This window comes from Ranitomeya imitator, chromosome 1 (assembly GCF_032444005.1).
Source record: "Ranitomeya imitator isolate aRanImi1 chromosome 1, aRanImi1.pri, whole genome shotgun sequence".
Lineage (NCBI taxonomy): Eukaryota > Metazoa > Chordata > Amphibia > Anura > Dendrobatidae > Ranitomeya > Ranitomeya imitator.
This window is the reverse complement of record NC_091282.1, coordinates 818,282,800-818,354,888: the sequence shown is the minus strand read 5'-3', so window position 1 is coordinate 818,354,888 and position 72,089 is coordinate 818,282,800.

Here is a 72,089-nt window from a genome sequence, read left to right as displayed (position 1 = left end):
ATACTGTTGGTTTGTGGGTGATACGGGGTTATCCTTATTTTCTTGCATCTGTACAGGTTGCAGAACTCTTGAAACACTTCCACTTCAAAGGTTGGGCCTTGATCGGTAAGTACCTTCTCTGGGTATCCGTGTGGTCGACAAAAGTGTTGTTGGAAGGCTTTGGCTGCCGTTTTCTCTGTCTGGTCCTTGACAGGTACTGCTACCAAGAATCTGGAGTAATGGTCCACTCCACAATGGTCAAGGCATAGACGTAGCCTGACAAGCTTGGAGTTAACTTCACTTGGTCTAAGGCCACCAGTTCAAGTGGCTGTTTGGTGACTATGGGCTGTAGGGGAGCCCTCTGACTGTCACGGTCCTTTCTGCGCAGGTTGCACGGGCCACACTCGGCACCACTTTTCAATGGCTTTTCTCATGCCATTCCAGTAGAACCTTCCATGGAATAAGATCTCTAACTTCTTCCATCCGAAGTGTCCTGCTCCATCGTGGTATGCTTCCAGAACCATTGGCGCATCTTGTCTTGGGACCACTATCTGCCAGACAAACTCGTGGGTCGTGGATCAATATCCTTCCGGCACAGCTTACCGTTGTAGATAAACAATCTGCCCTTCTCCTTCCACAGTTGTTGAGTCTCTTGTGGATCATCTGGACCAGGGTGTGAATCTGCTTGCGTCAGCAGCTCTTTGATCAGATGGACCGCGGGGTCACTGTCCTGTGTCGCTGTTCATCCATGGTGGGGCAATGGGTTCAACGTAGCTTCTTGCTTGTCATTACGCCTGTTTCTCACATAATGGGTATATCGAGTCGCTCCGGGGTGATGGAAAGCTGGTAACTCTATCTCTTCAAGTGCTTCTGGATCTTCTTCCGCCTCTGGTAAGTTGGGCATTCTGGACAGCGCACCGGCATTTGCATTCTTGTGCCCTGCATGGTACTTGATGGTGAATTCATAGTTGGACAACCGGGCCATCCATCGCTGCTCCAAGGCACCTAGTTTTTCCGTCTCCAAGTGAGTCAGTGGATTGTTGCCCGTGTAAACTGTGAATCATGCTGAGGCCAGGTAGTGTTTGAGGCGCTCTGTTACCGCCCAGACTATGGTGAGGAATTCCAGCTTGAAGGAACTGTAGTTTTCGGGGGTTCCTTTCAGTGGAACGAAGCTTCCTGCTGGCGTAGGCAATTACTCTTTCCTTGCCTTTCTGTACCTGGGACAACATGGCTCCCAGTCCCACGTTGCTAGCGACCATATACAGCACAAACTGTTGGTCATATTCAGGGTAGGCCAGTACCTCATTTCCTGTGAGAGCCAGCTTCAACCGCGTGAAGGATCCCTCCAGCTTGTCGTTCCAGTCAAAAGGGGTATTTTTATCCTTGTTTTTTTTTGGATTGGCCCACTAACAGGTCTATCTTAGTGAAGTCTTTGATAAATCTTCGGTAGTAGACTACCAACCCGAGGAACTGCCGGACTTCATGGATGTTGCTGGGATTTGGCCAGTCTCTGATCACGGTGACCTTGTCAGGGTCTGATGCCACTCATTCAGAGCTTACCACATGGCCCAGGTACTGCACTTTGGATTTCAACAGGTGACATTTAGATGGTTTTACCTTTAGGCCAAAGATAGATAGAGCTTCAAACACCTCGGCCAGATGTTTCAGGTGGTCTTCATATGTCTTGGAGAAGACAATGACATCGTTCAGGTACAAGACGGTTTCGAAATTCTTGTGCCCGAGACAGCACTCCATCATCCTCTGAAACTTTCCTGGGGCGTTGCACAGTCCGAATGACATGTAGTTGAATTTAGAGAGACTCATCGGTGTTGTGAAAGCCGTCTTTTCTTTATCTGCCTCTGCCACAGGAACCTGCCAGTACTCACTGGTGAGATCCAAGGTGGAAAAGTAGTTGGCAGATTTTAAAGCAGCCATGGTTTCTTCGATTCTGGGCAACAGGTATGCATCCTTATGTGCAATGCGGTTTATCTGCCTATAATCAACACACATCCTCATTGTGCCATCCTTTTTCCTTACAAGGACTAATGGAGCTGCCCAGGGGCAACATCTATCTCTGATTACCCCAGCCTCCTTCATCTCTCGCAACATACTTTTGGCACACTGGTAATGAGCTGGAGGTACAAGCCGGTACCTCTCCTTAATGGGTGGATGACTTCCCGTGGGGATATGATGTTGAACCCCATTTACCTGCCCAAAATCTAGTGGGTTTTGCTGAATACCCGCTCATACTCATGGACCACCCGGTAAGCCCCTTGCTTTTGGTGTGATAGGGTAGAGTCAGTGCCCACGTGTAATTTCTGACACCAATCCTCTATTTGTCCTGCAGAGCCATTGTCCTCCGGTTGTCGTCTGGTTGGACGAAACCAAGGATTCTGTTGCCTGTATTACATTATTATCAACAGTAAACAGTTGGCAAGTGTGGCATATCTGGTTAAGTGAACCTCCTTCTCTCCACAGTTAAGAATACGAACTGGTACCCTCCCCTTGCGGATTCAACCACCCCTCTGGCTGTCAGGATTGTGGGCCTACTATCTGAATACACAGGTTCTACCAGGGCCTGGTAGTCTTTACCTCTAAGTCCTATTGCTGCCCGACACCATATTAACATTTCACTCCTGGGGGGAATTGCAATTGGGATCAGATCACTCACTGTGACACATCCAATTTCTTCACTAGACAGTTCTACCTGTTGTCTCTGCACCAGGGCTCTGATTTCCTTTTGCAAGACTCTCTGCTCTCTGGAACCAGCAGTTTCGTCCACCTGTTGTAACAAGACAATAACCTCGGCAAGACAATTTTCAATGACATCAGTACCAATAGTCATCATAGGGTTACAATCACATCGGTCAATATCAACAATCACCATTTCTTGGGCCTTTAATTATACCTGCCCCACCTTAATGGTGACCTCCTTGTACCCCACCTGTGGCAAAGGCTGACCATTACTGGCAACTATTGTTAAATGGGCCACGGGTAATGTCTGTGTCAGCCCAATAACGTTTATAGAGAATGTAAGGCATAGTTGTAACCTAAGAGCCGGTGTCCAACAAAGCGTTCATCGTGATGAAGTCAATCACAATGGGAAGGACAGGTCGTCCTCTGACGTACTTGGCTCGCCAGTTTTGTGGGCCTGGTCGTCCTACTCCTCGGGGTTGGCCCTCTGCCCCAGGGATCACTCGTTTAACCCCTTCACCCCGAAGCCTGTTTTCAACTTCCTGACCAGGCCATTTTTTTCAATTCTGACCACTGTCAATTTATGAGGTCATAACTCTGAAACACTTCAACGGATCCTGGTGATTCTGAGATTATTTTCTCGTGACATATTGTACTTTATGATAGTGGTAAAGTTTCTTCGATTTGACTTGCGTTTATTTGTGACAAAAATGGAAATTTGGCGAAAATTTTGCAATTTTTAAACTTTTAGTTTTTATGCCCTTAAATTAGAGAGTCATATCACACAAAATAGTTAATAAATAACATTACCCACATGTCTGCTTTACATTAGCACAATTTTGGAAACATAATTTTTTTGATAGGAAGTTATAAGGGTTAAAAGTTCATCGGCGATTTCTCATTTTTACAACAAAATTTGCAAAACCATTTTTTTTAGGGACTACCTCACACTTGAAGTCACTTTGAGTGGTTTATATCACAGAAAATGCCCAAAAGTGACACCATTCTAAAAACTGCACCTCTCAAGGTACTTAAAACCACATTCAAAAAGTTTATTAACCCTTCAGGTGCTTCACAGGAATTTTTGAAATGTTTAAAAAAAATTGAACATTTAACTTTTTTTCACAAAATTTTTAGATGCAATTCAGATCCAATTTGTTTTATTTTACGAAGGGTAACAGGAGAAATTGGACTACAAAAGTCATTGTACAATTTGTCCTGAGTACGCCGATACCCCATATGTGGGGGTAAACCACTGTTTGGGCACATGGCAGAGCTCGGAAGGGAAGGAGCGCCATTTGACTTTTCAATGCAAAATTTGCTGGATTTGAGATCGGACACCATGTCGCGTTTGGAGAGCCTCTGATGTGCCTAAACAGTGGAAACCCCCCACAAGTGACACCATTTTTGAAAGTAGACCCCGTAAGGAACTAATCTAGATGTGTGGTGAGCACTTTGAACCTCCAAGTGCTTCACAGACGTTTATAATGTAGAGCCGTAAAAAACAAATCATAATTTTTTCACAAAAAAATGATCTTTTCGCCCCTAATTTTTTATTTTCCCAAGGGTAACAGGACAAATTGGACCCCAAAAGTTGTTGTGCAATTTGTCCTGAGTACACTGATACCCCGTGTGTGGGTAAACCACTGTTCGGGTGCATGGCAGGGCTCAGGAGGGAATGAGCGCCGTTTGTCTTTTCAATGCAGAATTGGCTGGAATTGAGATCGGTCACCATGTCGCTTTTGTAGAGCCCCTGATGAGTCTAAACAGTGGAAACCCCACACAAGTGGCACCATTTTGGAAAGAAAACCCCCCAAGAAACTTATCTAGATGTGTGGTGAGCCCTTTGAACCCCTACACTGGGTCTGCTCTAACCTCCGCTCGTTAAAAAGGAGGTCGATGCGGGTAGAGATTGTAATGAGCTCCTCCAGTGTGGCAGGAATCTCCCGGATGGCCAAGGCGTCCTTCACATGGTCTGCCAGTCCTTTTCAGAACACCGGAATAAGGACTTTATCCGGCCACTCCAGCTCTGATGCCAGAGTCCGGGATCGGCCGGCAAACTGGCTGACCATGGACGAACCCTGTGTAATTGCCAACAGCGCCAACAGCGCCGTATCGTGGGTGACATGAAGTCCTAAAAAGACCTGTTTGAAAGTGTCCAGGAAGCGAGGAGCACTCTGCACCACACCACGATCATCACGCTCCCACAGCGTAGCCCATTCCAACACCCTGCCCGACAAAAGGGATATGATAAATCCCACCTTAGCCCGTTCGGTAGGAAAACGTGCAGCCAGAAGCTCTAGATGTATGGTGCACTGGTCATGAATTCCCGACATAGCTTACTGTCACCAGCAAACTTGTCTGGTAGCGGGAAATGGGATAAAGTTGGAGCAGGGATGGCAGAGCACAAACTGGCTGCAGCTACACTAGCAGCCTGAACAGCGACTGCGGTTACATCCACAGCTGAGGTTGTGCGCTCAAGAGCCACCAACCTACCCTCCAGCTGCTGGATTTACCGCTGTAGACGCTGATTGTCCGCCATTTTCTAGCCAGACCCTGGCGCTAGTATTTTGTTAGGACTGGCGGAACGCACCAAGCTAATATAGATGCTATGATTGGTGCGTTTGCAGCCCGGGGTCCACCGTGCAGGAGAGAACCTGCTGCTAGAAGATGACTGCACTATATGGTGGTATAAGTGAACTTAGTTACTTCACTGAGTCGCACTGAAAAGAACACGCTGTGCCCTGTTAGGATCACAGAGGAACACAGTTAACTGCTGAGCTGATGACAGTCAGTGGTCACGCACACAGAAAAGCATACATACAAACACCTCACCAGGGGTGCCGATATTCTAGGGGCTTATTTCAGCTGGGGCCCTGAATACATACATACAAACTCCTCACTGGAGGTGCCGGTATTCTTGGGGCTTATTTCAGCCAAACCCTATCCACATACAGGCGCGACCACAAATAGCAAGCTCATAACATGAAGTGATACTAGCGCATGGCTGTGCGGCCATGCAAACCTTTTATAGCTACAGCAGCTTCAGGACCTTCCTAGAGGACCAATGGAAGCTGCTACAATACCTGAGCAACTTCAGGACCTTCCTAGAGGACCAATGGGAGCTGCAGCAGTACCTGAGCATGTGACCCCTGACCTCCAATGAGAGGTCTTACCTTGGGCATGCTCAGAAGGGAAAAAGCAGGACTTAGTCCCAGAGACGTCTGCTCGCCGCTGACCAGTACTGGCTACAATGGCTGAGCCTGGGAAAGCAGCAGAAACCATCCGCACAGTATCAGGCTGAGCCAGGCGCTGGGACCGACGTCTCCGCTGAGCAGGCTCCACTGCAGCTGGAGAAGAATGGGAGACCGCAGAGGAGATGGCTCAAGATTCCCCTTGTGCAGAGGCGGGAACTCGATCCCTAACACAGTCTTTAAAGGGAATTGTGATAAAGCCTGTTGTGATGCCACCTGTGGTTCTCGGTCAGTAGGGACCGACTCTGCTTTAAAGGGGTCCTCTGGGGGATGTTGTTGCAGCAATGATGGTGATGCTTCCCACAGGTGAAACGGCATCCCCAGGGCTCCCAAGGTTTATGGCGATGATGGTGTATGCCGGTCAATGAGTAAAGGACACAGCGTTGTAGTCTTTACCTGGTTTACTGAAGATGTAACAGGCCTCAGTCCAGGGTACCGGCAACAGGTACATTAGGAGTCCAGGCAGCCTGGAAACAAGTGAAATCCCCTTGGCAAGTCAGGTTGGGAGCCTTCCACTTTGCGCTCGCTATAAGTCCCTTGCTGCCTGAAGTGTCCTAACAAGGTCCTGGATTTTCCCCCTGTCCTGGGACAGGTACCTGTATGGTAGGCAGCTTGAGCCGTTCCTTCTGGAGTCTCTGCACAGTGACTCCAGGCTCCAGAATGCTGATGGACTGCAAGCTTAATTTAGGCAATATATGTGTAGTTCTGTGCCCCACCGGTTCTGCTATGGGGCTTGCTGCTCCCCACAGCCTCGGGCTCCCAGTACCCGGTCTCTGCGCTATGGCTCCTCGGAGCCGCCTTGAGCTCTATTCTCTCCTCTGTGCTCCTTTCCCTTCACTGTCTGCTCCAGACTAAACTGCACTCACTGGTCTCTCTGGACTAACTGTCTCTGTGCACTGTCTCTCTTAGACTGGCTAACTCCTCCTCCAAATCAGGATGTTTATTCAGGGAAGCTGCCCTAAAGCTTGGTTTTGAGCTCCCCCTCCTGGCCTGGATTCAGAAGGTGTTGTGTGTGAGGTTACCTGCCAAAGAGATCCCTCTTGTTTCTAGGCATAGCACGAGAGGAAGGCAGCACTACTGTGGTACCCGAACTCCTGGGGTGCCACATGTACAACAGGGGGCAGCGCTTTGGGCGGAACAGGACATCCGCTGCGTCCAAACCGCAGAGCTTCTGGACCGTGGAAACATAGCCTTATAATTTCCTTTATAAACCCTTCTACACTTAAAAGGGACAATATTTTTTCCTACTCATCTGAATATTTAACAAAAGAAAAAAGTAATGCAAATGAGTCTGTTTTTTTACATGCACATACTTGAGATGAGTAATTCAATTCCCAGTGCTCTGATGCCAGTCTGGCTTTCTGTTTTTTTTAGAACAAATATGTGTGTGGTCAATGTAAAGAGCGCTATGGCTATAGAGCACACTGCAATGGATTAGTGGTAAACAAACCTTTTATTAGACCACTATGCGTTTCGGCAGCAGACCGCTATATTCCTCTGGTGGATTTCAGGTGGAAGATAGTGGCCTGCTGCCGAAACACGTAGTGATTTAATAAATGGTTTGTTTAGCACTAATCCATTGCAGTGTGCTCTATAGTCATTGTGCTCCTTAAATTGACCACATACATATTTTTCCCCAAAAATGTTGATATTCCCCTTGAGGGATTGTGTCTGGAGGAGCTTGGAGCCATAGAGTTCATCTCCATGCAACAGGACCTGAAGTGACGTCACATCCTGTGAAGTGGCATCACATGACTGCATATTGGGCCCACGTGACCAGACCAGGAAGCACAGCACAGGAACCGTCCCAGAGCAACAGAGCATGAGTGCACGGAGACGTCTGCTACCGTAGTTGTGCAGGGATGCACAACCGTTCCAGGTGAGAGGCTAATCCCCCCACCTTTCATTGAAACATCCCAATTAAAGCATCTGGTGCTTCTCATGCTGCGCTCTTGCATGTTTATAGTCTGGTCTTCTGTGACAGACAGTTTTCACTTCCGCAACCATCATCCTCAGCTTGGCATCCTGGGCACTTCTGGTGCTTATTAAGTTCCGAGATGTCATGATGTGCCATATACGTCTTATTTTAACACATTTTTGACCCTCTATTCAAGTATGGCTGGTTTCACATTGGCGTTTTTTCGGGTGCGTTTTTGCGGTAAAAAACGCAAAAAAACGCATGGTGAAAAAACGCATGTAAACGCGTATAAACGCTGCGTTTTTTTGACGCATGCGTTTTTGCATGTGGTGAAAAAAACGCGGCGTTTTACCGCGTTTACATGCGTTTTTTCATGCGTTTGCGTTTTTTAAACGCATGCAGAAAAATGTGTGACAACTGCCAATCATCAAAATAAAGTAAAAAACCCACTATAAACAGAAATAGTTAGGGTTAGGGTTAGGGTTAGGGGTAGGGATCATAACCCTAACCCTAAAGGGATCCTACCCCTAACCCTACCCCTAACCCTAAGGGATCCTAACCCTAACCCTAACCCTACCCCTAACCCTAACCTAACCCTACCCCTAACCCTAACCCTACCCCTAACCCTACCCCTACCCCTAACCCTAACCCTAAGGGATCCTAACCCTAACCCTACCCCTAACCCTAACCCTACCCCTAACCCTACCCCTAACCCTAACCCTACCCCTACCCCTAACCCTAAGGGATCCTAACCCTAACCCTACCCCTAACCTACCCCTAACCCTACGCCTAACCCTAACCCTACCCCTAACCCTACCCCTAACCCTACCCCTAACCCTAACCCTAAGGGATCCTAACCCTAACCCTACCCCTAACCCTAACCCTACCCCTACCCCTAACCCTACCCCTACCCCTAACCCTAAGGGATCCTAACCCTAACCCTACCCCTAACCCTAACCTACCCCTAACCCTACCCCTAACCCTACCCCTAACCCTAACCCTAAGGGATCCTAACCCTAACCTTACCCCTAACCCTACCCCTAACCCTAACCATAAAGGGATTAGGGTTAGGATCCCTTAGGGTTAGGGGTAGGGTTAGGGTTAGGGTTAGGATCCCGTAGGGTTAGGGTTAGGGGTAGGGTTAGGGGTAGGGTTAGGTTCCCTTTATCACCTTTATGCTGGGGGGTGGCATATCAGTGTGTTTTCTGGTTTTTTAATAAAAAACGCATGCGTTTTTTACCGCAAAAAACGCATGCACCAAAAAACGCATGCGTCCCCATTGACTCCAATGTATTTTTTGACCCAAAAAAAACGCATGAAAACGCATGCGTTTTTTTTTGGTCCAAAAAACGCTTCTAAAAATGCTACAAGTAGCATTTCAGAAAATGAACGCATGCAGTAAAAAAACGCATGCGTCAAAAAACGCGACCAAACGCGTACACAAAAAAACGCATGCGTTTTCAATGTTAAAGATAGGAAAAAAAAACGCATGCGTTTTTTTGAAAAAAAACGCTGCAGACAAAAACGCAAGTGTGAAACCACCCTAAGATCCATGCTGCAAACAAAACTGTGAGTAATATATTGGAAATTCTTTAATGTACATAATTTAATCCCTTTCTGACATTGGACGTAATAATCCGTGTGACCTGGGCCTATTTGACCAGGGACGGGTTATTACATCCGCATGTCTGTCACGCACCGTTCCCGGCACTTTAACACCCGAAATGATCAAATGAGATTGCTGCATTCAGGGAGCCGGTAGAGACTCTCTGTCTTTGGATAGGAGACCCCGCAGCGTGACACGGGGACCCGATTGTTGCCATGGTGACCGGATGTCGTCATGACATCTGATTCACCAGAGCTAGGAAACTTGCTGATCATGCGCAGTGCAGAGCTGACAGTTTCTACAGCATGGGGATGTTGCTGCATCCCCATGCTGTACAAGCAATAAACCTGCAAAAAATGATAGTGCTATAGGGGGACAAAGTAAAAAAGTTACAAAAAAGTAAAACATTTTTGTAAAAATAATCCTTCTATATTATTTCAAAACACTCTTTTTCGGTGATTACTTTGTATCTCCGTTCATACTGCACCCACACACAAATGATACACCATTTGAAAGGTAAACTTGCCCGCTTCAGCAAGAAAATAGCCAAACAAACCACACAGCCATGATGTGATCACAAAATACACTTTAAACATTAATTTTCATAAACCTGCAGTAAGGAAAAATGACCTGCAGGTGGCACCACACTACCCCATGCATACTACCACAAAGCTGAAGCAAATCCTAACATTTTCCTTGGGGGCTTTCCAGCTTGCCGAACTCCTTGTCCAGACGATTTCAGGCAGGTACATATAAAATATTTGCTACATATATAAAAGTAGAATAAAAATAAAACTTTACCTATTTAAGACTTCAGCTTTAAAACTGAAAATATAACTGAATGCAGCCTAAAAGGGACCGGACAGATTCTGAACCATCAGATTTTCCATATTATTGTACTGTCATTGAAAAGTCTATCTTCCTTCTTAGGGCTCCTTTCCACTTGCGAGATAAATGTCTGTGTCTCGCATGTGAAAACCAAGCTCTGGCGCCGGCACTTGGAAGCATAGAGTGCGGCCGCATAGCAACACATGGAGCCGCACGCTCCGCTCCCAAGTGCCAGCGCCAGAGCTTGGTTTTAACATGCGAGACACGGACGTTTATCTCGCAAGTGGAAAGGAGCCCTTAGGTTGCAGCTTATTGGTGACCTGGAGTCACCTCTGGTTCCAAGTAAAAAACTGCAGCGTTGACATAACTCAGACTGTACATTGTTTCCCGATGGGAGAGATTGGTGGAAATAACCTTGCAAAAATTGAAAAAAAAATCCAACCGTAGGGAAAAAAAAGGGAAAAATAATCTGCAGATATTACTTTTTTAGTTTTTTAAAGGGATATTCCCAATTATTATACAATGGTGTAAATACGCTCAGTTATGGGGTCAATTCTCCTTCATCATTTTTAGGTTATGTGCCCACTTTGCGGATTGGTGTGCGGATTTTTCCGCACTGTTTTTGCAAAATCCGCAGGTAAACCGCACTGCGGATTACCCGCGGAGGATTTGTTGCGGATTTGCCGCGTTTTGTGTGCGGCTGTTGTGCGGATTCCACCTGCTGTTTCACACCTGCAGATTCCTATTGAGGAGCAGGTGTAAACCGCTGTGGAATCCGCAAAAAGAATTGACATGCTGCGGAAAAAACACCGCTGCGTTTCCGTGCATTGTTTCCACAGCATGTGCACTGCGGATTTTGTTTTCCATAGGTTTACATGGTACTGTACAACGCATGGAAAACAGCTGCAGATCCACAGCAAAATCCCCAATGTGTGCACATAGCCTAAGGCCGGGATCACACATGCGAGAAACACGTCTGTGTCTCGCATGTGAAATCCAAGCTCTGGCGCCGGCACTCCAGAGCGGAGCATGCGGCTCCATGTGTTGCTGTGCGGCCGCACGCTCCGCTCTGGAGTGCCGGCACCAGAGCTTGGATTTCACATGCGAGACTCGGACGTGTTTCTCGCATGTGTGATCCCGGCCTTACTGTCAAAGTGGCACTGCTGTACAGGGAGCTGCTCTGTTCACATACATAGGGCTGTGTTGCACTTTTCTACACTGCAGACAGATGGCAGTGCTGCTGTGGAGAGGAAAAAAATGCTGCTGCCCCTGTTCTTTTGTAAGGCCCTGATAATCAGACCCCTTCTGATCAGTAAGTGAAATACCATTATGTATAATGTTGTGGGGATCTCCTTTAGGCTGGAGTCACACACAACACATCGTATTAAAAAATTGGTCTGTTTTATACGGACGACAATGGCAGAAATGTTCCCTGAACAGTGATCCATATGTCATCCGTGTGCAATACGAGGATGCGATTTTCTCACATGTAAGCATCCGTATGACATCTGTATGACATCGTATGGCGAGATTTTCTCGCCGGCTTGCAAAATGGACATATAATGGATCCATGGGCTCAAATATTCCTGAAAACATTATATATATATATATATATATATATATATATATATATATATATATATATATATATATATATATATATATATATATATATACAGTACAGACCAAAAGTTTGGACACACCTTCTCATTTAAAGATTTTTCTGTATTTTCATGACTATGAAAATTGTACATTCACACTGAAGGCATCAAAACTATGAATTAAAACATGTGGAATTATATACTTAACAAAAAAGTGTGAAACAACTGAAAATATGTCTTAGGCCGGTTTCACATGTCAGTGGCTCCGGTACGTGTGGTGACACTGACTCACGTAGACACATTAAAATCAATGTGTCTCTGCACATGTCAGCGTGTTTTCACGGACCATGTGTCCGTTTGGAAAACACGGAGACATGTCAGTGTTCGTGGGAGCGCACGGATCACACGAACCCATTAAAGTCAATGGCTCCGTGTAAAACACGTACCGCACACGGATGCTGTCCGTGTGCAGTCCATGTGCCGTGCAGGAGACAATGCTACTATAAGCGCTGTCCCCCCCGCGTGTGGTGCTGAAGCCGGTATTCATCCCTTCCCATCAACGTTCGCTGGAAAGAAGGTATGAATAATCTTTTTTTTTCTTTTCCCTTAAAAATAAAGTTTGTGCGTCCCCTCCCGCCTCCCATCCCCTGTGCGCCAGGAAATACTCACCGACACCCAGCTCCAGCGATGTCTCCTCTCAGCGGCTGCAGCCTGTGCTGGTTGAGCGGTCACGTGGTCCTGCTCATTGCAGTGAGGATTATGCGCATATTCCTCACCGTAATGAGCGGGACCATGTGACCGCTCACACAGGGCCTGCTGCCGGCGCTGAGAGGAGACATCGCTGGAGCTGGGTGTCAGTGAGTATTTCCTGGCAAGCGGAGGGGGGGGGGGGTGGCGCACAGGGGATGGGAGGCGGGAGGCGACGCACAAACTTTATTTTTAAGGGGAAAAAAAAAAAAGATTATTCATTCCCTCTTTCCAGCGAACGCTGCTGGGAAGAAGGGATGAATTCCGGCTTCAGCACCGCACGCAGGGGACAGCGCTTAACTGTAGCGCTGTCTCCTGCACGGTCCGTGTGGTCCTCAGTCGGCACACGGGAGGCACATGGCTGCCGCACATGTGCCACACTGATGTGCTACGTAAGCACACGGACACACGGACACGGATAGTTCCGGTACCGATTTTTCCGGTACCAGAATTATCTGGACATGTGGGACAGGCCTTATATTCTAGGTTCTTCAAAGTAGCCACCTTTTGCTTTGATGACTGCTTTGCACACTCTTGGCATTCTCTTGATGAGTTTCAAGAGGTAGTCACCGAAAATGGTTTTCACTTCACAGGTGTGCCCTGTCAGGTTTAATAAGTGGGATTTCTTGCCTTAGAAATGGGGTTGGGACCATCAGTTGTGTTGAGCAGAAGTCTGGTGGATACACAGCTGATAGTCCTACTGAATAGACTGTTAGAATTTGTATTATGGCATGAAAAAAGCAGCTAAGTAAAGAAAAATGAGTGGCCATCATTACTTAGAAATGAAGGTCAGTCAGTCCGAAAAATTGTGAAAACTTTGAAAGTGTTCCCAAGTGCAGTTGCAAAAACCATCAAGCGCTACAAAGAAACTGGCTCACATGAAGACCGCCCCAGGAAAGGAAGACCAAGAGTCACCTCTTCTTCTGAGGATAAGTATATCCAAGTCACCAGCCTCAGAAATCGCAGGTTAACAACAGCTCAGATTAGTGACCAGGTCAATGCCACACAGAGTTCTAGCAGCAGACACATCTCTACAACAACTGTTAAGAGGAGACTTTGTGCAGCAGGCCTTCATGGTAAAATAGCTGCTAGGAAACCACTGCTAAGGTTTGGGCTAAAAAACATAAGGAATGGACATTAGACCAGTGGAAATCTGTGCTTTGGTCTGATGAGTCCAAATTTGAGATCTTTGGTTCCAACCACCGTGTCTTTGTGCGACACAGAAAAGGTGAATGGATGGACTCTGCATGCCTGGTTCCCACCGTGAAGCATGGAGGAGGAGGTGTTATGGTGTGGGGGTGCTTTGCTGGTGACACTGTTGGGGATTTATTCAAAATTGAAGGCATACTGAACCAGCATGGCTACCACAACATTTTGCAGCAGCATGCTATTTCATCCAGTTTGCCTTTAGTTGGACCATCATTTATTTTTCAACAGGACAATGACTCCAAACACACCTCCAAGCTGTGTAAGGGCTATTTGACCAAGAAGGAGAGTGATGGGGTGCTACGCCAGGTGACCTGGCCTCCACACTCACCAGACCTGAACTCAATCGAGATGGTTTGCGGTGAGTTGGACCGCAGAGTGAAGGCAAAAGGGTCAACAAGTGCTAAGCATCTCTGGGAACTCCTTGAAGATTGTTGGAAGACCATTTCCGGTGACTACCTCTTGAAGCTCATCAAGAGAATCCAAGAGTGTGCAAAGCAGTCATCAACGCAAAAGGTGGCTACTTTGAAGAACCTAGAATATAAGACATACTTTCAGTTGTTTCACACATTTTTGTTAAGTATATAATTCCACATGTGTTAATTCATAGTTTTGATGCCTTCAGTGTGAATGTACAATTTTCATAGTCATGAAAATACAGAAAAATCTTTAAATGAGAAGGTGTGTCCAAACTTTTGGTCTGTACTGTATATGTCAGTGACACACATACCTCTCTGTGTTCATTCAATACATTTACATTTGACCAGCTTAATTTTCCTGAAATTGCCTGCGCCCCCACAACCAATGTGCGAAAATTTCGCAGGGATTATATATTATATATTTAAAAAAAAAAAAATCAAAAGATACTGTATCTATAAATATTTGAATAAAAAAAATATAAACAATAAAAGTACACTGCGTCTGCAATGACCCGACCTATAAAACTTTCAAACTAGCTAACCCTTTAGTGAACACCATAAAAAATAAATAAAAAACAAGGCAAAAAACAATGCTTTATCATCATACCGCCGAGCAAAAAAATACGTGATCAAGAAGACGGATATAAATAAACATGGTATGGCTGAAAATGTCATCTTGTCCTGCAAAATAAGAGCCACCATACAGCTCTACTGTATCAGCGAAAAATAAAAAAGTTATAGCTCTCAGAATAAAGCTATGCAAAAATATTTTTTCAATAAAATTGTACTGACATGAAGAATAAAACAGCCTTATCAATTTTACCACACACGGAATGGCAGAATGGCATAAACTCAACCCCCCCCCCACCCCAAAAAAAAATAAAATCCTAAATTGATGGTTTTTGTTCATTATGCATCACAAAAATCGGAATAGAAAAAATGACATGTGCCTGAAAATGGTACCAATAAAAACGTCAACTCGTCCATCAAAAAACGAACCCTCACATGACACCATGGGCCAAAATATGAAAAAATTATAGCTCTCAATACTGTATATGGTGAGGTAAAAACTATTTTTTGCAATAAAAAAAATGTCTTTTAGTGTGTGTGACAGAAACCCGATATAAATCTGGAATTGTAATTGCACCGATCGGAAGAATAAAGTCACCTAATCACTTATACCGCACGAGGCATTTTTTCATTATGCCTCCCAAAGATCGCAGTAAGGCCCGGCGCACATTTAACCTGCGTTCTGCGCTGAGCGCTTACACTGGGGTTTCTGTGTAAATCTCTGAAATACGTGATTCAGACTGACACCATGGCGGAAGATTCCCTATAATGAGGCAGATGGAGGCACTGTGGACGTGATAGAACCTGTGATCCAGCGGTGTCCGTCTTTTTAGGATTGCATAAAAGTGCTGGCAGCCACAGTTTTGTGCACTTCTGAAAAGAACGACAAGGCTGAACAGAGGCCAGACGGAGTCCAGAGTAACTCTGCTGCCTCATAATAGTGAATGGATCCATCGGGTGTTTCATCTGTCATGTTACTCAGAGATTTAGAATGGAAACCCCAACATAAGTGCTCAGCGTAGAACCCCGTATAAATATGATCAGAAATGTTATTAAAAATGTTCACAATAAAAGTTTCCACAAGAAAAGCAAGTCCCCACTCAGGTCCGTCATCTGTTAATGGAAATATAGGGGGCTTCCATGTTACTAGTGGTACAAAGGCTCTGGAAAAGCTGAATGGCTCCTCACCCCCAAATAGAAATTCAGCAAATTCTCTGCTCCCAAATCCAAATCCCCCCTCTCTTCTGAGCCCAATGTGCCTAATCCACATTTAACGCCCACATGTTTGGAATTTCTGTAGTGATGAGAACCCACCTAATTTGCAGGTGTGTATCTCCAGAAGCACGGGCTTGGCATAATGTACTGGTCCCTACAATGTCAGTTTGCAATTTTCATTCAGCAACATCCACTGCTGCTTGTTTCTGGAAAACACCCATGGAGTAAAAATTGTCACTACATCTATAGATAAATTCCCAAAGGGTTATAATTAACAAAATGGGGTCACTTAAGGGGGGATTCTGCTTTTTTATTGCTTAGGGGCTCTTTATATGGAATTCTTCAAACTATTCTAAGAAAATCTGCTCCAGGAGGCAAATAGTGTTCTATCCCTTCCGAATCTCTCTGTATGGCTGAGTACTACTGTATATACACATGGGGTATTGCCACGTTCAATTGAAAATATGGGACACATTTTGGTGACGTTTTTACCCATTTCTCAGTATGAAAATGTAAAACTTGGGGCTAACACACAATTTTGGTTATAAATATGTAAATTATTTTATCTTCACTGCCCAATGGTATAAAAGTCTGTGACATACCTGTGGTGTCAATATAATCATTGCGCCCCTAGATGAATTCATTGAGAGGTTTAATTTGTAAAATGGGCATTTCTTTCCTTCTGAGCTTTGGACTGTGCCTCAAAAGTAGTTTTTGATGATATATACAGTACTGGTAAACTCAGGAGAAGTTGCACAACACATTTTGGGATCCATTTTCTTCTGTTACCCTTGAGAAAATGCAAAATTTGGAGCTAAAAAAGATTTTGGGGTGAAAATTTTAATTTTTTAATTTTCGCGACTCTACATTATAAACTTCTGTGAAGCACTTGGGGCTTCAACGTGCGCAATACACATAGATAAGTTCCATAAGTGGTCTAGTTTCTAAAATGGTGTCATTTGTTGGGGTTTTTCCACTGTTTAGGCACATCAGGGGCTCTCCAAACGCAACATGGCATCCGCTAATTATTCCAGCAAATTTTACATTCAAAAAGTGAACTGGCGCTCCTTCCCTTCTGAGCCCTGGCGTGTGCACAAACAGTAGATTTCCTCCACATATGGGGTATTGGCATGCTCAGGAGAAATTGCACAACAAATTATATGGTTCATTTTCTTCTGTTACCCTTAAAAAAAATAGGTCTAAAGAAATTTTTGGGGAAAGATAAGTAAATGTTTATTTTTCCTTCCACATACCAAAAATTCATGGGAAGCACCTGAAAGGTTAATAAACTTATTGAATGTGGTTTTGAGTACCTTGAGGGGTGCAGTTTTTAGAATGGTGTCACTTTGGGATATCTTCTATCATATAGGCCTCTCAAGGTCACTTCAAATGCGATGTGGTCCCTAAAAAAATGGTTTTGCAAATGTTGTTGTAAAAATGAGGAATCGCTGGTCAACTTTTAACCATTATAACTTCCTAACAAAAATTAAATATGTTTCAAAAATTGTGCTGATGTAAAGTAGACATGTGGGAAATGTTATTTATTAACTATTTTGTGCGATATGACTCTTTGAGTAAAGGGCAAAAAATGGAAAATGTGAAAAAAAGTTTTTGCCAAATTTCCTTTTTTTTCACAAATAAATGCAAGTCATAGCAAAGAAATGTTACCATTATGATGAAGTACAATATGTCATGAGAAACATTCTCAGAATCAGTGGGATCCATTGAAGCATTTCAGAGTTATGACCTCAGAGTGACAGTGGTCAGAATTGTAAAAATTGGCCTGGTCAGGAAGGTGAAAACTGGCTTCGGGGTGAAGGGGTTGAAATTACTCTTTATTAAACATTAGTGATGAGTGAGTGTACTCGTTGCTCGGGTGACATCCGAGTATTTGTAACTGCTCGGAGATTTAGTTTTCATCGTGGCAGCTGAATGATTTACAGCTACTAGCCAGGCTGAGTACATGTGGAGGTTGCCTGGCTGCTAGGGAATCCCCACATGTAATCCAGCTGGCTAAGAGCTTTAAATCATTCAGCTGCCATGATTAAAACTAAATCTCCGAGTAGTCATAAATATTCGGAGGTCACCCGAGCGTGCTCGGGAAAACCCGAGCAACGAGTACACTCGCTCATCACTATTAAACGTCATTAAAAATCACCTATAAAGTGCCAAAACACAAGTTGTGAATACCACACATATATTAAAATGGACTGGCCAGTAAGTAGGACCCATTCCTCTGATGTAACTGTCAGTAAACAAGGAAGGTTATCCTACAATCAGTAATTACATATAATGCTGTAAAGACAGAAAAGTAAGGGGGAGGGTTGCGAGGGTTCTTTCTCCTATACTTTTCTCCTACCTATGCCGCAGAAGTTGGCACCCTTAAAAGTCGACAATGGCGTTCCCGCTCCTTGTCGTCTGTCCCTGATGCCCCCTAGCCTCTCTATTCAAGTCACACAATATCACTAGCTAGGGTGTCAAACAAAAAGGGATAGTAGTCTCAAAAAATATATTATATATACTCATATAGATCATTTATATACATTTCTATCCAAAACTTACCACAGTCAAATAAGCAACATAGAATATGGCAATGAAAATTTTAGCATTGTAGTACCATATATACAAAAAAAAAGTGTGAAAGTGTAGGCCCCTTAAAAAAATGTGAGGAAAGAATGGTTGTAGATGACAAGGAAAAAGCAAATATATTAAACACCTTCTTCTCCATGGTATTCACTGTGGAAAATAAAATGCTAGGTGAAATGCCGAGAGACAAAGAAAACCCTATATTAAGGGTCACCAATCTAACCCAAGAAGAAGTGTGAAACTGGCTAAATAAGATTAAAATAGATAAATCTCTGGGTTCGGATGGCATACACCCACATGCAGGGCCGCCATCAGGGCATTACAGCCGTGACTGGCGTATGGGGCCCGGTGAGCAGAGGGGGCCCGCATCGGGCCCCGTCTCATCTGCTCACCGGGCCCCCCCTGCAGGCGCTGCGGCACACTATTGACGTGTGGGCCCACACGTCAATACTTAACAGCCGCCAGCCAGTCTGAGGCTGGCAGCTGAATAGGGCCGCAGTGCGCACTCGCCGGCGTCGCCGGCGTCTGACGTCATTGTCAGCCGCCGGGCCCGGCAAGTGCGTCTGTGTGGAGCCTGGAGGGAGCTTCGCCCGGCGCAGGAGCACGGCCAGGTAAGAACTTGTGTTTTTTTTTTGTTCTTTGAGAGCGGCGATCCAGGGGGGCAGGATGATGGACACACAGGGGCAGAAGTGCTGGACACAGTTGGGCAGAAATGCTGGACACACAGGGGCAGAAATGCTGGACACACAGGGGCAGAAATGCTGGACACACAGGGGCAGAATGGTGGACACACAGGGGCAGAAATGCTGGACACAGTGGGACAGAAATGCTGGACACAGTGGGACAGAAATGCTGGACACACAGGGGCAGAAATGCTGGACACACAGGGGCAGAATGCTGGACACAGTGGGGCAGAAATGCTGGACACAGTGGGGCAGAAATGGTGGACACAGTGGGGCAGAAATGCTGGACACACAGGGGCAGAATGCTGGACACAGTGGGGCAGAAATGCTGGACACAGTGGGGCAGAAATGGTGGACACAGTGGGGCAGAATGCTGGACACACAGGGGCAGAATGCTGGACACAGTGGGGCAGAAATGCTGGACACAGTGGGGCAGAAATGCTGGACACAGTGGGGCAGAAATGCTGGACACAGTGGGGCAGAAATGCTGGACACAGTGGGGCAGAAATGCTGGACACAGTGGGGCAGAAATGCTGGACACAGTGGGGCAGAAATGGTGGGCACACAGGGGCAGAATGCTGGACACACAGGGGCAGAATGCTGGACACACATGGGCAGAATGCTGGACACACAGGGGCAGAAATGCTGGACACACAGGGGCAGAATGCTGGACACAGTGGGGCAGAATGCTGGACACAGTGGGGCAGAAATGCTGGACACAGTGGGGCAGAAATGCTGGACACAGTGGGGCAGAAATGCTGGACACAGTGGGGCAGAAATGCTGGGCACACAGGGGCAGAATGCTGGACACACAGGGGCAGAATGCTGGACACAGTGGGGCAGAAATGCTGGACACAGTGGGGCAGAATGGTGGACACACAGGGGCAGAATGGTGGACACAGTGGGGCAGAAATATTGGACACAGTGGGGCAGAAATGCTGGACACAGTGGGGCAGAAATGCTGGACACAGTGGGGCAGAAATGCTGGACACAGTGGGGCAGAAATGCTGGACACAGTGGGGCAGAAATGCTGGACACAGTGGGGCAGAAATGCTGGACACAGTGGGGCAGAAATGCTGGACACAGTGGGGCAGAAATGCTGGACACAGTGGGGCAGAAATGCTGGACACAGTGGGACAGAAATGGTGGACACAGTGGGGCAGAAATGCTGGGCACACAGGGGCAGAATGCTGGACACACAGGGGCAGAATGCTGGACACAGTGGGGCAGAATGGTGGACACAGGGGCAGAATGGTGGACACAGTGGGGCAGAAATATTGGACACAGTGGGGCAGAAATGCTGGACACAGTGGGGCAGAAATGCTGGACACAGTGGGGCAGAAATGCTGGACACACAGAGGCAGAAATGCTGGACACACAGGGGCAGAATGGTGGACACAGTGGGGCAGAAATGCTGGACACAGTGGGGCAGAAATGCTGGACACAGGGGCAGAAATGCTGGACACAGTGGGGCAGAAATGCTGGACACAGTGGGGCAGAAATGCTGGACACAGTGGGGCAGAAATGCTGGACACAGTGGGGCAGAAATGGTGGGCACACAGGGGCAGAATGCTGGACACACAGGGGCAGAAATGCTGGACACAGTGGGGCAGAAATGCTGGACACAGTGGGGCAGAATGCTGGACACACAGGGGCAGAATGCTGGACACAGTGGGGCAGAAATGCTGGACACAGTGGGGCAGAAATGCTGGACACAGTGGGGCAGCATGCTGGACACAGTGGGGCAGCATGCTGGACACAGTGGGGCAGCATGCTGGACACACAGTGGGGCAGAATGCTGGGCACACAGTGGGGCAGAATGCTGGGCACACAGTGGGGCAGAATGCTGGGCACACAGTGGGGCAGAATGCTGGGCACACAGTGGGGCAGAATGCTGGGCACACAGTGGGGCAGAATGCTGGACACACAGTGGGGCAGAATGCTGGACACACAGTGGGGCAGAATGCTGGACACACAGTGGGGCAGAATGCTGGACACACAGTGGGGCAGAATGCTGGGCACACAGTGGGGCAGAATGCTGGACACAGTGACAGGGGCAGAATGCTGGACACAGTGACAGGGGCAGAATGCTGGACACAGTGACAGGCAGAATGCTGGACACAGTAACAGGGGCAGAATGCTGGACACAGGGGCAGAATGCTGGACATTGGGGCAGAATGCGAGACACGGGGCAGAATGGAGATACGGGGCATGATTGGAGACACGGGGCAGGATGAAAGACATGTGGGCATGACTGGCGACAGATGGGGAGGATTGGAGACAGATGGGGCAGAATGGAGACACAGGGGGCATAATTGGAGACAAGTGGCAGGATTGCAGACATGGGGGCATGGTTGGAGACATAGGGGGCAGAATGGAGACATGGGGCATGATTGCAGACACTGGGGGCAGAATTGGAGACAGATCGTGCAGGATCATGGGGCAGGATGGATATGATGGAGACAGATGGGGCCGGATGGAGAGATCACATGGGGCGATCATATGGGGCAGGATGGGAGAACACATGGGGCAGAATGGATACTCATGAGAGCAGGATGGGAGAACATATGGCTGACGCCAGGAATGAGACACACGGTGGCCAGGATGGGGATTATTATTACCATAGGGGCTAATTTAGGGATATTATTACTGCAGTGATGTATTTATTTTATTTTTTGAGTATACTGTTTTAAATGAGGTAGCGGTCCTGTAACTGTATAGAGTGATACTATGTTGCCTCTTTTTCTTCATGTGGTGTAATATAGAAGTTGTGAAAAATTAAGTAATGTGTTCTACAAGCGGAGCTCGAGATAACTGTGTTATTTCCTGCAGAGACGAGCCCTGGCTGGATGAAATGATGGCGGTCTGTGCTGGATGAAACATGAAGGACTTCACCTAGAGACGTCACTGGTGAGTCAGTGTGTTACCTATACACTGACACTGTATACTATATACAGAGCTCCTGTGTATAATTTCACTAGTGATCACTGTATTATCTGTACACAGACACTGCATACTAAGTACAGATCTCCTGTGTATAATGGCACTTATGGTGATAGTATGGTGCTTTTTTTTAAATTACTGATCAGAATTGTAGTATTCAGTCACTATGTGGTGGTAATATGTGGTCTGGACATGGTGTTGCGGTATTTGTTCCTTGTATGTGATATTATTCGATCACTGTGGTGGTAATATGCGATCTGGTCATGGTGTAGCGGTATTTGTTCCTTGTATGTGATATTATTGGTCATTTTAAAAATTGAAAAATAAATAAAAATATACCTAAATTGTACTGCATATTTTAACAAATATTTAATAGGTTACAGTAGAGTAGGGCCCGGCCAAAAGTGTCTACCGTGTTATGGTGGCGGCTTAAAAAAATCTTTTGGTCAAAACAAAAGCTGCCGGCTATATGTGTGATCTGGTGATGGGAACTGTTAATGTGTGATAGGTGAGAAGTGGAGTTTTTCCAAGAGAGAGCGGTGGGACTGTGGACAGTTCGAGGGGTGGAGCGTGGAGGCGGGGCTGGGGTGGAGCCTGGGTGGAGTCTCAAGGGGGCCCCGAAAATTTTGACAGTATGGGGCCCCGAAATTTCTAGTGGCAGCCCTGCCCACAAGTACTAAGAGAACTAAGTAATGTAATAGACAAACCATTATTTCTTATATTTAGGGACTCTATAGCGGCGGAGTCTGTTCCACAGGACTGGCGCATAGCAAATGTGGTACCAATATTCAAAAAGGGCTCTAAAAGTGAACCTGGAAATTATAGGCCAGTAAGTCTAACCTCTATTGTTGGTAAAATATTTGAAGGGTTTGTGAGGGATGTTATTCTGGATTATCTCAATGAGAATAACTGTTTTAACTCCATATCAGCATGGGTTTATGAGGAATCGCTCCTGTCAAACCAATCTAATCAGGTTTTATGAAGAGGTAAGCTATAGACTGGACCAAGGTGAGTCATTGGATGTGGTATATGTTTGATACCGTGCCACACAAAAGGTTGGTACACAAAATGAAAATGCTGGGTCTGGGGGAAAATGTGTGTAAATGGGTAGGTAATAGTGATAGAAAGCCGAAGGTGGTTATAAATGGTATATTCTCTAACTGGGTCACTGTGACCAGTGGGGTACTGCAGGGGTTGGTGTTGGGACCTATTTGCTTCAACATATTTATTAACGATCTGGTGGAAGGTTTACACAGTAAAATATCGATATTTGCAGATGATACAAAACTAATGTAAAGTAGTCAATACAAGAGAAGATAGTATTCTGCTACAGATGGATCTGGATAAGTTGGAAACTTGGGCCGAGAGGGGGCATATGCGGTTTAACAATGATAAATGTAAGATTATACACATGGGAAGAAGGAATCAATATTACCATTACACACTGAATGGGAAACCACTGGGTAAATCTGACATGGAGAAGGACTTGGGGATCCTAGTCAATGATAAACTTACCTGAAGCAGCCGGTGCCAGGAAGCGGCTGCCAAGGCAAACACGATCATCGGGTACATTAAAAGAGATCTGGATACACATGATGAGAGCATTATACTGCCTCTGTGCAAATCACTTTTTAGACCGCACATGGAGTACTGTGTACAGTTTTGGGCATCGGTGCTCAGGAAGGATATAATGGAACTAGAGCGAGTACAAAGGAGGGCAACAAAATTAATAAAGGGGATGGGGAACTACAATACCCAGAGAGATAAGCAAAATTAGGATTATTTAGTCTAGAAAAAAGACGACTGAGGGGCGATCTAATAACCATGTATAAGTATATAAGGGGATATTATAAATATCTCTCTGAGGATCTATTTATACCAAGGAAGGTGACGGTCACATGGGGGCATTTTCTGGGTCTGGAGGAGAGAAGGTTTTTCCACCAACATAGAATAGGATTCTTTATTGTTAGGGTAGTGAGAATCTGGAATTTCTTGCCTGAGGAGGTGGTGATGGCGAACTCACTGAAGGGGTTCAAGAGAGGCCTGGATGTCTTCCTGGAGCGTAACAATATTCTATCTTACAGTTATTAGGTTCTTTCGAAGGACAAAGATCTAGAGATTTTTTGTGATGGAATATAGGGTGAACTGGATGGACAAATGTCTTTTTTTCGGCCTTGCTAACTATGTTACTATGTTACTACAGTGGGGGAAATAAGTATTTGATCCCTTGCTGATTTTGTAAGTTTGCCCACTGACAAAGACATGAACAGTCTATAATTTTAACATTGAAAGATCGGGATCCAAGAAGTATCATTTCTCCTTGCGGAGAGTGACATGATAAGCATGTCGTGGTGTGGAGACTTAAAGCCGCAATGCTCCTCTGGGAAATATGCAAATTGTCTCTTCAGAGAGGAAGAAGAGTAGAACTCTAGTGCATATTTCCCAGAGGAGCATTGCGACTTTAAGTCTCCGCACCTCGACATGCTTATCATGTCACTCTCCACTAGGAGAAACGATACTTCTTGGATCCCGGTCAGACGCCTCTCAATCAGCCAAACCCAATCTCCACTTTGCACTGACGAGGGGCAGAACCCCGAAACACAGTGTCTGCAAATTCAGATTCTGGTTTGGCTATTATCCTAAGTCATGTGACAAGGCTCGTTAAAGGGTCGACATTGACTGTTATGATTGCTACTTCCAATAGGTGGCACTAGAGTTCTATTATTATTATTATTTATTTATATAGCACCATTATTTCCATGGTGCTGTACATGAGAAAGGGTTACATACAGGGCTATAGATATCATTTACAGTGAACAGGATTACAGTGACAGACTGGTACAGGGGGAGAGGACTTACAGAGAGGCGGCGGCTCTGGTGGCGGTGAGGCGGCGGCTCTGGCGGCGGTGAGGCGGCGGCTCTGGCGGCGGTGAGGCGGCAGCTCTGGCGGCGGTTTCTGGCGGTGGTGAGGCGGCGGCTCTGGCGGCGGTGAGGTGGCGGCTCTGGTGGCGGTGAGGCAGCGACTTGGTTATTGTAGGCTGTAGGCTTTCCTGAAGAGATGGGTTTTCAGGTTCCGTCTGATCTGAGGGTGGTGGATAATCGGACGTGTTGAGGCATGGAATTCCAGAGGATGGGGGATATTCAGGAGAAATCTTGGAGGCAGTTGTGTGAGGAACGAATAAGTGTGGAGGAGAGTAGGAGTTCTTGGGTGGATCGGAGATTACGTGAGGGAAGATATTAGGAGATTAGTTCAGAGATATAGGGAGGGGACAGGTTGTGAATGGCTTTGTAGATCAGTGTTAGTAGTTTGAACTGGATTCATTGGGGAATTGGGAGCCAGTGGAGGGATTTGCAGAGGGGAGAAGCAGGGGAGTAGCGAGGAGAGAGGTGGACTAGCCGGGCAGCAGAGTTGAGGACAGACTGGAGTGGTGCAAGAGAGTTAGATGGGAGGCCACAGAGGAGGGTGTTGCAGTAATCGAGGCGGGAGATGATGAGAGCGTGCACAAGAGTTTTGGTCAGAGGCGTAGCTAGGGGTTCAGCCCAGGGGGGGCGAGACATCTGAGTGGGCCCCTAACCTCTGATTACAACTATGGTGATGCACCCTAATAGTGGACGTAGGAGAACGTCAGCAGATGATCCTGCTGCAACTAAAAAAAAAAAACATCTCCACAAGACCAATACTGATATTACCGCCATATTGTGACCATATAGGGGTAGATACCAGTCCTACAAAGCATACAAGTGATTACAGCACAGTTACAAATGATGACTTACCACTGACGTTCTTTCTGATGGGATCGTTCACTTTTCCCGCCTTTTCCATCTGGTCCAGACCGACATGGCGACTTCTCCACCCAGGACTCATCTGCAGAAATTACAACAAAGACACATTTCACTTCTCATATTCCAGCCATCACCATCTATTCCCAACCTGCACAAACCCCTCATCCTGCTGATACCCCAATACTGAGCCGCTGCTGCCGTATGTGTCCCTATTACTGCCCCTGATATCCCAATACTGAGCCGCTGCTGCCATATGTGTCCCTATTACTGCCCCTGATATCCTAATACTGAGCCGCTGCTTCCGTATGTGTCCCTATTACTGCCCCTGATACCCCAATACTGAGCCTCTGCTGCCGTATGTGACCCTATTACTGCACCTGATACCCCAATACTGAGCCACTGCTGCCGTATGTGTCCCTATTACTGCACCTGATACCCCAATACTGAGCCGCTGCTGCCGTATGTGACCCTATTACTACACCTGATACCCCAATACTGAGCCGCTGCTGCCGTATGTGTCCCTATTACTGCACCTGATACCCCAATACTGAGCCTCTGCTGCCGTATGTCTCCCTATTACTGCACCTGATACCCCAATACTGAGCCGCTGCTGCCGTATGTGTCCCTATTACTTCACCTGATACCCCAATACTAAGCCCCGGCTGCCGTATGTGTCCCTATTACTGCTCCTGCTGTGTGGTACAAATGCAATGCTCCTCATACTGCATCACATAGTAATGCCACCACTGTGCCCTTACATAGTACAATGTCTCCTTTGTGCTCTCATAGTAGCCCCAAACTCTTTACAGGCCCCCACAGTAGTCCCCACACTGTATATAGGCCCCTACACTGTATGATGGCCCGACAGCAACCTTCAAACTGTATAGTGACCCCTGCGTTAGCTCCCACACTGTATAATGACTCCTGCCTTAGGTCCCACGCTGTGTAACGGCCCCCACATTATCTACCACACTTTATAATGATCCCTCCATTAGCTTCCACGCTGTATAATGGAACCCGCTGTAGCTCCCACTCCTTGGATTCTGTCTGTCCCTCTCTGGGGGCTGATACTGGCACAGCCCTGAAATATATGACAAAGACATAAATAGAAGAAACAGCCAGTGGGTGTGTATAGAGGCCATCATATGGGTATAGCTCCCTGAATGTGTCCAGGTAACCCTAAAGGAATACTCTTGTCTGGACAAGACCCCAAAGAGGGAAATGGAAATGAGGGAATCAGAAAAAAGAGGGGGAGGTAGAATATTACCCATCTAAAGAAAAAAGTACACCCCCTGGCTCTTCTGTTCCTTTTTCCTCTTCTCCCCCTTGGGGATCTTGTGGTCTAGACTGAGTATATGTAAATGGACCCGCACCCATATGTGATTTTCTATATGCACCTACTTGCTGTTTCTATTTTCTTCTGTCTGGCTATTTTTCATCTTAATATATACTTACCTTGTAATGTCTTCACATCCTGTTCCGTCCAGATGTGTCCAGATCCCAGAATTCTAAGAGGCGGAAGTTCACCGACCACCATATTGGGACACCCAAGTGATGGGTGTCTCAATTTGGAAACTGTTTACGATACAAGCCTCTTGCGCGGTACTACCAGCTGAACACCACACACACTGTATACGCCGTACGCACCACACACACTGTATATGCCGTACGCACCACACACCCACACACACTGTAAACGCCGTAGGCAGTACACACACACACACACACTTTATACTCATCCTCTTGAGCGCTACCACCAGCGGAACACCGTTGCAAACATGCCACTGTCGGGATCAGCTGAATGACTCACTGACCGCCGCCATCTTTGTACAAGAGGAGCGCAGAGCACATGGGGTAGACAGGTCAAAGAAGAGAGCACAGACGGGGGAAAGAGAGAGTGGATAGGTGGGCGAGCACATGGGGGGGAGAGATTCTCAACTCTACAAAGCCTGACCCCATCGTGACATTACCGCCCTCCCAATGCGATAGCATCGGGTCTCCATATAGTAAATATATATTCATCCTCAACTTTTTTAATAAAAGGTTTTACCTTTTATTTTTCATATTTCGTGTTTTTTATTTTTCGTGTTTACCACCTTAGATTTACTGATATGAAATCATGCAGACACTGGTCTGATAGGATCCTGACCCAGGCTACAGGATAGAACATATATATGGGTTGAGGTCTTATCAGACCAGTGTTTATATATATATATATATATATATATATATATACACACTAGATGGTGGCCCGATTCTAATGCATCGGGCATTCTAGAATATGCATGTCCACGTAGTATATTGCCCAGCCACGTAGTATATTGCCCAGCCATGTAGTATATTGCCCAGCCACGTAGTATATTGCCCAGCCACGTAGTATATTGCCCAGCCACGTAGTATATTGTCCAGCCACATAGTATATTGCCCAGCACAGAGCCACGTAGTATAGAGACTTAAAAAACAAATAAACATATACTCACCTTCCGAAGGCCCGTTGAAGTCCTGCTATACTCACCCTCCGCCGCCTTTCCCGCTTCTCTGGACGCTCCCAGGACCGCTCCATTGCAAGCGCACGCTTCCGCTCCCAGGGCTGGTGTGAGCAGGACCTATGATGACGTCGCGGTCACATGACCGTGACGTCACGGCAGTTCCTTGTCGTACACCAGCCCTGGGAGCGGAAGCTGCCACTTGCAATGGAGCGGTCCCGGGAGCGTCCAGAAAAGCGTGAAAGGCAGCGGAGGGTGAGTATAGCACAGTATGCTGTGATTAAAAAAAAAAATGACATACTCACCTCTCATCGCTGGACCTCTCATCGCTCAGGACACCGGCGCCGAGTGTCCTGAGCAGGCGGGGACACCGATGCGCTATGGGGGCCAGGTGCCAGAGTCGCCGCTGGCTAAGGCCCCTGGCACTTGCAATATTCACCTGTCCCCATTCCACCGCCACGCTCCGCTGTGTCTTCCGGCTCTCTGCAGTGACTGTTCAGGCAGAGGGCATGCACTAACCTCATCATCGTGCCCTCTGACCCGAACGTCACAGCCAGAGGACGGGGAAGACACAGCCTAGCGGTGAAACAGGGACCGGTGGATATCGCATGTCTCACCCTCCCCCATCATACTCACCCCCTCCTAGCGCGGTCTCTCTGCAAGTCCCTGCTTCTACGATGGTTTCCGGCACGCGCCGGCAGCTTGTTCCTGTGTTCAGCGGTCACATGGTACCGCTCATTAAAGAAATGATTATGCACTCCACGCCTAAGGGTGTGGAGTAGCGTCCATATTCATTACTTTAATGAGCGGTACCACGTGACCGCTGAACACAGGAAGAGCTGCAGGCGCCAGAGACCATCTGCAGAGACGTGTCAGGTGGGGGTGATTATAATGTTACAGTCGCCACTCCTGCCGCTCCCCCTCCCCTGCTGACCCCTGGGACAATGACTTGAGTATAAGCCGAGAGGCCACTTTCAGCATAAAAAAATGGGCTGAAAATCTCAGCTTATACTCGAGTATATACGGTATTTGATCCTCTACCAACCATTATGAGTTCTGGCTCCTACAGACCAGTTAGACGCTCCTAATAAACTCGTTACCTGCATTAAACAGCTGTCTTACATAGTCACCTTTATAAAAGACTCCTGTCCACAGACTCAATTAATCAGTCAGACTCTAATCTCTACAACATGGGCAAGACCAAAGATCTTTTTATGGTTGTCAGGGACAAGATCATAGACCTGCACAAAGATGAAATGAGCTACAAAAGCCCCTGTGAGCTCTCACGGCGGCGCAGGAGGGATTACCTCCTGTCAGTGTATCGCTGGAGGCCGGGTAGAGCGGTGTTCTACACGTGAGATTGTCGTGGGACACTCGGTAGTGGACTACGGCAGACAAGGAGTATATGTTGGTTTATTATTTTATTTTTGTTGCCGGAGATATGGGCGTCCGGGATTAGGTATTCTGTGAGTATGTATTGTGTATGTAATTATGTAAATGTTTTGATTTTTTTTACAATTGAACACAGGCACCGGATGTTAGGTCTATGCTCCCATCATCGGCTCATGCTGTCACTGTTATATGTGACAGCAGACATAGCCAGATGGAAGTCGTTATCCCATCAGGGATGGGTACACACGTCGCATAGGTACACACACACAGACATCCGCTGACTCCCACTACACCCACTGACACCCGCAGACAGATGCAGATACACACAGACACCTGCAGACAGACACAGACAGACCCGCATATATTCTCCGCTCACACAGTCTCCGCCCACACGCATATTTTCCGCCCACACGCTTTTCCTCCTTCTAACATCATTTCCTTTCTGCAGCATTTTTGGCACCCAACTCCACCGCAAATCCGCAAACCGTTTTACACCTTCGGTTTTGCTGCAGATTTGACTGACTCAGCGGAAGTCGGTGGTTACAGAAACGCTGCAGATCCGCAAAAAGAATTGACATGCTGCGGAAAATAAAATGCTGCAAATAAGGATAGAAATTTCCGCAGCATGTGCACAACAATTCAGGAATGCCATTGATTGACATTGCTTTAATAATCCATTGCGGACTAATAGCTTCTCAACATAGAAAAAAAGCTGCAAATCCGCAAAAAATCTGCAACGTACCTTAATAGTAATCCAGAGAACACCGTTTTCCTGCTCCATTTGCTTGTTGGCACTGCAGAATGCAGCCAGATCCTTTCCATATTACAGTGCTAAAAATCCATCTATTTAAAACTGTGGTTTATCCGTCACATGGATCACATATAAGTCTGCTCAAAATTCTCCCATTTCTGGCCTCCATTTTAATTTTGCTGCAGTGCGTTAGAGAAGTTATTGACACCAGTTTGCTGTTAAATATAGTTACCTACAGACCAGTATTTAAAACTGTGGTTTGTCCGTTACACGGCTCACATATAAGTGCGCTCAAAATTCTGCCATTTCTGGCCTCCATTTAAATTTTGTTGCAGTGTGTTAGCGAAGTTATTGATACAAGTTTGCTGTTAAATATAGTTACCTACAGCAGGGGTGTCAAACTGCATTCCTCAAGGGCCTCAAACCATGCGTGTTTTCAAGATTTCCTTAGCATTGCACAAGATGCTGGAATCATTCTCTGCAGGTGATTAAATTATCACCTGTGCAATGCAAGGAAATTCTGAAAACATGACTTGTTTGCAGCCCTTGAGGAATGCAGTTTGACACCCCTGACCTACAGACCAGTATTTAAAACTGTGGTTTGTCCATTACACGGCTCACATATAAGTGCTTTCAAAGTTCAGCCATTTGTAGTGAACGTGGAAAGTATTGTCCTCCATTTAAAATGGGCAAAGTGCATGGCAAGGGACAGGGAACGGGACGTGATGGTGATGGTGCATGTCGAGGCCGAGGCTGTGGGCAAACTGAAATTGTGCCACAACAAACACCCACATATTCTCACCTGACCTTCCTGTCCCAATTACTAGGGGACCGCAGCACACCACTATTGAACCCAGAGCAGTGTCAAAAGGTTGTTGGTTGGATAGCGGATAATGCTTCCAGTCACTTTGCCACCACTATCACCACCCTGTCTTACACACGGTCAAGTCACAGAAGCCTTGAATTTGGACCACATTTTCCACACCCTGATCCTCCTTCCTCCCACCATGCCGAGTGCCCAGAGACAACTGATCCCACACTTGGACACTCCAAAGAGCTGTTCACTTTTCCATTTATAGATTCGGGCCTCTCGCCTGGTCCACTTGAAGCGAAGCAATAGGAGATCGCATGTAAAATGTCCAAATATTTGAGCAGCCACGGGGTCACACAAAGGCGACGGTGGGAAAGTGTCCCAAAAGGTGGAAGATGATGAGACACAATTGCCAGAAAGTCAGGAAGAGGACCAGGGTGCGGAAGTGGAAGACGTGGTGGTGGATGATATAGTAACTGACCCAATCTGGCAGGAGGACATGCACAGCGAGGACAATATGCACGTTTTTGCCACATTTTTGGTATGTTTTTTACACCTGTTTTCGGTGCAGATTTTTCCTCACCCATCAGTACGAGTGAAATCTGCAGCAAAAACACTGAAATAATTGGCATGCTGTAGATTTAAATCTGCACCAAATTTGCAAGACACAAATAAACAACATTTTCATTAGACTTCAGGATTCTTATTCACTTTGCTGGCATCAGGAAACCCTTCAGGCTTTGTAACAAATCTGTTAAAATAAAATTTGACAAATTTGCAACATGCGCACCGAATCTAGTGTTCCTTTTGAGCCTCTACATAGTAATATTGTTCCCTCTGTACCTTCTCATAGAAAAAATGTCCTCCATTAAGAATAATAATCTTCCTTTACCCTTTACAATAATGATTAAGAACCTACTTATAATAATACAAACGTGCCTTTAATAATGCTTTCTATGCTCTCCCTATAATGATAATGATTCTCAGTTGAGCCTCCTTATGACTAGACATGAGCGAACCTTCCAAGGATCAGTTCGGTTCCCCGAATGTCCCGATGTTCGATGAACATGTTTGACGAACATACCCGAACCCCATTAAATTCAATGGGAAGCCAAACCAGATGTACTGTATACACAACACCTTAAGGCAGTGTTTCTCAACTCCGGCCCTCAAGACCCACCAACAGGTCAAGTTTTCAGGATCTCTTAGTATTTCACAGGTGATAATTTCATCACCTGCTTCAGCATTAATTCCATCGCCTATGGAAATTCTGAAAACATGGCCTGTTGGTGGGTCTTGAGGACTGGAGTTGAGAAATACTGCCTTAAGGGGTGACAAAAAGCTTCCCAATCATCTAAAATTAGGGGCAGACACCATAAAAATTGGCAGCAATTGAGTCACAGTAGAAATTTGCTAATGGCACAGCAGCAGTCAGCCATGGGCCATGCATGAGGTATCAGGGTCTGCTCCAGCATTTACAGCTTCGAATTTAAGTTTAAATTAAGACCTGGTGGTTAAGGGAGAGGTGTGAGCCTTCTTTGCTGGAAGCGCAAACATCAGTTTCATAGAGTACTATTGGTAGAAAAATGTAAGGAAAGTAACACAGGTAGTTCACTGATAATTTGACCCACAATAGAACATTTTATAATGGCACAGAGGCAGTCAACCATGGGCCATGCATGAGGTATTCAGGGTCTGGGCCAGCATTTAGAGCTTTGAATTGAAGTTTAAATTAAGACTAAAGATGAGTGAACATGTTTGACGAATGTTCCCGAACTCCATTAGATTCAAATGGAGGCCAAACCAAACATATTACCAACACCTTAAGGCAGGGGTGGGGAACCTCAGGCCCCAGGGCCATTTACAGCCCTCGATGACCTTTTATCAGGCCCCCAGACAGATTCTCAGGGACCGCATTCTTGGGCAGGGAGCTGTATTTTGATTGCCACCAGCTCATTAATTTCTTTTTGCTCTGATAACAGACATATGCATGCAATGAAAGATTACATCCTGAAACCAGTGCAAGAGTCAGGATGTACTTTGTGGGTGGAGTTTGTATGGCCCCCGAAGGATGGTATAAATATCCAAATGGCCCATGGCAGAAAAAAGATTCCCCACCCCTGCCTTAAGGGGTGACAAAAAGATCCCCAAACAGCTAAAATTCAGATGTCAGCCATGTGCCATGAATGAGGTATCAGGGTCTCGGCCAGCATTTAGAGCTTTGAACTGAAGTTTCAATTAAGACCTGGTGACTAATGGAGCGATATAAGCTTTCTCATCTGGGAGCCCTGATACCTCATGCAACACCTATTTTTCCAGCCAAACTCAGATGGCACAAACATCAGTTTCATACAGTACTATTGTTAGAAAAATATAAGGAAAGTAACACTAGTAGTTAATTGAAAGTGAGCGCTGGCCTGTATTAGAACCCGAGAAGTAGACCCTCTGGGTCGCAGCTTCAGAGCCCTGAAGGCGAGCGGACCAGATTGGGCCACCCCCTGTACAGGGAGTGTTTGGGACAGGCTCAAGGAAGGTGAAACCACAACTGCCGGAGCCAAAGGGACGACTGAAGATAGGACCAAAAATGGGTCAGAGGACTGGAAAGAGATGGAGTCACTGAGGCAAACAGAACGGAAGAGACACCGGATGGGCAGAGACTGCTGAAACTATGTATTGACTGGTATGGAGAAGACACGATAAATTTGGAACGACAGGAACACAGGACCGGCAGGGATGGCAGGAACACAGGACAGGCAGGGAAGACTGGCACACTGGACTGGCAGGGATGGCAGGAACACAGGACTGGCTGAGACGGCAGAAAAACAGGACTACCTGAGACGGCAGGAACACAGGACTGGCTGAGACGGCAGGAACACAGGACTGGCTGAGACGGCAGGAACACAGGACTGGCAGGGATGACTGGCACACAGGACTGGCAAGGACGGCAGGAACACAGGACTGGCTGAGACGGCAGAAGATGAGAATGAGACACGAGCCTAGACAGGGTAAACAGTAGTGGAGCCAAAGAAGCTAAAGAGACGCCGGCTAGAAGCCGGCAAACACAATAGATGCAAAGGTGTCTTACCTGGATGGATGCAGGAGAGAAATACCGCCATATTGGGGGGGGAGCCAGAGGGTCACGACCTCCCAGAAGCCCCAGCGGTGAGAGGAGCACGTCTGCGCATGCGCGGACCGCCGAAGGGACCAGCACCAGGGAATCCAGATGGAGAGGAGCGAGGAGGAGCGTCGGGAGCGCGCCGGCCGGAAAGGTAAGTATTAGGCGGCGTAACAGCCTGCCTGTCTGGGAGCGCTACTTATACAGGCAACCGACCAAATGGAGACCCAATTTGTAGTCTCCACATTTCAAAAAATATATTATCACACACCACAAAAGCAGAATCAATTTACACAGAGTAGAAACAGTATAGTAAGGCTCTGACACACCTTCCATGACAGGCACCCACCAGATGGAGACCCAATTTGAAGTCTCCACATATCAAAAAATTGTTTGCAACATCAGCAACAGTAGAAACAGCAGGCAGAAGAAGACATCTCAAAGATGGCACAGACTGCAATAACACGAGATCAATACATGACACTAAAAACGACACCATCGCTTATTGTACCCAATCTGCGACTGGGGTGCAAAAGTCATTAGAGATCCATGACTTGTTCATTTTGTTGAAACTTAGGCGGTCTACACTTTCAGGGGAAAGCCGGATGCGCTTATCTGTCAGAACCCCAGCAGCATCGCTGAAGACATGTTCTGACAGAATGCTGGCTATTGGGCCTGACAAAACCTCCAAGGCATGACAGGCGAGCCCAGGCCAGTCTTCCATTTTAGAAGACCAAAATGCAAAAGGGTCCAGATTCCCCCTGATGACATTGATATTGAGCTTGAGATACTCCTGCACCATCCTCCCCAGGTGTTCACAACGTGTCCGACTTGTACTGTGTTCTGCTGGTGCACGGGCTGGTCTAAATAATATGTGAAATGACTCACAGAAATTGCTTATGCAGAGGTCCTTAATCTGTGCCTACTCCACAAGGGTGATTTGCACCATGTCCATACTGCATTGACCCAGGCTTTGCAAAAGGACATACTGCACCAGGGCTCGTCGCTGCTGCTACAGTCACTGCAACATGTGCAGATTAGAATTCCACCGTGTCGGAACATCACAAATCAAATGGTTAAGTAGGCCGAAAGACCTCTGTAGCGATGCAGGTCTATGACCTGTGGGGTGCGATAGTTGGAAGTGAGTGCACAGAGACTGTACTTTCTGTAGCAGAGCATTCAGGCCGGGATAGTGGTGGAGATATAGCTGTACCACCAAGTTGAGGACATGAGCCATGCAAGGCATGTGTGTGATGTTGCCCCGGAGTAGGGCCCCCACCAGGTTTGCACCGTTATAGCACATGGACTTCTCTGGCTCCTGGCTCATTGGAGACAGCCTTTGTTCTAACTCGGCCTGGATAGCTGTCCACAACTTTTGAGCTATGTGACTGCGATCTACAAGGCATATTAATTCAAACACTGCCAGATTGCAGTGAGCTGTGGCTGCGCAGTATGGAATTGGGGAAATTCTCTCTAAACTGTGTGAACGCATGTCTCATTAAGGGAGAAGTTGAGGGTGGAGGTGGAGGCTCTAGAGAAGGTGGAGAACCCAGAAGCAGTGAAGGAAGTGTTAGATACAAAGGTTTGTCCAGAAAGTCTTGGGGATTCCAAGACTTGTGGAGCAGCCTTTTGACTTACAGCCACAAGAGTCGCCCAGTGCCCAGTCAGTGAGATGTAGCGCCCCTGCCCATGTTTGCTCATCCAGGTGTCACTAGTGAAATGAACCCTGACAGACATAGATTTTTTTCAGGGAACGGGTGTTGCTGTCTGTGACATGCTGGTGTAATGCAGGCACATCTTTCTTAGAGAAGTAATGGTGACTAGGCCACTGGTACTGGGGGACTGGGAACGGCCATCAACTTTCGGAAACTGTCTGTATCAAAGACATAATTTCCATAGCCAACAGATTGGAGATAGTGGAGTTCAAGCTCTTAGCTTTGGCATGTGTAGGAGGAAACATTCGTTTGCGGGACTACAACTGAAGGACCAATAGCTGGTTGCTGTGCTGAGAGAAGGTGGAGTAGGGTGAACAGGACAAACTGCTGGACTGAAAGTGAGGTGCAGGCAGAGATGTGACACAAAAACAGCAGGGATGTCTGTTATGGCTGGCAATCAGGCAACACAGCGTGCAGTAATCAGCGCACATACAGAGATCTGGCAATAACCAAAAACAATAGGACGAGCTCTGAGACGTGGAATCTCTGTAGACTGCAGTACCTGATCTATCCTCACACAACTATAAGCAGCAGTGGATTGCGCCTATCACTACCTATGCAACTCGGCACTGCCTGAGGAGCTGACTAGCCTGAAGATAGAAATACAAGCCTGACTTACCTCAGAGAAATACCCCAAAGGAATAGGCAGCCCCCCACATATAATGACTGTTAGCAAGATGAAAAGAAACGTAGGAATGAAATAGATTCAGCAAAGTGAGGCCCGATATTCTAGACAGAGCGAGGATAGCAAAGAGAACTATGCAGTCCACAAAAAACCCTAAAACGAAAACCACGCAAAGGGGCAAAAAGACCCACCGTGCCGAACTAACAGCACGGCGGTGCACCCCTTTGCTTCTCAGAGCTTCCAGCAAAAGTTAATAGCAAGCTGGACAGAAAAAATAGAAAACAAACTAGAAGCACTTATCTAGCAGAGCAGCAGGCCCAAGGAAAGATGCAGTAGCTCAGATCCAACACTGGAACATTGACAAGGAGCAAGGAAGACAGACTCAGGTGGAGCTAAATAGCAAGGCAGCCAACGAGCTCACCAAAACACCTGAGGGAGGAAGCCCAGAGACTGCAATACCACTTGTGACCACAGAAGTGAACTCAGCCACAGAATTCACAACAGTACCCCCCCCTTGAGGAGGGGTCACCGAACCCTCACCAGAACCCCCAGGCCGACCAGGATGAGCCACATGAAAGGCACGAACAAGATCTGGAGCATGGACATCAGAGGCAAAAACCCAATTATCTTCCAGAGCATAACCCTTCCATTTGACCAGATACTGGAGTTTCCGTCTAGAGACACGAGAATCCAAAATCTTCTCCACAATATACTCCAATTCCCCCTCCACCAAAACAGGGGCAGGAGGCTCCACAGATGGAACCATAGGTGCCACGTATCTCCTCAACAACGACCTATGGAATACATTATGTATGGAAAAGGAGTCTGGGAGGGTCAGACGAAAAGACACCGGATTGAGAATCTCAGAAATCCTATACGGACCGATAAAACGAGGTTTAAATTTAGGAGAGGAAACCTTCATAGGAATATGACGAGAAGATAACCAAACCAGATCCCCAACACGAAGTCGGGATCCCACACGGCGTCTGCGATTAGCGAAAAGCTGAGCCTTCTCCTGGGACAAGGTCAAATTGTCCACTACCTGAGTCCAGATCTGCTGCAACCTGTCCACCACAGAATCCACACCAGGACAGTCCGAAGACTCAACCTGTCCTGAAGAGAAACGAGGATGGAACCCAGAATTGCAGAAAAATGGAGAGACCAAGGTAGCCGAGCTGGCCCGATTATTAAGGGCGAACTCAGCCAACGGCAAAAATGACACCCAATCATCCTGGTCAGCGGAAACAAAACATCTCAGATATGTTTCCAAGGTCTGATTGGTTCGTTCGGTCTGGCCATTAGTCTGAGGATGGAAGGCCGAGGAGAAAGATAGGTCAATGCCCATCCTACCACAAAAGGCTCGCCAGAACCTCGAGACAAACTGGGAACCTCTGTCAGAAACAATATTCTCAGGAATGCCATGTAAACGAACCACATGCTGGAAGAACAAAGGCACCAAATCAGAGGAGGAAGGCAATTTAACCAAGGGCACCAGATGGACCATTTTAGAAAAGCGATCACAGACCACCCAAATGACCGACATTTTTTGAGAAACGGGAAGGTCAGAAATGAAATCCATCGAAATATGTGTCCAAGGCCTCTTCGGGACCGGCAAGGGCAAAAGCAACCCACTGGCACGTGAACAGCAGGGCTTAGCCCTAGCACAAATTCCACAGGACTGCACAAAAGCACGCACATCCCGTGACAGAGATGGCCACCAGAAGGATCTAGCAACCAACTCCCTGGTACCAAAGATTCCTGGATGACCGGCCAGCACCGAACAATGAAGTTCAGAGATAACTTTACTAGTCCACCTATCAGGGACGAACAGTTTCTCGGCCGGACAACGATCAGGTTTATTAGCCTGAAATTTCTGCAACACTCTCCGCAAATCAGGGGAGATGGCAGACACAATGACTCCTTCCTTGAGGATACTCGCCGGCTCAGATAACCCCGGAGAGTCGGGCACAAAACTCCTAGACAGAGCATCCGCCTTCACATTTTTAGAGCCCGGAAGGTATGAAATCACAAAATCAAAACGAGCAAAAAATAACGACCAACGGGCCTGTCTAGGATTCAAGCGCTTGGCAGACTCAAGATAAGTAAGGTTCTTATGATCAGTCAAAACCACCACGCGATGCTTAGCACCCTCAAGCCAATGACGCCACTCCTCGAATGCCCACTTCATGGCCAGCAACTCTCGGTTGCCCACATCATAATTACGCTCAGCAGCAGAAAATTTCCTGGAAAAGAAAGCACATGGTTTGAACACTGAGCAACCAGAACCTCTCTGTGACAAAACCGCCCCTGCACCAATCTCAGAAGCATCAACCTCGACCTGGAACGGAAGAGAAACATCAGGTTGACACAACACAGGGGCACAGCAAAAACGACGCTTCAACTCCTGAAAAGCTTCCACGGCAGCAGAAGACCAATTAACCAAATCAGCACCCTTCTTGGTCAAATCGGTCAATGGTCTGGCAATGCTAGAAAAATTACAGATGAAGCGACGATAAAAATTAGCAAAGCCCAGGAATTTCTGCAGACTTTTTAGAGATGTCGGCTGAGTCCAATCCTGGATGGCCTGAACCTTAACCAGATCCATCTCGATAGTAGAAGGGGAAAAGATGAACCCCAAAAATGAAACTTTCTGCACACCGAAGAGACACTTTGATCCCTTCACAAACAAGGAATTAGCACGCAGTACCTGGAAAACCATTCTAACTTGCTTCACATGAGACTCCCAATCATCTGAGAAGATCAAAATGTCATCCAAGTAAACAATCAAGAATTTATCCAGATACTCACGGAAAATGTCATGCATAAAAGACTGAAAAACAGATGGAGCATTGGCAAGTCCGAACGGCATCACCAGATACTCAAAATGACCCTCGGGCGTATTAAATGCCGTTTTCCATTCATCTCCCTGCCTGATTCTCACCAGATTATACGCACCACGAAGATCAATCTTAGTAAACCAACTAGCCCCCTTAATCCGAGCAAACAAGTCAGAAATCAATGGCAAGGGATACTGAAACTTAACAGTGATCTTATTAAGAAGGCGGTAATCAATACACGGTCTTAGCGAACCATCCTTCTTGGCTACAAAAAAGAACCCTGCTCCCAATGGTGACGACGATGGGCGAATATGTCCCTTCTCCAGGGACTCCTTCACATAACTGCGCATAGCGGTGTGTTCAGGTACGGACAAATTAAATAAACGACCCTTAGGGAATTTACTACCAGGAATCAAATCGATAGCACAATCACAATTCCTATGCGGAGGTAGGGCATCAGACTTGGACTCTTCAAATACATCCTGAAAGTCCGACAAGAACTCTGGGATGTCAGAAGGAATGGATGACGAAATAGACAAAAATGGAACATCACCATGTACTCCCTGACAACCCCAGCTGGTTACCGACATAGAGTTCCAATCCAATACTGGATTATGGGTTTGTAGCCATGGCAACCCCAACACGACCACATCATGCAAATTATGCAGTACCAGAAAGCGAATAACTTCCTGATGTGCAGGAGCCATGCACATGGTCAGCTGGGTCCAGTACTGAGGCTTATTCTTGGCCAAAGGTGTAGCATCAATTCCTCTCAACGGAATAGGACACCGCAAAGGCTCCAAGAAAAATCCACAACGTTTAGCATAATCCAAATCCATCAGATTCAGGGCAGCGCCTGAATCCACAAACGCCATGACAGAATACGATGACAAAGAGCACATTAAGGTAATGGACAAAAGGAATTTAGACTGTACAGTACCAATAACGGCAGAGCTATCGAACCGCCTAGTGCGTTTAGGACAATTAGAAATAGCATGAGTAGAATCACCACAATAGAAACACAGTCTGTTCAGACGTCTGTGTTCTTGCCGTTCTACTTTAGTCATAGTCCTGTCGCACTGCATAGGCTCAGGTTTACTCTCAGACAATACCGCCAGATGGTGCACAGATTTACGCTCGCGCAAGCGACGACCGATCTGAATGGCCAAGGACATAGACTCATTCAAACCAGCAGGCATAGGAAATCCCACCATTACATCCTTAAGAGCTTCAGAGAGACCCTTTCTGAACAAAGCCGCTAGTGCAGATTCATTCCACAGAGTGAGTACTGACCACTTCCTAAATTTCTGACAATATACTTCTACATCATCCTGACCCTGGCATAAAGCCAGCAGATTTTTCTCAGCCTGATCCACTGAATTAGGCTCATCGTAAAGCAATCCCAGCGCCTGGAAAAATGCATCAACATTACTCAATGCAGAATCTCCTGGTGCAAGAGAAAACGCCCAGTCCTGTGGGTCGCCGCGCAAAAAAGAAATAATAATCAAAACCTGTTGAATAGGATTACCAGAAGAATGAGGTTTCAAGGCCAAAAATAGCTTACAATTATTTCTGAAGCTCAGGAACTTAGTTCTGTCACCAAAAAACAAATCAGGAATCGGAATTCTTGGTTCTAGCATCGATTTCTGATCAATAGTATCTTGAATCTTTTGTACATTTACAACGAGATTATCCATTGAGGAGCACAGAGCCTGAATATCCATGTCCACAGCTGTGTCCTGAAGCACTCTAATGTCTAGGGGAAAAAAAAGACTGAAGACAGAGCTAAGAAAAAAAAATGATGTCAGGATTTCTTTTTTCCCTCTATTGGGAATCATTGGTGTGGCTCCTTGTACTGTTATGGCTGGCAATCAGGCAACACAGCGTGCAGTAATCAGCGCACATACAGAGATCTGGCAATAACCAAAAACAATAGGACGAGCTCTGAGACGTGGAATCTCTGTAGACTGCAGTACCTGATCTATCCTCACACAACTATAAGCAGCAGTGGATTGCGCCTATCACTACCTATGCAACTCGGCACTGCCTGAGGAGCTGACTAGCCTGAAGATAGAAATACAAGCCTGACTTACCTCAGAGAAATACCCCAAAGGAATAGGCAGCCCCCCACATATAATGACTGTTAGCAAGATGAAAAGACAAACGTAGGAATGAAATAGATTCAGCAAAGTGAGGCCCGATATTCTAGACAGAGCGAGGATAGCAAAGAGAACTATGCAGTCCACAAAAAACCCTAAAACGAAAACCACGCAAAGGGGCAAAAAGACCCACCGTGCCGAACTAACAGCACGGCGGTGCACCCCTTTGCTTCTCAGAGCTTCCAGCAAAAGTTAATAGCAAGCTGGACAGAAAAAAACAGAAAACAAACTAGAAGCACTTATCTAGCAGAGCAGCAGGCCCAAGGAAAGATGCAGTAGCTCAGATCCAACACTGGAACATTGACAAGGAGCAAGGAAGACAGACTCAGGTGGAGCTAAATAGCAAGGCAGCCAACGAGCTCACCAAAACACCTGAGGGAGGAAGCCCAGAGACTGCAATACCACTTGTGACCACAGAAGTGAACTCAGCCACAGAATTCACAACAGATGTCCACTTCTGTAACAGCTGACAGGCTCTCGCTCACCCCGACTGTAGGGGGTAAACAAGTGGAGTTTCAGCCACCAGAGACCTGTGTGAGAACACTTGGCATGGTGACGGAGGAGGAAAAAGCAGCAGATGTGGTTGATGGGACAACTGGTGGTTGGCAAGGCCCGCTAGTCCGCATTTTAGCTCCGTGAGATTCCCAGACTAAGGAATGTTGATTGTGCATGTGCCGGTTTATGCATGCAGTTGTCAAATATTGCAATTTTTGCTTCTAATGAGTTTTTTTTTTAAATTTGACAGATAAGGTGATTTGGGTCATCCTTTGTGGTCTCAAAAAAGGCCCAGGCTAAGCAACCCTTGCTGCCCCTGCGAACTGCTGACTTGTGACCGATGCTGGAAACAGCCAGAGCTGTGGCTGAGGATGCAGTGCCTGTCGTAGTTGCATCACTCTGTGTCTGTGTGGAGCGCCCCCAGACGCAGGGCCGCGGGGTACTCGGTACCGGTCCTCTCGGTCTCGGTGCTGGGGTTGTCATGGTGGCTGGACCCGGTCCGTGACCCTGCTAAGGGGTGTCCAATAAAAGGGTGATGAAAGTTTGTCAAGGGTTCGTGACGCCACCTGTGGTATTCGGTCAGGGTGACCGCCGCTGCTTAGGGGTCCGCTGGGGTGATGGAATGGCAGCTAGATGGTATACCTTCTCACAGGTGAAGTATATCCCCAGGGCTTCCCAGTAGTGTAGGTGGCGATGATGTGAGGCGCAGTTAATAATGAGGACACAGGGCTGCAGTCTCTTTACCTTTTTACTGAAGACTTCGGGGTCCGCAATACAGAGCACTGCTAACCGGGCTGGCTGAGTCCGGCCGGTCCGAAGGCACATCCAGAGTTCCCTTTGCAGGTGGAAATCAGTGCCTACCAACTAGCGCCTGTGTGTTGTAGTCCTTCCCTGCTGAGCATTCGGGATAGTCCTCTTAACTTTCGTATTTGTTCTTTCTCTTCTCCGTCCCCCAAGTTTATCTGACTAGTACGCACCCGTATGATGGGTAGGCTCAGAGCTATTCTGGGACCCTAGAGACGCCCCTCTCCATGTTTGCCCCCTATGTCTGCTTAGGTGATGTAAGGTAGACAGCCAACCTATAATCAACTGCCTGCCGCTGTTTGAAGTAATGCTTGAAGTCTGTTACTTCCTCGGCGTTCCGGCCACCGGCTACATGCCTCAGTAGGATGTTGCCGATCTCGGGGCACGACTCCTACTGGTTTATCTCCTTGTGCTGCGATTTTGTTTCTCACTTCTCCACAATATTCTTCGCATCGTGTCCTTCCTTAGGATGCCGCCGCAAGGTAGTGCACCTTGACCTCACTTTTTCCCACTCATATTATATGTACCCTTCCCCTCTTTTAATCTGCTCTTTCACAACCTTAGGCCCACACTTGGCAGTCACCTCTCACTAAATGAACTATCACTATTTATTTTCTTAGCTAGTGTTCCTGAACAACATTCTTATACCTATCAATTTTGATGAGCAAATAAGGCCTCCTTATTCCTCACTGCAACACAATTTTATTTCAAAGGATTTGGACTAGCAAATAGGACCTTCTGGCTGAACCCCAATATTAGCACTAATGATTTTTAAAAGCAAATTGGGCCTCCTGATTCCTCACTGCAGCACAGTTTTTGCCCAAACGATTTGGATTTGCAAATGGGGCCTCCGACTGCAACACAGTTTAAGCACAATCTAGTTAGATGCTGGAAGATCGATTTCACACAGGACAAAATCTTATTTAGCTAACTGACAAGTTTACTTTTAGCAGTAGCAGGAGTGGCCTCTCTGTGCTATTACGCTGAGAAAATTGAGCCAGCAAAACAAGATTTCTGCTTTTTATTTGGACAGCCAATCACAGAAGACCTTGTGTCATGACGTTGAGGATAGTTTCTGCGCCCTGATTGGCTGCCAGAATGTACATATATTAAGTTATTAAAGAAAAAAACTGAAAGAAAATTACACACCGCTGCTCCTATGACCTAGACACACCCGCTCATAAAACCTGTCCCACCCCCACTCATTATACAGCAGCACTATCCTAGACAAAGTCAAAGCAAAGGCATTAATGGTAATGCAATCAGATACCCATCTATGACCGAATTTTGCTGACTTTGAGGAAAAATGCTCAGGAAACCCAACACAAATCCGAATCGGCCTACGTTCGTGCCTAATTTGAGATTGGAGAACGTTTTCCAAACAAGTTATCTCATCTCTACTGTGGAGTGCCTTATCAGTGTCACCTGCCTAATAGTTTGAGATGTACAGAAGGAACATTAGACCAAAAGGAAGATAACTGAGTCTGCTGTAGGAATATTATATGTTTTTCACATTAAAACGATGATGTGGAGTATGAAGTATGTGGGTGTATTAAATCTATGGTTTCAACCTATATAGCAGCCAAATGAAATTATAATTATTTTATTAATACCATTTAATAGAAAAAAAACACACATTTTCTATTTTGAGGCTCAGGTAAATATCTTTGAAATTCACTTCATGGTAGGAACTTTTCTTTTCCAGGATTTAGAACAATAATGTTTATAACTGACAAAAACATGTATCTGAAAGTAGGACAGAAAAGTAAGTTAAAGAAGCACTCCTTTCATCAAAATGTGTATTCTCTTAATATATTGTAATCATCATATATTATAAGCAGAAGCACTGTGTACTTACAGTGCCTTGCAAAAGCTTTTGGCTCCCTGGAACTTTTCAACCTTTTCCCACATATCATGCTTCAAACATAAAGATACCAAATGTAATTTTTTGGTGAAGAATCAACAACAAGTGGAACACAATTGTGAAGTTGAACAAAATTTATTATTTTAAATTTTTGTGGAATTTCAAAAACTGAAAAGTGGGGTGTGCAATATTATTCGGCCCCTTTACTTTCAGAGCAGCAAACTCACTCCAGAAGTTCATTGTGGATCTCTGAATGATCCAATGTTGTCCTAAATGCCTAGTGATGATAAATATAATCCACCTGTGTGTAACCAAGTCTCCGTATAAATGGAACTGCTCTGTGATAGTCTCAGGGTTCTGTTTGAAGCACAGAGAGCATCATGAAGACCAAGGAACACAACAGGTTGGTCCGTGATACTGTTGTGGAGAAGTTTAAAGCTGGATTTGGATATAAAATGATTTCCAAAACTTTAAACATCCCAAGGAGCATGATAAAATCTTTGAAAATCCATGTCCAAATCAAAGGTTCGGCACCTATATGAGGGGCAAAAGGTTACTCCCTTCTGAAGGACCGAATGTTCAATAATGCTTAAAGTTCGTGAGGAAATGTTGATTACCAGATTGTCCGTACCTTGGACCGAGTGATCCGTCCTTGATCCTTGTCCCGCCTTGTGCCTCTGTCCCCGTCTTGTCTTCTTTTGTGATTGTAGCGTCTGTTTTGATCCTAAAAAAGGAACCTGAGTGGCGGTAGATGTACCTTGTTCTTGATCCGAGCCGGAAGTAGAATAGTCTGAGGATGCTCTGTAGTGTGGTCTAGAGTTCCTAGGTCTGGAGTTGTCTTGCCATCTATAGACTCTGTTGGACTTATAGTCCTCTGCGTCTCTGGCAAACTTGTTTCGCTTTCTAATTTCGGTGTCCCGTTTGTGGCGGTTGATACGTTCTTGGATTTCAGTCTTAAGGGTAGACAGATCCTCTGGGGTTCCAGTGGCCGCTATCTGGTTCTCAATAGTCTTAATCTGCTCCGAACTGGTCGTTATGGCTTTCTGGAGATATTCAATTGTGAGGGTTTCAAGTCAAACGACCATTTATTGAGAATCTGTTCAAATATGGTGCAGAATTCAGGTGTGCCACGAAACAGTGTAGGGCGCAGAGGAACCCGGAGACCTCTAGGAATCCGCTGGACTTTTAAGTATTCAGATAATGTGGCACAAATTAATTCAGAGTTAGTGAGAAACCTCAGTTCCCATTCCAAATCCCTACCCCGTATTTCATGAGGGTGAATTACCAGAAAATCACTAGAAATTTTGGATTGTGCGAGAATACTGGCGGTTTCCTCTGCGTTATAGGAAAATGTAGCGGTGGTCATGACCGCGTAGTGTGCAATCACGTATGGGGAATCTGTTATGATCCGGTGACCTTGGAGCCGCATGAAATTTTCTCTGGAGTAGTGGAAACTGTACTGACCACAAATCCTGAACTGACACCGCAACTAGAAGTAACCGTGGGGTGTGCCTAACAAACCCTAGACACCTCGACACAGCCGGAGGACTAAATACCCCTATAGATGGAAATAGGAATTCTACCTTGCCTCAGAACAGAACCCCAAAGGATAGGCAGCCCCCCACAAATAATGACTGAGTTGGAGAGGAAAGACACACGAAGGCAGAAAACAGGATTTAGCAAAAGAGGCCACTCTAGCTAGATAGGAAAGGATAGGACAGAATACTAAGCGGTCAGTATTAAAACCCTTCCAAAAATATCCACAGCAGATAATACAAAAAAATCCACCATCTAACTAAAGACGTGGAACGTATATCTGCAACTCCTGAGAATCCAACAAGACTGAGAAAATACTGACACAATCTAAGCTGGACAAGAAAAAACAAAAGAATAGCACTGAAATATAAAGCACACAGCATGTGTGCCACAGAAACAAAACCAGACACTTATCTTTGCTGATTTGGCAGCAAGGCAGGAGGAACCAGACTAAGGTCCAACACCTCCCAAGAACCATGGACAACTGGCAAGGACTAATGAATCCTGCACACCTTAATACCCCAGTCAGAACTGCAATCAGCAGATACACCTGACCAGGACTGCAATCCAGGGACAACTGCATTACCACCTACAACCACTGAAGGGAACCCCAGAGCAGAATTCACAACAGTACCCCCCCCCTTGAGGAGGGGTCACCGAACCCTCACCAGAGCCCCCAGGTTGATTAGGACGAGCTAGATGAAAGGCAAGAACCAAATCAGCAGCATGGACATCAGAGGCAAAAACCCAGGAATTATCCTCCTGGCCATACCCCTTCCATTTGACAAGGTACTGAAGCCTCCGCCTCGAAAAACGAGAATCCAAAATCTTCTCAACCACATACTCCAACTCCCCATCAACCAACACAGGGGCCGGAGGATCAACAGAGGGAACAACGGGCACCACATATTTCCGCAATAAAGATCTATGAAAGACATTATGGATAGCAAAAGAGGCCGGAAGCGCCAATCGAAAAGACACGGGATTAATAATCCCAGAAATCCTATAAGGACCAATAAACCGAGGCTTAAACTTAGGGGAAGAAACCTTCATAGAAACATGACGGGAAGACAACCAGACCAGATCCCCAACCTGAAGCCGGGAACCAACACACCGACGACAGTTAGCAAAACGTTGAGCCTCCTCCTGAGACAACACCAAATTGTCCACCACATGAGCCCAAGTCTGCTGCAACCTGTCAACCACAGAATCCACACCAGGACAGTCAGAAGGCTCAACCTGCCCAGAAGAAAAACGAGGATGAAAACCAAAATTACAAAAGAAAGGCGAAACCAAAGTAGCCGAACTAGCCCGATTATTAAGGGCAAATTCGGCCAGTGGCAAGAAGGCCACCCAATCATCCTGATCAGCGGACACAAAGCATCTCAAATAAGTCTCCAAAGTCTGATTATTTCGGTGGTCTGGCCATTTGTCTGAGGATGAAATGCAGAAGAAAAAGACAAATCAATGCCCAGCCTAGCAGAAAAAGGCCCGCCAAAACCTAGAAACAAACTGGGAACCTCTGTCGGACACAATATTCTCCGGAATACCATGCAAACGAACCACATGCTGAAAAAACAACAGAACCAAATCTGAAGAGGAAGGCAATTTAGGCAAAGGCACCAAATGAACCATCTTAGAGAACCGGTCACAAACAACCCAGATAACCGACATCCTCTGGGAAACCGGAAGATCAGAAATAAAATCCATAGAAATATGCGTCCAGGGCCTCTCAGGGACCGTCAATGGCAAAAGCAACCCACTAGCACGGGAACAACAAGGCTTGGCCCGCGCACAAGTCCCACAGGACTGCACAAAAGAACGCACATCACGTGACAGAGAAGGCCACCAAAAGGACCTACCAACCAAGTCTCTAGTACCAAAAATACCAGGATGACCAGCCAACACAGAACAGTGAACCTCAGAAATAACTCCTAGTCCATCTGTCAGGAACAAACAGTTTCCCCACTGGACAGCGGTCAGGTCTGTCAGCCTGAAATTCTTGAAGAACCCGTCGTAAATCAGGGGAAATGGCAGAAAGGACCACCCCTTCTTTCAGAATGCCGACCGGTTCAAGGACCTCAGGAGAATCAGGCAAAAAACTCCTGGCGAGGGCATCAGCCTTAATATTCTTAGAACCCGGAAGATATGAGACCACGAAATCAAAACGGGAAAAAAACAAGGACCAACGAGCCTGTCTAGGATTCAGCCGTTTGGCAGACTCGAGGTAAATCAGATTCTTATGATCGGTCAAAACCACAATACGGTGCTTAGCTCCCTCAAGCCAATGTCACCACTCCTCAAACGCCCACTTCATAGCCAACAACTCCCGATTGCCGACATCATAATTGCGTTCAGCAGGCGAAAACTTACGGGAAAAGAAGGCACATGGTTTCATCAAGGAACCAACAGGATCCCTCTGAGACAAAACGGCCCCTGCCCCAATCTCAGAAGCGTCAACCTCAACCTGAAACGGAAGAGAAACATCCGGTTGGCGCAACACCGGAGCAGAAGTAATCGACGTTTAAGCTCCTGAAAGGCAGAGAAAGCCGCAGAGGACCAATTCGCCACATTAGCGCCTTTCTTCGTCAAATCGGTCAAGGGTTTAACCACACTGGAGAAGTTAGCAATGAAACGGCGATAAAAATTTGCAAAACCCAAAAATTTCTGAAGGCTCTTCACGGATGTGGGTTGAATCCAATCATGAATGGCCTGAACCTTAACCGGATCCATCTCCATAGATGAGGGAGAAAAAATGAAGCCCAAAAAAGAAACCTTCTGCACCCCAAAGAGACACTTAGACCCTTTCACAAACAAAGCATTGTCACGAAGGATCTGAAATACCATCCTGACCTGTTCCACATGAGACTCCCAATCATCGGAAAAAATCAAAATATCGTCCAGATATACAATCAAGAATTTATCAATATAAGTCCGGAAGATATCATGCATGAAGGACTGAAAAACAGATGGAGCATTAGTGAGCCCGAATGGCATCACAAGGTATTCAAAATGGCCTTCGGGCATATTAAACACAGTTTTCCATTCATCACCCTGCTTAATACGAACAAGATTATATGCCCCCCGAAGGGCAATCTTCGTAAACCAACTAGCCCCCTTAATCCTAGCAAACAAATCGGAAAGCAAAGGTAAAGGGTATTGAAACTTGACCGTGATCTTATTCAAGAGGCGATAATCAATACAGGGTCTCAAGGAGCCAACCTTCTTAGCAACAAAAAAAAAATCCCGCTCCCAACGGTGAAGTAGATGGCCGAATATGCCCTTTCTCCAAAGACTCCTTAACATAACTCCGCATGGCGGTATGTTCAGGCACAGACAGGTTGAAAAGTCGGCCCTTAGGAAACTTACAGCCTGGAATCAAGTCAATCGCACAATCACAGTCCCTGTGCGGTGGAAGGGAACTGGACTTGGGCTCATCGAATACATCCTGAAAATCAGACAAAAACTCTGGAATTTCAGAAGAGGAAGAAGAGGAGATTGACTTCAAAGGGACATCATTATGAACCCCCTGACAACCCCAACTAGTCACAGACATAGACTTCCAATCCAACACAGGATTATGTACCTGCAACCACGGAAAACCCAGCACAATAGCATCATGCAAATTATGCAACACCAGAAATCGACAAACTTCCAGATGGGCTGGCGCCATGCGCATGGTCACCTGTGTCCAAAACTGGGGCTTATTTTTATCCAAAGGTGTAGCATCGATGCCCCTTAAAGGAATAGGGTTCTGCAAAGGCTGCAAAGGAAAACCACAACGCCTGGCAAACTCAAAGTCCATTAAGTTCAAGGCGGCGCCTGAATCCACAAACGCCATGACAGAAAATGACGACAATGAGCAGATCAAGGACACAGATAACAGAAATTTAGGTTGTACAGTACTGATGGTAAATGAACTAGCGATCCTCTTTGTCCGCTTAGGGCAGACTGAAATGACATGAGAAGCGTCGCCACAATAATAACACAACCTATTCTGACATCTGAATCCTTGTCGTTCCGTTCTAGACAGAATCCTATCACACTGCATTGGCTCAGGAATCTGCTCTGAGGACAACGCCACAGCGCGCACAGTTCTGCGCTCCCACAAGCCCCGGTCAATCTGAATGGCCAGAGACATAGAATCACTCAGACCGAAAGGCGTGGGAAACCCCACCATAACATCTTTAACGGATTCAGAAAGACCCTTTCTGAAAATTGCCGCCAAAGCATCATCATTCCATGTAGTCAACACAGACTATTTTCTAAATTTCTGACAATACAATTCTGCCGCCTCTTGACCCTGAGACAGGGCCAACAAGGTCTTCTCCGCTTGATCCACAGAATTCGGTTCATTAAATAATAATCATAAAGCCTGAAAAAAGGAGTCTACATTAAGCAAAGCCGGATTCCCAGATTCCAGGGAAAATGCCCAATCCTGTGGATCGCCATGCAGCAGGGAGATGACGATTTTAACCTGCTGAATGGAATCACCGGAGGATCGAGGTCTCAGAGCAAAAAACAGTTTACAATTGTTTTTAAAACTCAAAATTTGGACCTGTCACCAAAAAACAAATCAGGAGTAGGAATCTTCGGCTCTAAAACAGGAGTCTGAACAATATAATCAGAAATACCCTGTACCCTAGCAGCAAGCTGGTCTACACGAGAAGCTAATTCCTGAACATCCATGCTAGCACAAGACTCCTCAGCCACCCAGAGAAAAAGAGGGAAGAGACAACATAGCAGATTGCAGAAAAAAAATGGCTCAACACCTTTCTTCCCTTCTTCTGAGATGCATTTAACTCATTATTGGCCAGTTGTACTGTTATGATCCAGTGACCTTGGAGCCGCATGAAACTTTCTCTGGAGTAGGTGGAAACTGTACTGACCGCAAATCCTGAACTGACACCGCAACTAGAAGTAGCTGTGGGGTGTGCCTAACAAACCCTAGACATCTCGACACAGCCGGAGGACTAAATACCTCTATAGATGGAAATAGGAATTCTACCTTGCCTCAGAACAGAACCCCAAAGGATAGGCAGCCCCCCACAGATAATGACTGCGAGTTGGAGAGGAAAGACACACGAAGGCAGAAAACAGGATTTAGCAAAAGAGGCCACTCTAGCTAGATAGGAAAGGATAGGACAGAATACTAAGCCGTCAGTATTAAAACCCTTCCAAAAATATCCACAGCAGATAATACAAAAAATTCCACCATCTAACTAAAGACGTGGAATGTATATCTGCAACTCCTGAGAATCCAATAAGACTGAGAAAATACTGACACAATCTAAGCTGGACAAGAAAAAACAAAAGAATAGCACTGAAATATAAAGCACACAGCATGTGTGCCACAGAAACAAAACCAAACACTTATCTTTGCTGATTTGGCAGCAAGGCAGGAGGAACCAGACTGAGGTCCAACACCTCCCAAGAACCATGGACAACTGGCAAGGACTAATGAATCCTTCACACCTTAATACCCCAGTCAGAGCTGCAATCAGCAGATACACCTGACCAGGACTGCAATCCAGGGACAACTGCATTGCTACCTACAACCACCGAAGGGACCAAACAACAAACAAAATGGAGTAAGCACAAAATCTCACTGATCATTATAAAAATACTTGAATTTATTGAACATATACAAAGAAACACACAAAAATTACACCATATCCGCACAATGCAGTGTGCACAGGAGATAAAACAAGGAATAGACTAGTGATGTGACAGGGAATTCATGGGAAAAATGTGTATTAAACCATGGCGCATGATATCATATTCATACCGATTTAGCACAAATCAAAGGGCCCAATGTATAACACAGTCCATAGCCAAATTATATGGATGCAAGTACCGCTGTAAATGGCCATGAAGTGCATCGGTGTAAAAGTTAATGCTTACCCATGGTACAAAGTCAATCCCACAGACTCACTGGCGCCCCTAATACACATTTTTCCCATGAATTCCCTGTCACATCACTAGTCTATTCCTTGTTTTATCTCCTGTGCACACTGCATTGTGCGGATATGGTGTAATTTTTGTGTGTTTCTTTGTATATGTTCAATAAATTCAAGTATTTTTATAATGATCAGTGAGATTTTGTGCTTACTCCATTTTGTTTGTTGTTTGGACTCTTCAGGGAGTATTCTCACACATAATAACTATGCTGACTTTGATGGAGGGGTACTACTGATTCACTCCTGGCCACAGTGTAATTCTGCTGTCTATGACCTATCATATAAACCACCGAAGGGAGCCCAAAAGCAGAATTCACAACAGGAATCACGTATAGAAAAGACAGCGTGAGCACAACTAAAAAATAAAGGGAGGTGCTAGGGTTAGGTTCCCAAACCATATAGATGCAAGATAGTAAACACAGCACTCAACTTAAGTATATATTGCAGCAAGGTTTATTGTAGTATGAACAATAAAACGTTTTGGTCCGTGGTGACCTTCATCAGTTACTACATAGATAAATCAAAATATAGATTACAAACACAAATATAATGTATACAAAAGTACAAACAACAGTGGGTATATTAAACAAAAAGTGGACATATTAAACAACTAAGGTATATACAATAGAATGGCACAAAGTCATGATGGTACATAGTAAATATGCAGATGCAGAGCCAAATATCCTGCACAACCCTAAATTCATACCGGTGAAGTGGAGTCTATAAGAGGAGAGTGAACGGAAGTAGGTGAAAGACATACCATAATGTTCAATCACAGAAGTAGACCGTAGATAAGTAGTGCCGTTTGTATAAGGCCTATATGAAAATAGGATTAAAATGGTGGGCACTAAATATCAAAGCTTTTCTCTGCTGGGGGAGTAGGAGAATAACTTACAAGTATGGGGCTTCAAGTGCATTGCAGATCGCTATAGGACAGAGTGAATGGTATTAGTACCTGAAAGGGATTAGGAAAATTAGCCGGGGATTGCCCTGTGTTGTGGGAATAGGGTGGCCAGCTGTGTGCTCCCTGACGCGGAGTCCAAGGCTCGTCTGAGGGCAGTGTGGCAGCGTGAGTTGCTTAAAATACAAAGGGGCAGTACTAGGAGGAGGTGTGGCCAATAGGAGGAGAGGGGGCGTGTTGGAGGCCGGAACAAGATGGATGTGCGTTCCACCCACCGCTGTGAGTGCCTTCCAGCAGTAAAAAACAACGCGGAGAGTTAGAAATAACTCCAAGTACTAAATAAGTTGTTGTAAGGCGCTAAGATAGGGTTGGAAAGATAAATGGGAAAATAATGTGCGAGGTTGAGCTGAGAATTGAGCCGGAGGAATGTCTATAATGAGTAATGGGCAGGGTTAGGGATGAGGAGCAGAGGAGCTGTTTTTTTTTTTAAAAAAAGGGTATCAACAACTATTAGGCTGAGTAGGTGCAGAAGCCAGTGCAAGGCAGGTGAGAAAGGATCCTTATTGTAATATGTAATAAGTGTTATAATACTTTATATGTGATCCATTCATATTGTTTATTATTGTGTTTTATCACATTCTAATTCACTTTTCTCTCTGCTTTTAGAGTCGATTATAGTAATATATGCGGAGCCGACAACATAGACACGAATAGACGGAATGCCTATCACCACCACCTTCATCACGGATATCTTGATACCACGAGAGGATCCTTTCTCACCTGCCTTGCACTGGCTTCTGCACCTACTCAGCCTAATAGTTGTTGATACTCTTTTTTTTTTCCACAGCTCCTCCGCTCCTTATCCCTAACCCCACCCATTACTCATTATAGACATTCCTCCGGCTCAATTCTCAGGTCAACCTCACGCATTATTTTCCCATTTACTTTTCCCACCCTATCTTATCGTCTTACATTAACTTCCATAGTACTGGGAGTTATTTCTAACTCTCCGCGTTGTTTTATACTGCTGGAAGGCACTCACAGCGGTGGGCGGAACAAACATCCATCTTGTTCCAGCCTCCAACATGCCCCCTCTCCTCCTATTGGCTGCACCTCCTCCTAGTACCACCCCTTTTTCTTTTAAGTAACTCAAGCTGCTCTCAGATGAGCGGTGGACTCGCGTCAGGGAGCACGTTTGCTCCAGGTAAGGTAGCACAGAGCTGGCCACCCTATTCCCGGCACTACTTATCTACGGTCTACTTCTGCTATTGAACATTATGATATGTCTTTTACATACTTCCGTTCACTCTCCTCTTATAGACTCCACTTCACCGGTATGGATTTAGGGTTGTGCAGGATATTTGGCTCTGCGTCTGCATATTTACTATGTACCATGACTTTGTGCCATTCTATTGTATATACCTTAGTTGTTTAATATGCCCACTTTTTGTTTACTACACCCACTTTTGATTATACTTTTGTATACATTATATTTGTGTTTGTAATCTATATTTTGATTTATCTATGTAGTAACTGATGAAGTTCACCACGGACCAAAACATTTTATTGTTCATACTACAATAAACCTTGCTGCAATATATTGCACGTTCATAGACACCAAACATCTTTAGGTTCTTTTTTATTTAAGTGGTGAAAAAAAGTCCAAAATTTGGTAAAAAAAAAAATTAGCGCCATATTCCAAGACCTGTAGCATCTCCAATTTTCTAGATCTAGCCCTGAGTGAGGGCTTTTATTTTTTGCATGCCGTTCTGACATTTTTATTGATACCATTTTGGTGCAGATACGATCTTTTGATTGCCCGCTATTGCAATTTATTGCTATGTAGCTGCAACCAAAAAAACGTAATTCTGGAGTTTCAAATTTTTTTTCTCAGTATGCCATTTAATGATAGGGTTAATCCTTTTTTTAGATTGATAGATTGGGCGATTTTGAACTCAGCAATACCAAATATGTGTATATTTGATTTTTTTATTGTTTTAATTTGAGTGGGGCGAAAGTGGGGTGATTTGAACATTTATATATTTTAAATAGATTTAAAACCTTTTTTTTCACTATTTGCCTGCTTCAATAGTCTCCATGGGAGACTAGAAGCTGCAGTACTTTGATTGCATCTGCTACAGATCAGATCGCCTGACTGTAGCAGAAATACTCACCCGTGGTCGGTGCTCATAGCTATCTGGCAATCACAACCATAGAGGTCTGCTGCAGACCCATCGGTGGCCCACAATTATGTGACGGGGTCACCAATGGGCAGGACATCATCCTTCCCCGTCCCCATCCAGGACCCCGTGCTTCCGGTAAGCATGAGTTAAATGCCTCTGTTAGAGATTACAGCGGCATTTAACTAGTTAACAACCACGGGTGGATCGCAATTCCAACCGTGGCTGTTGCAGGCACATGTTAGCTGTATAGTTCAGCTGTCATGTGCCTGGAAAGGTGCAGGCTCCCCGCCGGAGCCTTAACCAAACAGGGGGTGTCCGGCATGGTCGTACTTTTACGCCCAATGTCGGAAAGGGGTTAAACCTGATACTAGTCTAATGTATCATGTAGGCTGCAAATGTTGCATTTTTTTCTACAAATGTACTTTAAACTGGTAATTAAGTTGAATTTAGGGTAATGGAGAAGTATGGACTGAGCAGTTATGAGTAACAACGTATAATAATCATAATCAGAACAAATACGACTTCACATTGTCAGGAAGTACTTGGCATCTCTACTTAGTAATTAATCTTCATAATTACATGTGGCATTGTTGGCAAAGATCAACGTCTCTACTATTTCTAAATTCTCTTTTATGAGAAGTAGACCTTTAGAGGACAGATTAAAGAATAAGGGGTATAATTCATCTAAAAGTATTCAAAAACTATACAAATTAATTCTCCTTCACAGTCTTTTCTATCGTCTGGCAATCCATCTTTTACTTTTTACTTTACAGACTTTTTTGCAGACATCTAGTTTCCAAAACCACTCCCTGATCTTGGTAATATAATTTACAAATTTTCATGATTCTTAAAGGTGACAATAGTCACTTTTTTGTGTTGCTTTTTTTGCAGGTAGACTAGGAATGGCATCAGAAGGAGTGTATGAAAACAGAAGAGGTCCCCTGTGGAAGAACAATATATGGATCCTTTTCAGTCTAATTGTCACGGGGTTACCGCAACAGAGAGGAGCCAGAAAACCGCAGCATCTGATTGCTCCTACTCCTGTGCTGAAAAGAAGCACTTCACCTTCTTTTTAAATGGTGTTAGTTTCTTTTGGCAGAACAGGGGTTAATTGGCCATGTTGGGAGATCTGGGAGTCCCAGCTCTTAGCTGAGCTTGGTTACCCTCTCCTATTCCCTTTATAATCTGGGTCCTGATTGAAACACATCCTCAGAGCTAGCTTATGCTGCATAGCTAGGATTAGAACTGTTTTGGTGGTTATATGTAGAGATGAGTGAATTTGTTATGGTTCCCTCTGTTGTAAACAAAGATTAAATGGCAAAAAAGTTCCTTAAATCAGGGAAATGGGTGGCCTGCAGAAAACATTATCTGTATTAGATAAGAAGTGAAGTGTAGCCAGACCTGAGAGTTATTGAGGAGAAGATTGCCAAGTTGGGACACGTGACCTCCTACAGGGAATTGACGATGCAGTGGCACATCAAGGAGCGTGTGGCCCACATCAAACGGATTATGAGAGTATTGGTCAAGAGTCGTAGTGATGAGATCGTCAAAAGTAGGAAAGATGAAGGGTCCCATTGTGGTTTGCTAGTCTAGTGCAATATTTAACACAAGTAAAGGACTGCTATATGTAACCATGAAGTTCCTTCCTCGGAATTGTGCAGATAATGTATTTTTAACCCCTTCATGACCCAGCCTATTTTGACCTTAAAGACCTTGCCGTTTTTTGCAATTCTGACCAGTGTCCCTTTATGAGGTAATAACTCAGGAACGCTTCAACGGATCCTAGCGGTTCTGAGATTGTTTTTTCGTGACATATTGGGCTTCATGTTAGTGGTAAATTTAGGTCAATAAATTCTGCGTTTATTTGTGATAAAAACGGAAATTTGGCGAAAATTTCGCAATTTTCACATTTTGAATTTTTATTCTGTTAAACCAGAGAGTTATGTGACACAAAATAGTTAATAAATAACATTTCCCACATGTATACTTTACATCAGCACAATTTTGGAAACAAAATTTTTTTTTGCTAGGAAGTTATAAGGGTTAAATTTGACCAGCGATTTCTCATTTTTACAACGAAATTTACAAAACCATATTTTTTAGGGACCACCTCACATTTGAAGTCAGTTTGAGGGGTCTATATGGCTGAAAATACCCAAAAGTGACACCATTCTAAAAAAAGGAACCCCTCAAGGTGCTCAAAACCACATTCAAGAAGTTTATTAACCCTTCAGGTGCTTTACAGCAGCAGAAGCAACATGGAAGGAAAAAATGAACATTTAACTTTTTAGTCACAAAAATGATCTTTTAGCAACAATTTTTTTATTTTCCCAATGGTAAAAGCTGAAAATGAACCACGAAAGTTGTTGTCCAATTTGTCCTGAGTACGCTGATACCTCATATGTGGGGGTAAACCACTGTTTGGGCGCACGGCAGGGCTTGGAAGGGAAGGAGCGCCATTTGACTTTTTGAATGAAAAATTGGCTCCACTCTTTAGCGGACACCATGTCACGTTTGGAGAGCCCCTGTGTGCCTAAAAATTGGAGCTCCCCCACAAGTGACCCCATTTTGGAAACTAGACGCCCCAAGGAACTTATCTAGATGCCTAGTGAGCACTTTAAACCCTCAGGTGCTTCACAAATTGATCCGTTAAAATGAAAAAGTACTTTTTTTCACAAAAAAATTCTTTTAGCCTCAATTTTTTCATTTTCACATGGGCAATAGGATAAAATGGATCCTAAAATTTGTTGGGCAATTTCTCCTGAGTACACCAATACCTCACATGTGGGGGTAAACCACTGTTTGGGCACATGGTAAGGCTCGGAAGGGAAGGAGCGCCATTTGACTTTTTGAATGAAAAATTATCTCCATCGTTAGCGGACACCATGTCGCGTTTGGAGAGCCCCTGTGTGCCTAAACATTGGAGCTCCCCCACAAGTGACCCCATTTTGGAAACTAGACCCCCCAAGGAACTTATCTAGATGCCTAGTGAGCACTTTAAACCCTCAGGTGCTTCACAAATTGATCTGTAAAAATGAAAAAGTACTTTTTTTTCACAAAAAATTTCTTTTCGCCTCAATTTTTTCATTTTCACATGGGCAATAGGATAAAATGGATCCTAAAATTTGTTGGCCAATTTCTCCCGAGTACGCCGATACCTCATATGTGGGGGTAAACCACTGTTTGGGCACACGGCAGGGCTCGGAAGGGAAGGCGCACCATTTGGCTTTTTGAATGGAAAATTAGCTCCAATTGTTAGCGGACACCATGTCGCGTTTGGAGAGCCCCTGTGTGCCTAAACATTGGAGATCCCCCACAAGTGACACCATATTGGAAACTAGACCCCCAAAGGAACTAATCTAGATGTGTGGTGAGGACTTTGAACCCCCAAGTGCTTCACAGAAGTTTATAACGCAGAGCCATGAAAATAAAAAAAAAAAAAATTATTTTCTCAAAAATGATCTTTTAGCCTGCAATTTTTTATTTTCCCAAGAGTAACAGGAGAAATTTGACCCCAAAAGTTGTTGTCCAGTTTCTCCTGAGTAAGCTGATACCCCATATGTGGGGGTAAACCACTGTTTGGGCACATGCCGGGGCTCGGAAGTGAAGTAGTGACGTTTTGAAATGCAGACTTTGATGGAATGCTCTGCGTGCATCACGTTGCGTTTGCAGAGCCCCTGATGTGGCTAAACAGTAGAAACCCCCCACAAGTGACCCCATTTTGGAAACTAGACCCCGAACAGAACTTATCTAGATGTGTGGTGAGCACTTTGGACCCCTGAGTGCTTCACAGAAGTTTATAATGCAGAGCCGTGAAAATAATAAATACGTTTTCTTTCCTCAAAAATAATTATTTAGCCCAGAATTTTTTATTTTCCCAAGGGTTACAGGAGAAATTGGACCCCAAAAGTTGTTGTCCAGTTTCTCCTGAGTACGCTGTTACCCCATGTGTTGGGGTAAACCACTGTTTGGGCACACGTCGGGGCTCAGAAGGGAAGTAGTAACTTTTGAAATGCAGACTTTGATGGAATGGTCTGCGGGCTTCACGTTGCGTTTGCAGCGCCCCTGGTGTGCCTAAACAGTAGAAACCCCCCACAAGTGACCCCATTTTGGAAACTAGACCCCCCAAGGAACTTATCTAGATATGTGGTGAGCACTTTGAACCCCCAAGTGCTTCACAGACGTTTACAACGCAGGGCCGTGAAAATAAAAAATCATTTTTCTTTCCTCAAAAATGATGTTTTAGCAAGCATTTTTTTATTTTCACAAGGGTAACAGGAGAAATTGGACCCCAGTAATTGTTGCGCAGTTTGTCCAGAGTATGCTGGTACCCCATATGTGGGGGTAAACCACTGTTTGGGCACACGTCGGGGCTCGGAAGTGAGGGAGCACCATTTGACTTTTTGAATACAAGATTGGCTGGAATCAATGGTGGCGCCATGTTGCGTTTGGAGACCCCTGATGTGCCTAAACAGTGGAAACCCCTCCATTCTACCTCCAACACTAACCCCCCCACACCCCTAACCCTAATCCCAACTGTAGCCATAACCCTAATCACACCCCTAACCACAACCCTAATTCCAACCCTAACCCTACGGCTATGTGCCCACGTTGCGGATTCGTGTGAGATTTTTCAGCATCATTTTTGAAAAATCCGCGGGTAAAAGGCACTGCGTTTTACCTGTGGATTTACCGCGGATTTCCAGTATTTTTTGTGCGGATTTCACCTGCGGATTCCTATTGAGGAACAGGTGTAAAACGCTGCGGAATCCGCACAAAGAATTGACATGCTGCGGAAAATACAACGCAGCATTTCCGCGCGGTATTTTCCGCACCATGGGCACGGCGGATTTGGTTTTCCATAGGTTTACTTGGTACTGTAAACCTGATGGAACACTGCTGCGAATCCGCAGCGGCCAATCCGCTGCGGATCCGCAGCCAAATCCGCACCGTGTGCACATAGCCTAATTCTAAAGGTATGTGCACACACTGCGGAAAATGCTGCGGATCCGCAGCAGTTTCCCATGAGTTTACAGTTCAATGTAAACCTATGGGAAACAAAAATCGCTGTACACATGCTGCGGAAAAACTGCACGGAAACGCAGGGGTTTACATTCCGCAGCATGTCACTTCTTTCTGCGGATTCCGCAGCGGTTTTACAACTGCTCCAATAGAAAATCGCAGTTGTAAAACTGCAGTGAAATGTGCAGAAAAACCGCGGTAAATCCGCCATAAATCCGCAGCGGTTTAGCACTGCGGATTTATGAAACCCGCAGCGGAAAAATCCACAGAGGACCAGAATATGTGTGCACATACCGAAACCCTACCCCTACCCCTAACCCTACCCCTAACCCTACCTTAGTGGAAAAAAAAAAAATTCTTTATTTTTTTTTATTGTCCCTACCTATTGGGGTGACAAAGGGGGGGGGGGGGTCATTTACTATTTTTTTTATCATGATCACTGAGAGGTTATATCTCAGTGATCAAAATGCACTCCGGAACGAATCTCATTTTGGAAGATGGCGGCGCCCAGGGAGAAGACAGACGGACCCCGGGAGGAACGGTAAGTATGATGGGGTGGGTGGGAGCACGGAGGGGGGAAACCGGAGCATGCGGGGGTGGATCGGAGCGCGGGGGGGTGGATCGGAGCGCGGGGGGGGGTGGATCCGGGCACAGGGGGGTGGATCGGAGCATGGGGGGTGGATCGGAGTGCAGGGGGGTTGGATCAGAGCATTGGGGGGGGGGTGATTGGAGCACGGGGGGGTGATTGGAGCACGGGGGTGAGCGGACAAGAGCACGGGGGGAGCGGAGCACAGGACGGAGGGGAGCCGGAGCAGTGTACCGGACAGATCGGTGGCTTGGGGGGGCGATCGGTGGGGTGGGGTGGGGGCACATTAGTGTTTCCAGTCATGGCCGATGATATTGCAGCATCGGCCATGGCTGGATTGTAATATTTCACCAGTTTTAATAGGTGAAATATTACAAATCGCTCTGATTGGCAGTTTCACTTTCAACAGCCAATCAGAGCGATCGTAGCCACGGGGGGTGAAGCCACCCCCCCTGGGCTAAACTACCACTCCCCCTGTCCCTGCAGATCGGGTGAAATGGGAGTTAACCCTTTCACCCGATCTGCAGGGACGCGATCTTTCCATGACGCCACATAGGCGTCACAGGTCAGATTGGCACCGACTTTCATGACGCCTACGTGGCGTCAAAGGTCGGGAAGGGGTTAAAGTATTATGTCAGCTATCTGATGTATATACAGTTAAGTTTATTTTTGGACTCTGGTCTCCCTAATTCATCTTTACTTCATCGGATCTTGGCCTACCGTGTCGAGCAGCAGCATGTGGTCTGCATTATCGCTAAGCTAAAGGTACACACCCAGCCATGATTCCAGTTTTACTGCAGCATGGTGAGGTCTGGATGCGACCCTCAGAGATGGCTGCCCAGCCCATTACAAAACCAAGCACAGCAGCTTGTAGGGGACACTAATTTAATAAAAATCTTGTACCCTCGGTGTTCGTTGGTGCATTTTTCAGTTGTGTGGCTGAACAGTTTAATGCAGTTTTCAAACCTGCTATCTTTTCTCGTCTTAATTGATTCACATCTCTGACTTCACAGGAGCCGGTGCTGTCACCACTGCAATCTTGCACATAGAACAAAACTGATGATGCACACATGTTGGAGATTTCAATGTAGTCAGTGCTTAAAGTTTGTAGTTTAAAAGGTGCAATGAACCACTCGGTCATGCCCATGGTGGGCCAAGAACTCCATTACAATATTTCTTGTAAATGCACCAACGAATATGGACACTAAAAGTACAATTTTACTACTTTAATGTACCATAACATCTGCTCTGCTTGGTTTCATGGCTGATTATATGCTGATGGGCTAGTATCATAAGCTAAAACCAGAATTAGCTTCGAAACATGGAATGTGTTGGTCTTTCAGTGATAGTTTTTCTCTCTGTAAGTTCCACTCTTGGCTTTAGCATGCAAATACTAACGCAAAATACTGACCAAATACTGACAGAAACCAAATACTATTTTTACTTCAGATATGAAGCCAATCCATGTCTCACAGTATCCAAATCCTCAAATGCTCTAGGACTTTCATATTTAGCACTTCTTTCACTTGATTTTTCTGCATCCTCTCAAAATGTCCTCACTCTCTGGGGAAAAAAGCAAAATGCTTGTAAAAGTAAGCAACCTTGCAATTTAGTTGTTATTAAAAATCCTCCCCATTTTCAAGAATGAAGTGATTTCATTGTTTATGGGTTGTGGACTATGCCACTGGCCACCTCTACAGTCTACTAATGGTGGCTGTTTTCTTAGGCAAGAAGTGCATTGCTTACTAGCTCTTTCCTGTAGATCTTGTAAGCACTACTCTGAAGCTGGCCGGATCTAGGTCCATGCTGCAGAGAAAAATCTGCTCGTACTACTGGGAGAGCATAGTTCAAGATGGCGAAGATTGATGCTAGAGGGGCCAGAGCCATAGTCATGGCAGATAGAAATCCCTTTATCACTCTCTGGCCTTCCCCCTCCATACAAACATGAGTACCTCAGTGCTGTTCCTCAGCGCCATCTGAACTTGGAAAGGAGTTTGTCCTGAAGAAAGGTCCTGGGAGCCTAAGGAGAATATTCATGCTCCTATTCTTCTCTGGAATTTCCTTGATGGCTTGAAAATGAGGAGGAATAAAGAGGGGGGTACTGTTAGCTCCATGCCGGGTCCCTGATTTGACAAGCAGGGTCGGTGGCATGTCTCTTCATTCACCCATGCTGCAGATGGTTCTTTCCTTCCCCATGCTCAGCATTCTTCCAGCTGTTCCTCTAGCCATGCCCTTATGTCTCATACGTGTGCGCTCCCGCCCTCTTAAAGAGCCAGCAGGTACACTTGCTATTTCCTCCCCAGCCAATGGCTATGAAACACTATGTATATATTGCCTCCTCCCCACTGGGGAGGTGCCTGAGCAACCTTCCTGTTTCAGTCTATGTTGTGTAGGGTCGCATACAAGTGCAAGTCCTGCCTGCTGTACACTAAGTACAAATCCTGCCTGTTGTACTCTGAAGCAAATCCTGCTTGCTGCACTCTGACACAAACTCAGTATGCTGCACTCTGATACGAACTTGGTCAGCTGCTCTCTGATACAAGCTCTGCCTGCTGCTCCATCCAGTCTGCCCTTCCAGTCCAGCTGCTGCGCGACCATTGGTCTGCCCTGGAGTGGCACCTGGCATTCATTGGGAGCCAAGTCTAACCTCACCATCAGAGGCTCTAGTGAATAGTCAGGTGATTGCTTAGTTACATCCTTCCAGGCTGTCCACGTTCTGTGGCACAGTGGTTCCACAAACCAAGATCGTGACAATGAGTGAGCAATATGATACAAATAAATTTGGAACAAGTTTTTTGAGGCTTATATAGCAATGAAAAGTTTCTAAGAAAATATAATACCGTAAGAATGAGCAAAAGAATACTGATAGATTTGGAGCAAGTTTGTAGGAGGTTTATATACTAAGGAAATGTACTCCAGACCACAGAATAAGTCTATGGGTGATCAATATAATAACGATAAAATTTTCAACACATTTTTTGAGGTTTATATACCAACGAAATGTACACAAGAACATGTAATACTGTATGGCTGAGATCTATAATGAAGCAAAATTTTTTAACTTTTTTGAGTCTTATATATCACAAAAATGTACCCCAAAACACAGAATAGTGTATGGGTAATGTGAGGCAGCAACAGGTGTTATTCACGAGGGTGTTCCCCAGGATGCACTCAGAAGAGTATTAGATCTGCTGGAGTGCCTTGTGGTCACAGCAAGATGCCTGTTAGGCACAAGGCAGAATAAAAGTAAGCGTGGACCTGGTCAGGTTATGTGGCCAAGGAATTGTTCAGGAAAACCCGGTATGGGTTTTTATTTTTTAAACGGACTGCAGGAAGGTTGTGAGGCCGGTCTATTTCCTCCAGGCCGGATCCTATAAGTGTCCAAAGGTCTCAGATTGAAATTTAGAAAAAAAAAATCCTGCAGGAAGAGTGGGGGTCTGAGTTTGGAGTTTGCAACCTGTGGAGTAGTCGGCTCTGCAAAAGGCTCCATCTGTGTGAGGAAACATAAGGCCAAGCAGAGGAAACTCCTGGCACCCCACAGATGGATACGATGGTGCAGTTGTCCTCAGCAACAGGACATACAGTATATAAACTGTCTTGTTTCCCGGCTGCAATCCGGAGGATTTCCTTTTGGTATTTCTTCATTGTGAGCACTCTGAATATTAAAGAGACTTTTGTTTTTTGGAACTTTACTGTGGTCCCTGCCTGTCTATCACACTGCACCAACCCTGTTGCACTACAGTAAGAAATGTGAACACACGAGCACAATTTTCAGACACTTTTTTCTACTGTCATATATACCACTAAAATGTGACAGAGAGCATGTAATACTCTATGGATGAGTAACATAATCTTGAAATGTTTTTGTGCACTTTTTGCAAGTTTTACATACCACCATTGAATCCAGAAAAAATTTTTGCACAAAAATATTTTGAAAGTGTAGTAGCTGTACTTATTAAAATATTAAATATTACACTTTATGTATGGCTCTCGTCTGGTGCTGTGGAAAATTGTGCGCTAATCCATGCTCTCTTCATTTTTATGAGAGTGAGCCTGTCTGCATTCTCAGTTGACAGGTGAAAGCACTTGCCTGTTATACCCCCCGGTGGCACTAAAAACACACTCAGACAAGATACTATCGGCAAGGCAGCACAATATTTCCAAGACATAGACTAACAGGTCATGCCAGGTGTCCAGTTTTGAGACCCAACAGTTGAAAGTCACAGAGGAATTAGAGAGGATGCTGGTTCGGTCGGTCAGGTATTGCTTGACCATCTTTAAAAAATTTTTTTACCTCCTTGTCAAAAATACCCAGTCATCAGGCCCTGGGCTGGTGTCATGAAATTGGCCCATGTTTTTGACAGAGTACCCCTGCCTCTGCTGTGTGTTTACCTGGCCTTTTCTTCTTGGTTGGACAAGGAAGCTTGCCCCCTGCCACTAGAGTTGTCTGATGAGAATTTGCTGCTGGGAGCGCAGCTTCAGTGACCGGAGGTAACCTCAATGACGTCACAGCCGGTCACTGATGCTGCGCTTGCAGCCGCTCAGTCACATAGTATACAGCACAGAGCCACGTAGTATATTGCACAGTGACGTAGTATATTGGCCAGCCACGTAGTATATTGCCCAGCCACGTAGTATATTGCCCAGCCACGTAGTATACAGCACAGAGCCACGTAGTATATTGCAGAGCGAGGTAGTATATTGTCCAGCCACGTAGTATATTGCACAGCGATGTATTATAGTGCACAGCGACGTAGTATATTGCCCAGCCTTGTAGTATACAGCACAGAGCCACGTACTATATTGCCCAGTGACGTAGTATATTACCGAGCCATGTATGTCACAGGTTAAAAAAATCAAAAATAAACATACTCACCTAACGATCCGAGGGCCCCTTGTAGTTTAACATACTCACCATTCTGGTCGCTGCTTCTCAGCGTCCCGTCTCTCCGCTTCCTGGGATCCAACGCCGCTGTGCAGATGGGCGCGCGGCTGCCGCCATCTTGCGTTCCCCGGATGCTTTGCGAAATTACCCATATGACTTAGCGGTCTCGCGAGACCGCTAGGTCTTGTGCGTAATTTTGCAAAACATCGCGGGGAAAGGAAGATGGCGGCAGGCGCGAGCGGCTGAGCGGACAATGGAGGGTGAGTATAGCTGTTTTTTTTTTTTTTTTTACTATTTTTAGCATTACTTTCTTTTACTATTGATGCCGCATAGGCAGCATCAATAGTAAAAGGTTGGGGACACAGAGGATTAATAGCAGCGGTAACGGAATGCGTTACCCGCAGCATAACGCGGTCCGTTACCACCGGCATTAACCCTGTGTTAGCGGTGACCGGAGGGGAGTATGGAGCGGGCGCCGGGGACACTGACTGCGGGGAGCGGAGCGCCGGGGACACTGACTGCGGGGAGCAGAGCACCGAGGACACTGACTGCGGGGAGCAGAGCGCCAGGGACACTGACTGCGGGGAGTATGGAGCGGGCGCCAGCCACTGACTGCGGGGAGGAAGGAGCGGTCATTTTCTTCTGGACTGTGCCCGTCGCTGATTGGTCGTGGCTGTTTTGCGGCGACCAATCAGCGACTTGGATTTCCATGATAGACAGAGCCCATGACCAATGAATATCCGTGACAGGACAGACAGACAGAAGGAAGTACCCCTTAGACAATTATTGATATAGAGTCATTACAAACAGAGTGTTCTATTTCAAGTGTTAATTTCTGTTAATGTTGCGGACTATGGCTTACAGCCAATGAAAAACCAAAGGTCATTATCTCAGTAAGTTAGAATACCAGCTTGAAAAATGATTTTAAAATCTGAAATGTTGGTCTACTGAAATGTATATTCAGTAAATGCACTCAATACTTGGTTGGGGCTCCTTTTGTATCAATTACTGCATCAATGCGGCGTGGCATAGAGGCGATCAGCCTGTGGTACTGCTAAGGTGTTATTGGAAGTCCAAGTTGCTTTGATAGCAGCCTTCAGCTTGTCTGCATTGTTGGGTCTGGTGTCTCTCATCTTCCTCTTCACAATATCCCATAGATTCTCTATGGGGTTAAGGTCAGACAGGTTTGCTGGCCAATCAAGCACAGTGATACTGTTGTTTTTAAACTGGATATTGGTACTTTTGGCAGTGTGGACAGGTGCCAAGTCCTGCTGGAGTTTGAAATGTCCATCTCCAAAAAGCTTGTCGGCAGAGGGAAGCATGAAATGCTCTAAAATTTCCTGGTAGACGGCTGCTGACTTTGGTCTTGATAAAACACAGTGGACCTACACCAGAAGATAACATGACTCCCCAAACCATCACTGTTTGTGGAAACTTCACACTTGGTTTTCATGTCTCTTCACTCTTCCTTTAGATTCTGGCACCTTGATTTCCAAATTAAATGCAAAATTTACTTTTCTTGTGGAGTGTGTCAATAATTGCCTTCTGGACATCTGTCAAGTCAGCAGTCTTCCCCATGATTGTGGAGCCTATTGAGACAGACTAAGGGAACTTTTTAAACACTTAGGAAACCTTTGCAAGTGTGTTTTGTTAATTATTCTAACTTACTGAGAAAATTACTTCTGGGTTTTCATTGCCTGTAAGCCATAATCATCATTAACAGAAATAAACACTTGAAATAGACCACTCTGTTTCTAATGACTCTACAGTATATAATATGAGTTTGAATTTTTGTGTTGCAAAACTGAAATAAATTAACTTTTTGATGATATTCTAATTTTGTGAGATGCACCTGTATATGATTAGTAATGGGTTGGTGTCTTATAGACGCCTCTCCATTAGTAATCCATGGGCTTGATGTCACCGGACAGTACACTGGTGACATCATCTCCACAAATATGAACTCCACTTGCCACCGCTATAGGGCAAGTGGGAAGAGGTGGGCAGAGCACCAGAATTGGCACATCTAATATATGTGCCTTTTCTGGGCAGCTGCGGGCTGCTATTTTTAAGGCAGGTGGGGGCCCAAAATATCCATGACCCCTTACCAGCCTGAGAATACTAGCCCTCAGCCATCTGCTTTAGCAAGGCTGGTTGTCAAAAACGAAGGAGGACATCATGCCGTTTTTTTAAATTATTTAAAAAAATTAAAAAATACGGCGTGGGGAGTGGGACCCCTTTATTCTTAATAACTAGCCTTTGAGTTTTGCCTGGCTGGTTATCAAAAATACAGGGGCACCCATGCAGGTTTTTTTAAACTATTTATTTATAGCGCAGGAGTGGCTAATGAAGGCCGGTGTCACACTACCGTAAAATACGGATGAGTGCTATGCGAGAAAACATCACATAGCACTCGGCCCAGTGTTAATCTATGGGGCAGCTCACATTTTCTTAGCTGTGTTCGGCATCCGTGTAAAATCGCAGCATGCTGCAATAGTCACCGAGACTCAGACGAGACTCCCAATGCAAGGGTGCAGGGAAAAAAAAAAAAAAAAAAAAAAAAAAAAAAAAAAAAAAAAAAAAAAAAAAAATCGCACAGCACTTGGACCATACATACCAATGTCCTTTGAAAAGGCGGCAATTTATGTGCCGCGTATAGTAAGATCACACTGACAGGTTAGAATAGAATAGATAGAATAGATATATACACATAGAACACACATAGAAAACATAGATATAGAGATGTCAGTGGAACACACATATATATGTATATATTACATAGATTGATAGAAGAAAAGCTGGCAATTCATCTCCCGTGTACTGTAAAATCACTGCAGGAGCCAACAGGATAGAAGAGATGGATTACATACAGTAAATACACATAGAATAGATAGATATACAGATGTCTGTGACAATTACAATTAGTACAGTGTATGTGCAGCTTACTGTACCTAACTAATCTAACTGTATCTAACTAATAAAAGATTGTTTTTCTGAAAAAAATGGCGTGGGCTCCCACACAATTTTTGTAACCATCAGAGCGAAAACCGACGGGTGGGGGCTGATGTTTATAGACTGGGAAGGGAGTAATACCCATGGAGCTTCCCTGGCTATTAATATCAGCTCACAGCTATATACATAGCCTTTACTGACCCTGAAAAAACCCTGAAACGCTGAAAAAAAAATGATGTAGGGTCCCCCTGTGGTTAATAACCAGCAAAGGCTATGCAGACAGCTGAGGGCTAATATTAATAGCCTAGGAAGGGGCCATGGATACTATCCCCCAGGCTATAAACATCTCTAAGATGCACCAATTCTGGCACTTTTCCTCGCTCTTCCCACTTTCCCTGTAGTGGTAGCAAGTGAGGTGATATTTCGGGGGTGATATATATATAATATATATGCATGTTTGTGTCACTGACGTCCACATATCTATGTATTCTATGCGTACAGTATATATCTATTCTATCTATTTTATTGTAACTTGTCACGCTGTGATTATACTGTGCATGACACATGAATTGCCGGCTTTTATGCTATCTATCATCTAGTCTAAAATACTTTAGTGGCAACGCAATTATATTCCTGCACTTTTACTGAATGTTACCGACTTATTCCAATTTTCTGAACATATTTACTCGACTCTAATGGTGATGTCACACACCAGTCAGTGAGCTGGCACTGCAAGAGCTGCGGCAGCTGTAGCCGACTTGCGGAAATGGGTGCTAATGCGGCATACCTTGACCAGAAGTTCTGGCAAATCTGGGTTTGTTTTCAAAAACTGCTGAACTACCAAATTGAGCACATGTGCCAAACATGGTACGTGTGTGAGCTTGCCAAGCTTCACAGCTACAACCAGGTTACGCCCATTATCACACACGACCATGCGTGGTTGGAGGTTCAGTGGCAAAAACCACAGATCTGTCTGGTCTGTTATTCTCTTAAGTAATACTGCCTTGGTGTGCTGAGAGAAAAAGTGGTAGATGGGGACCAAGTACCCAGGGAAGGCTGCTGCCATGAGTCGGCGGAAATTCTCCGTGCCTACCAGCCTAAATTGGAAAATTTCCAGAGCAAACAGCCTGGAAATGTGCCCATTTAGCATTTGGGCTTGTGGGTGTTGTTATGATCAGGTGGCCTTGGAGCAGCATGAAATGACCTTCGCTGGAGCAGTGGTAACTTTACTGACCGCAAACCCTGATCCTATCACCGCAACAGTAGCCGTGGGGTGTGCCAAACCAGACCTAGACACCTCGACACAGCCTAAGAACTAAATATCCCTAAAGATGGAAATAGGAAAACTCTCTTGCCTCAGAGTAGATCCCCAAAGGATAGATAGCCCCCCACAAATAATGACTGTGAGTAGGAGAGAAAAAGACACACGCAGACAGAAAACAGGGATAAGCAAAGGAGGCCACTTCTACCTAGATAGGAAAGGAAAGTACAGGATACTATGCGGTCAGCATAAAACACTACAAAATATCCACAGCAGAAAAATACAAAAACTCCACCACCTAACTAAAGATGTGGAGAGTATATCTGCGACTCCAGCGAGTCCAACTAGACTGAGAAAAACATCAGGCACAGTCTAGCAGGAACAAAATAGAAACAAGAAAAGCACAGAAAATAAACACACATCAGTGTGTCTAAAAAATGAAGCAAACACTTATCTTAGCTGAATTGGCAGCAAGCAGGAGAGGCCAGGCAGAGGACCAACACTTCCAAAGGAACATTGACTACTGGCAAGGACTAATGAGTCCTGCACAGCTAAATACCCCAGTCAGAATTGCAATTAGCAGAAACACCTGTCCAAGACTGCTGCTCAGGAATAACTGCATTACCATCAACAACCACCGGAGGGAGCCCAAAAGCAGAATTCACAACAGGGTGTGTGGTTGGGAACTTTCTTTTTCATTCCAAGGCCTGGGGTAGAGACAGCTGAACGCTGGGCTGGGACAAGGATTTGGAAGTGCCTGATGATGGTAAGTCAGAATGTACAAGGATGGGTGCAGGGCAGGAAGCATCTGCATCAGTGTTTTGAACAGGGGATTGGGAAGCACCTACCAAAAGTGAAGAGACAGTGGTATCACCCGATGGTACCAATCATGGACCCAGGTTTCTGACCCACCAAGTCAGGTGCTTAGATTACATGTGCCCGATCATGCTGGTGGTGGTAAGATTCTTAGTGGTCAGGCCCCTACTGATCTTTGCATGGCACAGGTTGCAAATGGCCAATTTGTTTGTCTCAGAATTCTCTTTAAAAAAGTCTCAGACTGATGAACACCTAAGTCTTTGATGGAGAAATTCAGGAGTATCAGTTCTCTGCAGAACAGATGCCCGACTTCTCCCTTTGGTCACCCCACTATTTCTTCCTGTTTGTTTCAGTGCTGCCGATATCTCCCCCACAACGCTGTTGGCCTCGCTCTACATGCTAGCTTCTCAGGTTGGGACTGTGACATCATCATCCACCATCTCGTCTTCCACCACCACACCCTGGTCCTCCTGACTTTGTGACTTAACAATAACAGGACTTGGCGACAACTGTGTCTCATCATCATCTTCATCCATATCTTAAATTTGCCGTTCTTGTGGCCGGGGCTGCTCACTGAACAGCATGTCCTCCTGTCCTGCTTGGAGCATTCAGGTTGAGAGGCCACAATCAAGAAATTATGTTGTAAAGTGCTCCTTGAAGTGTCTTAGTGTGGAGTCACTAGTCTCTTGGGACTAAACATGATGGGAGAAAGGAGAATCAGGATGAGGATTAAGTGATTCAGACTTTAGGCTGGTGAGGCTGAACCATGTGGAAAACCGAGTGGTGCTGTAAAGCCTGCTCTGGCTTCAGAAGTGGTGTACAGTGCCTCCTTGCAAAATGGTACAGGAACCTATGTGTCGTGGATGGAAGTGTTTCTTGAGCTCCAGCAACAGGGATACTC